This window comes from Trematomus bernacchii, unplaced genomic scaffold, assembly GCF_902827165.1.
Source record: "Trematomus bernacchii unplaced genomic scaffold, fTreBer1.1, whole genome shotgun sequence".
Taxonomy (NCBI): Eukaryota; Metazoa; Chordata; class Actinopteri; order Perciformes; family Nototheniidae; genus Trematomus; species Trematomus bernacchii.
In genome coordinates, this window is record NW_022987662.1 from 1,821,123 (window position 1) to 1,876,502 (window position 55,380).

General features: G+C 39.2%; 1 protein-coding gene across 2 annotated transcripts; it reads right to left on the bottom strand.

Annotated features, from left to right (window-relative positions):
• Nucleotides 1–249: 249 nt before the first annotated feature.
• Nucleotides 250–43,493, bottom strand: esr2a (estrogen receptor 2a). Of its 2 annotated transcripts, XM_034135687.1 has the most exons (10): nt 43,470–43,493; nt 20,870–20,975; nt 11,233–11,969; nt 8,915–9,081; nt 8,486–8,602; nt 6,718–7,026; nt 4,510–4,648; nt 2,236–2,369; nt 1,289–1,472; nt 250–883 (listed from the first exon to the last, which is right to left on the bottom strand). In XM_034135687.1, the coding sequence occupies exons 3-10, from the start codon at nt 11,625–11,627 to the stop codon at nt 649–651; spliced, it is 1,680 nt and encodes a 559-aa protein (XP_033991578.1). In that variant the 5' UTR covers nt 11,628–11,969; nt 20,870–20,975; nt 43,470–43,493; the 3' UTR covers nt 250–648. The 2 variants fall into 2 exon arrangements, with proteins under 2 accessions (XP_033991578.1, XP_033991577.1); XM_034135686.1 differs by lacking the exon at nt 43,470–43,493 and having other exon boundaries at nt 20,870–21,043.
• Nucleotides 43,494–55,380: the final 11,887 nt, after the last annotated feature.

Below are 55,380 nucleotides of genomic sequence, written 5' to 3' on the forward strand. Positions count from 1 at the left end.
TTTAAAAAAAAAAAAATACAAATCTCAGTATTCTGAGGCTCTTTGCCCCATTTCTTTTCCTCGCGGACGGCAAAAAAACTCCGACATTATACAATTTAAAATAAAAGGGTTAGGGTTAGGCTTAGATATTGAGTAAGACATTTTTTTTATGAACCACACAGCTTCTGGTCTTCCAAGACCCGACCGGACAAAAAGACGTGGTGCAGGCATGAAATATACTACCAATAGAAATACATTGCTTTTAAAATCGTTCTGTGTGACACGAAAAAAATGCAAAAATCGTGTTGGTGAACACGAATCAATAGATTAAATTAATTTCGTGACTATAACACGAAATGCCGTGAGACTGGGTTGGAAATAAGCTGCTCAGCCCGAGAGAATCTTGGCATTAACATATTGCATGAATTGCAAATGTAAGCAAGAACTAATGCTGCTGACCGAATAATGTATATAATAGTTATTATTAGTAAGGCAAAGGAAACGGCAAGTTCGGTCTGTCTGCAGAGTAATATCTGAAATCTCCAAAGTTGAGTTCACTACAATAAGTGCAGCGTGTGTCAAAATTTCCCCTGTGAATTCCACAGAATTCAGCAGAATGTTCCAGTAAAAAAATGATCAGTCTTGTGAACTATGTGCAAAGCGGTGAATTCATTGTGGTTCACCTCCACTCCCGGTGCTGCCAGGCGTCCAGGTGTTGGACAGGGAGCTGCCGGAGCTCGGGGGCCGATCAGGAACCTCTGTCAGGTCCCCGGGCTCCTGGGGGGGGCGGGGGGGCAGGCGGGAGCTGTGCATGATGTGGGCGTCCAACATCTCCAGCAGCAGGTCGTACAAAGGCACGATGTTCTTCATCTTCATACAGTGGAGGTGGTCCATGCCTTTGTTACTGCAAGGTGAGAGGGAAGGAAGAGAGAAGTAAAGTGAACATCGTGAGGTTTGATTACAAGATTAGTTCCTACTAATTTTTTATAAAAATTAATAAAAACTAAGAATAGTCATAGTATGCGAAAATATCATGAAAAAAGTAATAGTATAGTCTGTTGAAAAATATCAAGGAGAAAGTAATTGTATACTTCTCTATAAGGTTTTGTATTTGAAATGTTTGGATATTTGAAAAGGTCTGTTTATTTTAATACTGCAATATTTTAAGATGCATATCCCTCAAACAGATTTGGTCAAAAGGACTTTTTTCATTGCATTAGTAGAGGACACCTTATCACAAAATCTGTATTTTAGCTCAAGTACATCATCAATCCTGCATTCAGGACATTCTGACATGGGGTCTTTGTACCTGACATGGCGGACGTGTGACAGCAGCATGAGCAGGTGGGCCAGGCGGGTGTACTGCTGGCGGTATGGGAGGCCTGATTTGGCGATGGCCCACACCAGAGCGTCCGTCACGGCGTCCAGGAGCCGCAGCAGCTTGGAGCGGCTCTGAGGCTCCTCGCTGCCCTCTGACGAGATCAGGCACATGTCTGTTACACAGAGGCGGACATATTTAATTTAATAAACAGGTATGCTTCATTTAATATAACCCTTTAGAGAATTCTGCATGTTTTTCAACTGATCAACAACTTTATGATGATTTGTGGCTTTAATTCACCTTCATTTAGTTATATTTCAAGTCATATTTTGAAAAGAATCCAATGAATGTAAGACATTTCTACAAGTGGCAGAGAGTGAAGCATGTAAGTTTGTACACTGTGCAGCTGGTGAAAGTATTTTGTTTTTATATTCTCTGAAAAGGATTAACAACCGTTAAATTGCTTAAACGCTGGTTCTCAGAGATATTACATTTTTTTCAGCACTGTAAATGTTCAAATGGGCAAAAGCTGCAATGCAAGAGATGGACATAAAACGCTAGTGGAGACAATTACAAGGGAAACAGGAACATGAGTCAGACGTTAATTACTGTGCGTTGATTCTGCTCAGCGGAGAGGACTCTGAACCTGTCGCTCCTCACTCAGCCAGCCTGTTACTCAGACACTCCAATAACACACAGTGTTCCCATTAGGGGCTTCACTGGTGAGTTATTTAGCCCGTCCCCAGGCCAACCATGTGCAGACTCATGCTCGGACCAGATTAAATGCTGATCCACCGATCAAACACTCAGCTGTGAATCCACGTACTAAATCAAACACACATCTCTTTGTCTCACCTACACACATATAATAACAAGGAGAGCACACAGGCTGCTCATAAAGGAGGCCTTATAACTGTCTGTACGCCCACACTTACTGGAGTTGAGGAGGATCATGGCCTTGAGGCAGACGTACTCCTCCCTCTGCAGCTTGAGTTCTCTCACCCTGGATGTGGCAGCTATCAGCATATCGAAGATCTCTGAGAAGCCCTGCACACAGTTCCCCTCTTCTCTGCCGAACAAAAACACAAACACAGCCAGATATTTATCAAACAGACACTTGTTTAGCAAGACTATGAAAAGGCACATTAGACAGATAAACCTGCATGACTCCCAAGTTATCCTGGGATGACTAAGTTTTGTGACACATCTGTGATTGAAGGATTGAATGTAAAGCTGCACAAAGAGCAGAAGACTCCATTTATAGAAAGAAGCTTAGTACATACACGCTATTTGAGTAAAATGTTAAGGTACTTGCACTATTTATTCTATTGTAATACATTTCAAAAGCAAATAGTGTGCATTTTTACTGAATTAGTGACCAGTGACCTTAGAGCAGGGGTGTCAAACTCAAGGCCCGGGGGCCAAATCCGGCCCACGACTTCATTTCATGTGGCCCCACAAGAGCTTGCAAAGAATATAATATGTTTATTATACATGACGCTTTACAGAAGCACATTGCCCATAAACTACATGCCCCACAATGCATCTCAAATTTGACTTTTTTCTCGGAATTTGACCTTTTTTTTTTTTAAATGTTACTTTTTTTTCAAAATGTCAGTTATTTTTTTTTGTTTTTCCAGAATTTGGCTTTTCTTTTTAAATCATTTTGTGACATTATCACTGAAGAGACTTGCAATTATTTGCCCTTGACTTCTGCTTTCAGACGTAGTTAATTATGAAGTTATTACCCTATCCGGTAATAATCCAATGCAGAGGCAATCACATTATTTTATATATATTAAATATTTATCAATGTATTTTTATATAGTCTTAAAGTTACAACCGGCCCTTTGAGTGCAACCATGAGGCTGATGTGGCCCGTGATGAAATTGAGTTTGACACCCCTGCCTTAGAGAATGATATCTTACTTACAACACATGAGTTTATATGTGATGCATTTTAAAAACACAACAATTAAATCTGTATATGATGTTGAATCAATATAAGCTATCTGTTAACAACATACTATAACATTCTGCATTACAGGTACTTTCACTTTCAATATTTTACTGTTTGCTCTACTTTAACATGTTTCTTAATGTTTTAATGCCAGACTTTAGCTTGTACAAGAGTAGTTTACAATGTGGTTTTAAAGCTCTTACTAGTGTTAATTACCTAACTACTGCATCCTACACTGACAGATACTTTTTTCCTTTGAGCTGTGGACTACAGAGCATGCACTACATCATTTCACTGGTTAGCTGTGTTGATGAAGAACCCACAAAGGAAGTGTTGGGGAGGTGCAGTGAGAGAGGTCGGGACACTTTGTAACAGATTCAGAAGCGGCTGAGCACCAACAGAAATCTCCCTTAAACTAAAATGTGAGCACATAAGAAGGCAGAGCTGCTGCTGCAGTTTCTGAATGACACACTGTGGAGGAGTTGTCAGTTTTCTCTCCTAAATGTGGAGGAAATGAAACTACCTCTACATCATTAACAACATGATTCAAATCAGACTGTGGGTGGATGATCTATCATTGCTTTAAAACGGTCCAAAGGTCAGAGCCGAGCACGCGGTGTACCAATACTGATGTTGATCATTGAGATTGGAAAAAAGCAAACAATAAAAGGGGATAATGATGTCGCTGCCAGTATACCTTTTCCCATACAAGGTGTATAAGTCATCCTTTGAAAGTAGAGTGAAATACAAACACACATTTTCCTGTGATTTTTCAGATTCAGATTCTTCTCAAATAAAATTGTGTGGAAGTGACGGATTAATGATGAAAACATCTATATAGAGAATGGATTACAGAAAGGAAATACATTGAATGGCAACGGCTCTCTAGTGGACAAATGATCTAATGGTTTCAGTGGAACACTTGCAAAAGGAGAATGTCATTTTCTATAGCACAAAGCCCCTAAGTGACAGTTTGTGTTTTAACCAAAGCAATAACATTAAATACACTATTTGAACTGTGTCAAGTGTGCGATCATGGTAGCTAGCCTCTCTGTGGTCGGCGGTCAGTGTTACTCAGTGTGATACTTGTTGGATCAAACAAGCTACATCAACAGCTGTTTGTTGTTGTGCCTTTATAAGTGATTGAGAGCCCTAATATTCAAAAATAATAATGACACACTGTCCCTTTAGTGAACAGTAGATATGTGAGGTGTTGGGGCGGGGGGGGGGGGGGGGGGGGGGGGGGGTACCTGCTCAGGCTGAGGTCCGGGGAGAAGATGAGTTTCCCTGGATGGTCCACGGACCTCCACATCAGCCCCATCATCAGAACCTCCAGCCAGCAGCACTCCAGCAGGTGCACCTGCTCCAGGAGGCCGAACTCCACAAACCCTGAGGAAACACATGATCAAATATTAACTGTGTGCCAATAGTGAGGCTATACTGTGGGTGCTGAAGTCATTCATCATGCAAAAAGGCTCAAATACTTGCTAGGAATGAGAGGATTTCTGATGATTTATAGGACTGTTATATTTCTTTGCGGTTTAGATAATTTTATTCGGCTATGGGAAATTGTCATAGCTATTTTTATTAGGGAAACAATTGTTCATTTCGGCACTAATTTAAACACACATTTGTTATGTAATGTATTATGCCCCAAATCAGGTCACAACCACTAATATATTGGCAGTATTTTGGGGGCTGTGTAAATACTGATCATGTGGTTTCTGTGTCATAATATTTGCCCGAAGCAAAGAGGAGGCTGAAATAGCCTGAAGCATGCACTTTGTTCAAAACGTTAATATTGTGCAGACAACAAGTCTGAATCAATTAGCACGGACCCGACTAACATGCTCAATAAAGCGGAGACAATCACAGAGTCCAGACAGAGCCGCTCTGCAGCCATGAGCAGGAGGATGAGATAAACAACATTTTATTTCTTTAAAAATACTTTTTGAGTAATATTAAAGGGAAATCAACTCAATGTGTTTTGCTATTTATCTTGGACTTAATATGCTTAAGCTTATAGAAAACTCGTCAATATATTCATTCTGGACCCAAAAAAGAGGAAAACTAGAGAAGTAAGCAGCTACCATTACCAGGAATTAAGTGAATTGTGAAAGGTCCAAATGTTCTATCCAGACACATTGATGTTTATATAGACATGTCTCTAAAACTGCTGCAGGTTTTTTCTCAACTCTTATGTGACTTGAATATTATCATAAGTGAGGAAGTCTTTATTTTTAAGTTGGGAAATATTCTAATTTGTATTTAAATGAGAAGATTAATACCACACTCAGGGCAGTGCATTACGTGTGCAGCTACATGGAATGGATGAAAAGGTGGTTTAATGGAATGCCATTTAAATGTTTGTTAATATATTTGAGAAGGGACAGTAGATATTTTTTAACAATAGCACTTGAGTCCGTTATGGTAATGTGACATGCTCACTTCCATCTGCAGGAGCTGGTAGTTGGATGGCATTTGTAGAAAAAAAAAAAAAAAAAACACACAGAAAAATAAGCACAGTGATAGAAAACATAAGCACAATTATTTATTCGCTTTTTTTTTTGCCGAGAGTTAAGATAATTAGTATTTTATTATTACTCAGGGCAGTGCATTAAGTGTGCAGCTAAATCCAAAGGACGAAAATAATCAGAATCAGAATCAGAAACACGTACCAGGAATTAAAAAAGGTGGTTTAAAGGGGACCTATCATGCAAAATGCACTTTTGTACGTCTTTTATACATGAATATGTGTCCCCGGTGTTCCAGGGAACTCACCAAGTGTCAGAAAACACAACCCTCTCTATTTTCCTCCATACCCAAATCTCTAAAAAGGGGCTGCAAACGGATCTGATCAAAACTGATCCAGATTTGAAACACTGTTCTGACTTCAGGACAGTGGCGCTACGGCTATTGGGCCAACTCCACCAATCAGGAGGAGACAGCCACGGCCATTGCCGTTCGAAAGCGCTGGAGACGCTGTAGTACATATGCCAGGCCTGTAGGTGGTGCTGTTCTGCCCTTATCTGCCCTTACACAAACACAGAGCTAAAAAATGTCAAATTGAGCAAAATGAGGCATGGCTAAAATGCATGATCTGTTTGGTATTTTGAAAAAAAAAAGTATAAATATGCCTTATATAGGTATGGTCCTACACTATATTATTCAAATATAGCATGATAGGTCCACTTTAATGTAATGCCAATTAAATGTTTGTTTATTTATTTGAGAAGGGACTTGAGTCCTTCATGGATATCTGACAGATCTAGCCATACGTGCTCACTCCCATATGCAGGACCTGGTAGCACATTTTAAAACACATAAGCACAACGAAAGAACATCAACACAGTGATAGAAAACATAAGCACAATTAATAGGACAAGAGTACGGATAACTCCAGTAGACTTTCATATTTCTTGATGCTATTTAAAGTCTCCCTGCACCCCCACACCCACCTGGGATCTTCTTGGCCCAGCTGATCATGTGCACCAGCTCCTTGTCGGCCAAGTTGGTGAGCGACATCATGACGTTGGCTTCAGTCAGCGGCCGGTTCATGTCCTTCATCAGGTAGATCTCCGGCGGCTCCGCCTCCATTATCCTGGAGATCAGGTGCTCCGGGGTCAGAGCCGGAGGGAGGGGTGCGTTTGATAAAACCACCACTGCTCCGTTTAACGCCTTTGGTAGGTTGGTTCTGCTCTCAGAGGACAGGCGGGTCACTCGCCTCGTCTGGGGGTTCCTGCAGTTCGCACGCTCCTTACGCAAACCTGACATAAAGAAGATGTTCACATTACTGCTGGCATATATCCAGAGGAGGGAGTAATACTAGCATCCTTTACTAAAGTAAGTGTAGAAATACTACAGTCTAAGCAAAAGTCCTGAATTCTAAATATTATTTGAGAAGAGAAGTATTATCAGCTAAATGTACATAAAATATCAAAAGTAAAAGTACTTGTTTTGGCTCTTTTCACATTATTATAGACTATTCAATGATTCTGTTATTACTGCACATGTTTAATAATTAAAATATTTAATCAATAAGAAATATAATATTAAAAGATAATACATCATAATTTATTGTTTTTCAAAGTGGTACCAATTGTAGACACTTTTAGAAAAACTGGGTTTATTAGAAGTACAGAACTGTCATATCATTTTTGTAAAAGTAACATAATAAAAAGTAACAACGAGTGTTATATAACTTTAGTGGAGTAAAAGCTGTGATCCCTGCCTCTGAAATGTAGTGGATAAGAAGTATAAAGTAGTATGGAAATACTCAAAACAATTGAGTGATTGAATACAGTGAGTGAGTAAGTGTACTTAATTACATTCCACCACTGCATATCACACTATACACTCTGTATTTGTGAAACATAACTCATACTGTATATTTACATATACTATTTTGTAAATTGTCATGTTTGAAATGCTATTAAAACCTGCTAAAACTGATATATCTGGATTCTTGGAGGCAGAAAAATATCAATCTGTGAACATAATACTGTCATCATCACAATATGGTGAACCGATAAGCAAACAGTTGCTTATTAAATCATCCAGCAGATAATGACTGTTATAACCATTTACTTGGAGTCCTACTTCCGACCCCGATTAATTCACGTCCAATAAATCTTTAGATCTCTTTTTCAGTTTCATGTCGATTCGGTTAGCAGTAGTTTATGGTTTCCACTAAGTCCTGAGGGAGGTGTCTGGTTCTTTAGTTGCTAAACGCTCCAACATGTTCCCCAGATAGTTGCCGACTTTTCTGAGCAGGTAGAGAACAGAAGGTGTTGTTGATAAAAAAAAAACATCTGCCTGCTGCTGATCTGAAAATTACGCAATGAACCAAACACTATCTGATCTATCCATGGCATTTAACTATACTGAAAAATAAATGAATACAGAATGAATTCCTCCACAGCCACAGAGAGCCACTCCTCTTCATACAGCTGTTGAACAAATCAAACTCACATGGAAATAAACAACAACTCTCCCGGCTGCTGCTCAGGGAAAAGGACATTCTTGGACAAACAAAGCCGCGGGGAACTGATGACACAGATGACAACCATTACAGCAGGTTGCTTTAAAAAGAAAATGAAATACATATCCTGACTGGAGACAGTTTCTGGTTCCTTTGAGGAAGAGAAAAGGCAAGAACCTTGATGGGAACAGAAGGAGAAAACAAACACACATTCAAAATGAATACGAGAAAACAAAGACACTTACCGCACTTGGTCATGCCGACTTCACAGCATTTGCGAAGGCGACACGCCTGGCAGCTCTTGCGGCGGTTCTTGTCTATCGTGCATTGATTAGTCGCCGGGCAGATGTAGTCATTGTGTCCTGAAACAAATAGAGAACATGAGGACAAAAACGGACTGAAGACCTATGACCATTGAAGAGGGTTTCATCTATTCCATAAAGCAGATATTGACATATTCTGGATCAAATAGAATTTTTCACTACAGGTGGAGGTGCTGGGAATGTGAGGGAACCACCTGCTGATTAAATAAATATGATTTGAACACCACTTGAAAGTCTCAACAAAACCTGAAAATGGAGATCTTCAGGAAACTGGTGCTCCTGACATAATGCCACCCCTGTTTGTTTGTGTATCACACACACTCAAAGACCCTGTGTGTTTTTGAGTCTCACCTTGGATGCTCCTCTTGAAGAAGGCCTTGCACCCCTCACAGGACCACACACCGTAGTGGTAGCCCGAGGCGTAGTCGTGACACACGGCGCAGAAGTGGAGGTCCGCCTTCCCTCCGGACGACACCACGGCCTCCTCGCTCTCCTGAGAACGCCTCCTCACACTCTTACTAACAGAAAAACGGTCGTCATTTCAAAGAACACAAGGAATACAATCAGTTCTCAGTAGGGTTGCAAAATTCCGGGAATTTTCAAAGATGGAAACTTTCCATGGGAATTAACGGGAATTTATGGGAATAAACTGGGAATTTTCTAAATTGAAGGTTGGCTCTTCGTAGGGAACTTAAATATAGTTGGGGAAAGTATATTTTAGCATAATCTTGACTAAATCAAACAGATGCCATTCAAGTACACTTGAATATCCATGCCATAGCACACTGCTTACTGCATGACTATTGAGACCACACCCCCTACAGGCACTGTGCATTCCTCCATCACATGCACAGATGATTTCAAGAAGATTGGACAACACTTTTGAGCCCAAAGCACAAGACAAATGAAGCCACATCTTTTCATTTAACATTTTGAATGGGACTTTGTGGGGATTTTTGGATTTTGCATTTTTGTTCATTTTTTAATGGGTGGGGTTGGGAGGGATGAGTCATATTTAACTCAACATTCCTGTTTTCGTTCTTTAATGAAACAAATAATTGTTCAATAAAATAATTAAAACTTGTTCTGTTCTAAAAATCTGTTGAAATGTCATGTTTTTTGTTTAATTTTGCATCGAATATTTCCAAAATTCCCCAGCTTAACTTCCCATGGAAACTTTCTGGAAATGTACCGGAAAGCACCTTTGCAAACCTAGTTCTCAGTAAGAAATCTGTTATCAGTATGAAATCAGTTCTCAGAATGAAGTCTGGCCTTAGCATGCAGAGCAGTTTAATGAAGTGTGCTGCATGTTGCATTCTAATGATTCATTATCACCTGGTCTGGAGAGTGATTACTGATTATTTTAGATTATTGCAGCATTTGTTAAGCAGGGAACACTTGAGGTGATGAGAGAAATCTTATTTATCTAGTTCTAATTTACATGCATTTATTTGCACAATGTGTCACTTTTCTCTAGTACTATTTATTTTTGCACTATTTTTACTTGTTCTTATGTCTTGAGTCAATTGTTGTTGCATTGTAAGAGGAGCCTGGCTCTTAAGATTGACATTGCCAAACTCCGCTGTAACTATTGTGCATTTTAGCTTTGAAATCTTTAGAATAGTATCTTTTCACATTGGGAAAGGTTATATTTTGACTGGTAAGGGAAAATGTTGGGTCTAGATAATGCAACTTTGAAGACTTAGTCTCAAACAGTTTGTCTATTTATCAGTAAGTGGATCAACAGATGTTTGTCAATAATTTAGATTTGTTGACTTTGGCTCAAGGAAATTGTGATAGGCACAGTCTCTTCTCTTCTCTCTTAAAGGGGACCTATCATGCAACATGCACTTTGTGATGTCTTTTATACATAAATATGTGTCCCCGGTGCGTCGGGAAACTCACGCAGCGTCAGAAAATAAAACCCTCTCTCTTTTCCTCCGTACCCAAATCTTTTAAAAACGGGTGTACAACGAGCGGATACAGATTCCATCCGAACTGATGTCAAATCGGCGGCGGACCCACAGAAAGTTGCTATCAGAAACAATGCCTGACGTGTTTTGGACGTCTTTGTTTACATTAGCAAGCCTCGCTAACACTCAGAGCTAACCTGTACTGGAGAGCACATGTGTTCAAAAAGCAGGAAATAAAAAAAGAACTCACCTTGTGATAAACCCGCAAGAGACAAAGCATTTGAGCTCCATACTGTTTCAGAAATAATCCTTGACGTGGTTTAGAACAGGATGGCGTTTTATCACAGCAGAATTTAACTTTATCTCCGGTAGAATTCTGATCAGGCATTAGCTCCGCCTCCTCTTATTTATTTTTTTCAAGCTAAGGACCCAAGATCCGCGTTTCTCTAACGGGGCTTCAAAAGAGGGGTTTGAGTAGTATGAGGCATGGCTACAATGGGTGATCTGTTTGGCATTTTGAAAAAAAAACTTCACAGACAGGTTTTGTATAGGTATGGCCCTACAATATATGTTTCAAATATAGCATGATAGGTCCACTTTAAAGTGAGTTATTTGATTTAAACAATAGCTAGAAGTGATGCACCATTTTATGCATGCTTCTTGGTTAATATCAAGCTGTCGTTGGCTCTTTTCTTGCTGTAACAAATGCAAAGTTCCCCTCTGTGGGACGAATAAAGGGATTCTGATGCATCCTACCTGGTTGTCAGGATGCCGTCCCGCAGCTCCACCCAGGGGCTCTGGACCGGCTGAGGGGTCCGAGCCTGGGCCTGGTGCAGGGGGAGGGGCCCCACATGGCCGTGACTGGGCCAGAACAAGGAGGGGCTGAGCGACTGACAGACAGAGGGGCAGTCGGAGATACCCGGCCCGGCGTACGTGAAGATGGTCGGACTGTAGAAAGGGAGGGGGGGGAAGTCGTGGCCGATGTCGGTGTACGGGGAGGGGATGCAGATGGGCTGGTTCGCCATGGATAACCCAGGAGAGGAGGCCCTGAGGGGAGGAAGGGGGGCGCGACATCCAACTCGACTGGAGTCCACCTCCTGCAGCTGGAGGAGGGGATGCTCCTTCTCTTGAAAGAGGGCGGCGGCCATCATGATTACAGACGATCTCGGAATCACAAGATTTTCCACATCATCGATAAAAGATAGGAGTGTAGGATGGAGTTATCCCCCGGTGTCTTATTAACGAGAAATGGCCATAAAAACAAAACCAGCAGATCTACCTACACAGAGCGGGGGTGTTTAATGTCACTCAAGTGATCATATGGTAAACTCCCAGAATGATGGATGGCTTTAATAACACCTGCGGCAGATTCAACCTCACTGACTGTGAAGTGTTGGAGTGAATCACCTTCTGTGAAATCATCCCGATGAAAGTCTGTCCACTTCAGAGAGAGGAAGATGTTCAGGAGTCAGATGTGTGGCAAGCCTTTCCACCTGGGAGAAGAGAAAAACAAAAATACTGTTATGAACTGCGGAGGTGACGCATCATTAAATGTCGCTTAAGGAAGGCTGCATCTAGCAATTCGGTACCACTTTACAATAAGACTACCCTTGTTACGTGCCGTAGTGGGTGCTTGTGTGTGTTTGTGTGTCTCTCTCTCTTTCCCCCTGATTGTCTCCAGGTGCAGCCTCTCCCCCAATCCCCAATCAGGGCCTCCATAAAGGACCTGAGAAAGGCTGCAGTCGCTCTCTCCTTCTCCTCTGGCTGCATGTGTGCAGCATGGTGTCTCTGTGTGAGGCCTAGTTTAACGTGTGTGTTGTTCATTGTTAGGAGATGTGTACCTTTGTACCTTGTTTAATTTAGTCAATCTCTGTTAGAAGAAAGTTGTAGTTTATCTTAGTTTACTTTGCAAGTTGGCTGGTGAGCCCTTTTTCTTTGATCAATTAAAAGACCATCTTGTGGCTTCACAAACCGGTTTCCTCTCCTTTTTTCTCTTGCCCGGTTGTTTTGTATTTTGTCACTTCCCTTTGGTTCCCCTAGTCCAGTAGGGAACGTAACAAATGGGGGCTCGTCCGAGATCTTTGAGACAAGGAGTGAGTATTTGATTGTTTGTTGTGCAGTGTTATTGTCTTTAGTGGTAAGTAGTAGTGGTGTATATAAGTGTAGCATTGGCTGAAGTCTCTTACTGTTGAACAGCTTCCTCAGTTTAGATAGGGGAGTGTCTAGCTGGGCTGAATCAGTCCTTCCTTCAGGCACTCATTTATTATTTTGCCTTTTATTTTCGGGTTAATCCTGGGTGGGGATTTAGTCCCTGTTGGGGGCAGGCGTTTCAGCCGCTGATGTTTGCCTTTAAAGTCGCCTCGAGCCCGGCACGCTCCAGAAGTTTGTGGTAGGCAGGATCTGGGGAAGTTATTGGGAAGACTGGCGTCAGCATTTGTGAAGCTTTAGGGGTAGGTTGTGTCACAAAAAAAATTTTTTTTATATATATAATTTTTTTTTTTTTTTTTTTTTTCTCCCTTCATTCATACCCAATAATGTGTGTGTTTTGGTAACTGTGGCCAAACACTTGTTTGGTTTTATGGAGGGGGGTGTTACGTGCCGTAGTGGGTGCTTGTTTGTGTGTCTCTCTCTCTTTCCCCCTGAGTGTCTCCTCTCCCTCAGGTGCCCAATCAGGGCCTCCATAAAGGACCTGAGAAAGGCTGCAGTCCTTCTCCTCTGGCTGCATGGTGTCTGTGTCTCTGTGTGAGGCCTAGTTTAACGTGTGTTATTCATTGTTAGGAGATGTGTACCTTGTTTAATTTAGTCACTTTCTGTTAGATGAAAGTTGTTCTAGTTTATCTTAGTTACTTTGCAAGTTGGCTGGTGAGCCCTTTTTCTTTGATCAATTAAAAGACCATCTTGTGGCTTCACAAACCGGTTTCCTCTCCTTTTGTCTCTTGCCCGGTTGTTTTGTATTTTGTTACTTCCCTTTGGTTCCCCTAGTCCAGTAGGGAATGTAACAAATCTTATAAAGGGTTTATAATTAGGTTATGAACACTTTATTAATCATTAAGAACCATTTATAAACCAGTTCTAACATAGTTTTCATACATCAACACAGGCTCACTATTTGGCAAGATGACTAAGCCTTATATTGGCTACTTAGCGAGAATCAACTCAGTGAGCAACAGATACCAAGGATGCTGGCTAATGAAGTAAGCTAAGTAGCCAATATAAGGATTAGCAGTACAGATACATTTGGGCTCACTATTTGGCAAGCAACCGGTCACAGTTGCCCCGTTTCTCATGTCTTATAAAAGCTTAATGATTTATAAAGTGTTCACAACCTAATTAATGAATTACAAACTATTCGTAAACCCTTTATAAGGGTAGTCTTATTGTAAAGTGGTACCAGCAATTCTTCAAAGAAAATTCAATATCTCAGGTTGTACCTCGTCTCATCACATCAGCAATATGATGACATGATATAGTTTGTTTTAGTCAAATATATCCGATAATATTTTGGAAAACACTAATGTGAAGTCTTTGAAATTCAAGTGATGATATACTATGGCAACATGTATATTTTGTCTATAAATTAAAAGTCAAAATTGTGACTTCAACCCGGTCATAAACCTGCCAAAGAAATACAGATTTAGTAGGTGAAGACATTTTTTAATTTACAAATGACTTGACAATATTGACCCAGATTTTGTATTCATTCAAAAATATTTTTCCATTATACAATTAAACATTTCCTATTTGTGCATTTTTTTTTAGATCAGTAAAAAGTGTTTTAAATTTATGGAGGTTCATACACTATATTAAACACATTCAAACACCATCAACAAAATATAATTTAATAAAAAGAAAATTATTCTCAATGTTTATTAAATATATAGTGTTCTGGCTTTCTACTGTCAATACCTTAAAGGAAAACATGTCATCAAATGTAATCAAAAATCTAATTTTGATGCAACATTAAGGATATGGATCATGTTTATAAGTAGAGCGGATACATGTAAAAATCCAGGCTTCCAGTTGCATTCAAATGCCACCGCTTCAAGGTGGAGTTTGACTTCTTTTAAAGAAATTCAGAGTCTGAAAAGTGACAAGCGGAAATACAACGGCATAATTTATAATGTTCTTTAGACAGACAGCTGGTAGATCAATAAATACAACACACACACACACAATCACAGAGGCACACACACATGTTGGTTTACTCTTACGACACCAGATAAGTTAATCATTCCTGTTCTGCAGCAGTCTGTCTTCAGTCAGAGTTGGTACACATTGTCTCCCCCTGCCTGGCACTCGGCTCACTTCTTAAAGTCATCATTCACCCAGAAGATCACGGCTCTGGTAATCTTCCCAAACGGCTGAGAGACACTTTAGGTTCGTCTCGCCAACAAACCCAATAATCCGTAAGAGAAGCCGCAGTTCGTGCTGTGTAGAGCGTAAAATGGGCACTTCAGAAATAGCACTACAGCTAAGTCCTTATTTTTTATGATAACACATTAAAATGTTATCGGAGAAACCACTCTTACAGCTGTGGAAACATTTGGGGGAAAAGGAGTTATTTAGGTGTGCTGATCATTACTCTCGTCGTCAGGTTTTTATTTCTCCAGCTACTACTTGAGTTATTGTATGTGAAAGTTATGACAAGCTACTGTATATCAAAGATAAAAACTGGAATCTGTATGGACACATTTTGTTCATACTCTTCCATTATTGTACCTTGATTGATGTTTTGAAAACAAGTGAGAAATAAATGTTATTGCATCCCATGCTTCATTGTGGACACGTAATGTGTCACTACGCACTTACATGGAAGGAGACAACAATCTTATTTCACTTGACAAACCCTATAAGTTAAAGATTTCTAATGCATTTTTCTCCAATAGCAGAGGCACACATGCCTACTGTATCTAAGGAACAAACACACACTTGCTTACCCCATTACAATCTAAAAAAAAGGTCATTTCTGTATGTTGGACTTTAAATGGTTTCGCTTGTTTAAAGTTAATGCACCAGCACTTAAATTGATATTTGAAGCTAATGTGTTTTAGGATTATGGCTCTTGTTCTGAATTTGAATCCTTGCACTTACTGTATTGTAAGTTGCTTTGAATGAAAGTGTCACTTGAATCATATGTAATGTATTGTAATAATGTATTGAACCTGACAAATAAAGTGGTGAATACAAAAGAAGCATTTAGCATCTACAAACAAAAAAAAAACTACATTTTTAAATATTACTACATACTGTATTGCATCTGCTGTAGCAACTTTTTTAAGGTTTTTAATGTTAACGATATACATGTGAGAAACTTCCTCTGGAGGGAACTTTGGGATGCTTAACATGCACCTATATGAAACTACAGAAAAGAGAAAACTCCAAAAAGCATAAGGGCCTCTTTAAGATACTGAATATATATAGTGACTAGACTTGTGTCCGTGGTGCATGATTGTGGATTCAGACACGTAATTATAATTAAAAAAGCATTACTCTAATCTGTAACAGCAGCTCAAAGGCAACTGAATATTAGTTTTTTTAAATGACATTTACAAATGATCTATTTCTGGATGATAACGAGTGTTTCTTGGCAGCGGGGAGATGGCTTTAACCTCGTCTTCTTAGAGTTTATCATGTCTGAGATCTAGACTGATGACTTTCCACAATATCAAAGAGTTGAAGCTATTCTCCGTTTGAGGTTTAATAATCTCGCCTGCCAGCTGATCTGTTTCGGCCTGACTCATGGGGAATGATTGATATTATAAAGTAATGCACCGGCTTATCAACACATGCAGCCCTACGATCAATAATACAACAGAAATAAGATTGTAATCAAACATTATATGACAAGGGTGGATGTAATCTAAAGCAGTGGTTCTCAACTGGTGGGTCGCAACCCAAAAGTGGGTCGCGGACCCGTTTTGAATGGGTCGCAGATTTGTGAGTGAAGAAAAAATAAATTAAATTTTTTTTTTATATATCTTCTTTTTTTTTGTGGAAAAAAAAGGCAAACTTTTATTTTGAAGGCCCGATTTTCTAACGCTGTGCATGCAGTAGGCGTTGGACTGGAAGTACCGGAGACCATAAACGGTTTTGAAAACTTCTGTCACGTAGTGATCATCTTCTCAATAAAACATCTTTGCTGATGTTTTTTCGAGTCTTCTGGCCAATCAGAATCAAGATTGTTGCCGGAAGTCCCCACGGAGAATAACTTTGCGGTAAAATAATAAAAATGAACACATAATGAAATATGACCCCCGGCTTGATGATTGACAGGTCACAGAACAATGGGGTCTATCTACCCTTACCCACAATTTAAAGTAATTCACACAGACTATCTCCTCTTTGCTCTTCTCTCTGTGTGGAGCAGCAAGTTCAGCTGTCAGAACAAAGTGAAAAACAAACAATGGCATAAAATATTATTAATATGTCGGGTAGTAATACATTTATTTATTTTCTTCTCAGAGTGTACCAGAATGCGTAGTTTATGTTAGTATTTCTAAAAATCTCCTGGGGGAGAATCCCCCCAGACCCCCCTGAGCATGTGTGCCTTTTTATGTGATAAAGTTCAGCTGTGATTCCATCATCTCATTAAACCTTTTTTAAAAGCATTCTTTAGTTCTGTGAAGGGATATACATGTATGCACTGTAGGCTATTTCACTTTAATTAATATTGTATGGTGAAAAGCGTATATACTACAGCACAATTTTTTGTGGAATAGATTTGAGTGGTTCAAAATTTCGGGTGGCAATTTATTGACAAAGGAAAAAAGTGGGTCCCGAGGCCTGACCAGTTGAGAACCACTGATCTAAAGGTTATTAAAAAAGTAAAGAGTGCTGATAGTTTCATGGAGTTTACAATGACCTTGTCACTGAAGCCAATGAGCAGACTACTAAAACAAATTAGATAATTTAAGAGATTATAAAACAGATTGTGGAAAGATTTAGTTGCTTCATAACCATTACAGGGTAAAAGCAGATGTGGAAAAGTTGTTGTTTCCTTTGAAGCGCTGACCTTGCCTTGAAACCTCCTTACTGTATCAATCTCCAGCCGCTGGCAGCTCATTTAAAAGGAAAAACTCCCAAATTTCCTCCACAACGCTGCTCATCCTGTCACACAGATGCTGAAGAATAAACATTTTTGCCCCATTAAAGAAACTGGTGGAAAAATATGAAAGAAATGTTTTTTATATGCCGAGTGTCACAGACCTTTCATAAAGCCTAAAACGTTTTTTTATTTTATAATGCACCTCATGCTTTTAGCAATCTACAGTGTGCAGAAAACACACATCAACAAACAGACTAATTTGTTGTTTTATCATATCTCTCTTTTCTATTTGAACTAGCACCCTTGTCTATTAACTCTAAATGTTACTAAATATATTTAAATATGCAATTTAAAAAAGGTATCTTAACCACATTTTTCCACAAAAAGTCAGAAGCGGTAAGCAGCTAGCGCTTCTGATCTAAGCTAGGCTAGTTAGCATTCAGTTTTTTTTCCCCTCCATTATAATTTGATTAAGCTACAGTCTCAGTATGTGGGATAGAAACTCAATTACTAACAACAAGCATCAAAAATACATTTTTGAATTGTAGGAAACAGGAAAAGTTGGAGGATTAACTTTGGCTAACGGAACGTCTACACAGCAGCGTTAAAAAAATCTTGGAGGTGGGCGTATCTGAAGCTTGGGGATTTTTTGCGAACAACCAATCACATGAATCTCTCGCCCCCGACATACGAAGCAAAAAAGCCCGAAGTAAACTGGATATAAACTCCCCAAAACAGGCGAAAACCTACCACTGTCTCTGCCACCTCCCTCCATGCCTGGCTCCTCCGGTTTATATCCCGGTAGGTCTGGTCATAAAGCACCGGGTGATTGATTCGCTACCGCTAATTTCTCCTCCATTTTTTGGAATATGAGGAAATGACCTGCGGTATGTCTCTCCCAGCATACACGCCGTTTGATTGGCTAGAGCTTGAACGGTCAGATTTGCGTACACGGGATTTGATTGGCTGACGCTTCCACCTCAGCCTCAAAAGTTGAACATTGTTCAACTTTGAATCCTCAAAATCCTCAAAATCTCCGCTCGCCTGCCCACAATGCATTTCGGCGAAAAGTGAGGGAAAGTGACGTCACCCCATTCAAAGTGAATGGGCAGAAGCGTTTCAAGATTTGTTAACGCTGCTGTGGAGACGGCCCGTAAGGCTACCTCACCAGCTAGCCGTAGCTAACCTGGGTCCAGTCACTGCAGTTTGCATGCTGTAAATATGAGACAATTTCTATGGAGGTTTTTTATAAAAATATGTAGTTAAAACGTTTTGTTTTTTTAAGGGCATATTCATTTAGCTACAAACGAATGCCTGCACACAAAGAAATCTCACAAACACACATGAACCAAACATGCATCTCCTCCAACATAAGGCCAAAGATCAAAGCCAAATAAAGCGAAATGTGAAGGGACAGAACGGTTCCTGGTCATTAGCCAGAGAGGCATGCCTTCTAACAAAAGCTCAAGGCCATGTCGTTTTCCCATCCAATTCCTCACTGCCTCCCTAAAATCAGGCGGAAACGGATGTTAAACGGCTCTGCAGAAAGAGACGTAGCTTACTTTACACAGGGAGGGAGTACGAGTGGTGGTTAGCGCCAGGGAATGTGAAAAATCTCATTGAATTAGTCGCCCCGCTGCAGAAAAACCTCAAGTTGACAGCAAGAGATTCATGTGTTCATGTCATGCTTAATACACATTTAATGTTGTATAAAAAAGCGGCATGATATTTGATATGATGTTTCCTGAATGTGTGTTTCACCAGAAATAATTGAATCAACTAAGCATTTACTAAATTGCTCTATAATAAAAGATGTTTAATGTTTTTACCACCTCAATGCATCATAATCAAATACATCAGAAACTAAAAAACAGTATCCAAATAACCACAGAGCTGAATCAACAACTATCTGACATCACACTATCAGCAAATGCCTTTTGAATTAAAATATGTCACAACACGAGGTCATGAACTCTTTCTGAAGAAATGTTTGTTCTGAAATATATGTGAAGATCTGGGTAATTAAAAATACTTTATAAACGGTGGAATTTTTGTCGGGTATATTATTGTTGTGTTTAAAAATGAGACAAAGTGACACTGATTGACCTGTAATCTTGAGCAAATGCTGAGTAACACTCACAATAAAGGCAATGACAGTAACCTCTACTTATACGTTTTCTATTCATCTAAAAAATATGACAAACTTGACTGTAATATCTTCTCTCTAAGCTTGTTTAATAAGAAAGAAAACGAATTAAAGTGTTGCTATCACAGGAACATTTTCTTTGTGATTGTACAGACAGGTTAGAATGAATTTGACAATGCTTTTGATTTGACTTTCTTCTGAATGGCAGCGAGAAACAATTTCCTTCTAACAATGTAAAAGCCAGGCATTCAACCCAGTACAACATCTTAAAAGTTTAAAACACCATTATAATTGTTTTCTTTCATTTCCCAACCTTTAGAAGCCCTGCATTTCACCACACTTCAACACGTTGAAATCACACTCGGAGTAAACAAATGGCAAATTGCAAAAACATATCTTTAAATAGAAACAGGTTTGTGCAAACTTTACTTCAGTTTTAGTCTATCCAAAGTAAGTACTGTATAACATATGCAATCTCTTGTTTGACTAGAGCACTTTGGTGGGCTAAATAATTGATTTAACTGGAAAACGTGGTACGGATCCAGCGTCAGATCCAGGGTTCAAACCAGGGGAGTCGACAGCAGCCGCATGTTTACACAAAGATAAGTGCTTTTTGAAGTAGGCTAATATTAACATTAGAATAGTTAAACATGAAAAAGCCTGATTCTCAGACCACATTAAAAGACCCACAAATAGAAACAAATCAGATATGGGATTCACAAGGGTACCCAAAAATGGTTATGTGCATATTTTAAGATTATAGTAGATGTAAAAATGCATGTTTTAGAAGATTATTGTGGTGAAAAAAACGTATATTATAAGCAGCTAACTGCCTGCACAATTTAATTATATTCCACATGATCCCTGGTCTTAAATTTGCAGTCAGGCCTTTTGCTGATATCATTTATATACAAAGTCTTCAAGAAGCTGATTATTTCCAGTTAAGTATTATTATAAGTATACAATTAAATAACATCTCATTGTCTAAGTAGTGATTTCCTGCATTCTGTCACAGGTAACCAGTTTGAGTACTTTTGATATTTCACACAGGCAGTCACAGGCCTCCTACTTGTTGCATGCAGTCTAAATATTATTAACACATCAGAAGGACAGTTGAGACTTCAGCACGATGTCCTGTTTGCAGAGCTGCACGTCGCATGATGTTACTCAATAAGTATTTATAAATATGGAAATATTCTTACCTCTTGTTCCACAAACACCAGTTGCAGAGAAAGTTTGACAATATGAAGTCCAGCTGTGGGACAGAGGCTGATAGAAGTGTGAAGCTGTTTGTGGATCTGTTGTGAGCTGCGGGGACAGAAAACACGCAGTAAGTTCACTGACGGACAGAGAGTGTTCATATAAAGACACTGCTGCCTGCTGCTGCACGAGCCAAACCAGCAGCTGCGTTCAGGGAAATCAAGGGGATGTCAATAAGGACAAAATAACATGCACAAGATCCAGTCAGTGCCTTCAAAATAAAATCCTGACAGACTTTACTGGGTTTTGTTTTATTTGCATACATTTGAACATGATAGAATCCCAAAAATATTAGGAGAGTGAAAAATAAACCGTGTTATATTTTTCTCTTCTTTGTAAATTGGTCGTGCTTTTGAAATAGAGAATAATAACAATCACCAAAGGTCTAAATTCTTAATTGTGTCCCCAAAAATACTAAATTAAATGCCATATTTACTTAGATTTTCCTCTGATTTTATACTTTTTTACAAGTAGGTTTGCACACCTAATGCTGCTTGTTTCTATATTGTCTTCTTCTCAGGCTCTTTGTCCCTGTAACCACTCTTATTTTCTTCTCTTAAGCAACTGTAAATATAACCTCTTTTTTATTAAATATATGTTTAAATAAAGTTTGCTTGATACCTTTAACCCTCCTGTTGTCTTCGGGTCAAATCTGACCGATTTACTACTTTCATCAATCATAACTTTTTTGTTTCACATTCGATTGCATTAAGGCTTTATGATATCCTTCACAGTAGACATTTGAACATATGAAATTGCTGATCACCACTTTCATTGCATTTTGGATGATTTAGTCAACTTTGTAACACCCATGGTGTTCCCGGTCAAAAATGACCGCTATAAAGAAAAGGAATTAGTAACCATCCGGATCAGATATAAAACACACACACATACTCTAAATGTGTTCCCCCCCCTTATGTGCCCAATGACACACACACACACACACACACACACACACACACACACACACACACACACACACACACACACACACACACACACACACACACACACACAACACCACACACACACACACACACACACACACACACACACACACACACACACACACACACACACACACACACACACACACACACACACACACACACACACACACACACACACACACACACACACACACACACACACACACACACACACACACGTGCCCATCCCCCCACATGGATCACACCTGGCACACGCAATACATGTTCAGTGTCTATTCTTTGTATATTTAGTGCAGTTTTTCATGTATACCAGTAGTCTGATACAATATTTACAGTTTGAAAGGGTGTTAAATTAAATTTGGTGTTGATTAATGGTTTTTGTGTTAATGTAATAGCAGTTAAAACAGGACCGTTCAAATTTGACACCAAAGTAAGGGGGGGGGGGGAAACGAAGACAATAGAAGGGTTAAGTAACTGCTCTAGTGTGATAATGAATGAGAGACTGCCTATGCTACCAAACGACTCGAATGCTAAAATATGCTGCATGTAAATGAGTTTTGTAAAGAAATGGCATGAATACAAATATATTTTTGAATAAATGTCAAGATGGCTCCACCAAAAACCTACTAATATGAGATATATTTTTTATTTGAACTATGTGTAACTTTTATTTTGAAGGAATCGTGTTAGTTCCTGTCTTATATTATCATGTAAACTTGACAGCAGCTCAGGGAAAGTGGCCCAAAGACGTCAGAACAAACCACACCTTCCTGGCTGGTGTGTTACCATACCACTGGGTCAATCAAATCTTAATGGTGCCTTTTATTTTAACTACATAGTTCCAACTAAATGTTAATATGTTCTTATTGTATTATTTGACTTGGCTAAATGCTCGAGTGCAGTTTGGAGGCATACAGTAAGCAGTGCAAATAGTGTCCCTGTTACTATCTTAATAAAATGTACTTATAATATGCACTTGAGTATTTAAGGGTTCATGTAAAAGCAACAAAAAGTCAACTTCTAATCCTTCCCTTTTTTCTCTCTTCATTGTAAACCATAAAAAAAAACACCTTTATAAATGCATCCATTATCAGAGGCGTCATTAAAAAACCCATATCAAGTCTTTATTTATATATAAAGCTCAAATGTAGAGTCAACAGTGGGTTATTTACTGTATATTGATTCTGTATATTCTTTCATACCTATTAGTCCCATAGGTATGAATGTGTGGAGTTTTTTGGTTAGGCATTGTAGTATCTCATCCTAATGGATAAGTTTGAATATTGCAATTTTATGATATATAAAAACTTTTTTTTATATAAATACCTTTATGGATTTTCTCAGTTTTTTTTTTTACAAAAGCAAGTGATACAGAGCATGTACATTCGGTTCCAATTCAAGTAACGATATATACACACATGCTGACAAATCAAAATCTCCATTTCAATCCCACCACTCTCCCACACCCATTAACCCATTGAGTTACAATAAATATGAATTATTTAACTGACACTTATTATTGACAACACCCCGTCATTAATTCTGAAAAACACGAGTGAAACACGTGTTTGGTAGCTGCATTGAATCCTGGTCTCCTGATTTTTTTGTTACTACTGTACTTCTGACTGTACAAAAAATCCCTAAAAGTTTAAATCTAATTAAGGCAAAGCTACAAACCAAATCATTAGTGGTAACATCTACGGCCTCTTATATTCCATGTGTTTACAACCTTTGTTTTGGTTTTTTTGTGACAGTAATAACGCATTGGTTATCCAATGTGTTATGTTTGGAGCAGTGCTGTGTTAAATACCGCCGCTCACTGTTCACTAATGTGGAAGTCTGACCTTTGTTTCCCCCTGAGCTCATTAGCTGAGTCCAGAAAGGAAATCGCTTATGATCCTACATGCGTGCGTGCGTGCGTGCGTGCGTGCGTGCGTGCGTGCGTGCGTGTGCGTGCGCGTGCCACAAATCATCAAAATATAATAACATAAAACAAGCTATGGTAATCAGCCAATGCCCAACCTTAAATTACAGCCATTGTTGTTGAATGATTTAAAGTAAATCAATCAATCCTTACAGCACTAAATGGGACAAGAAAGGCAATAAAGAACAATATGTACCCAAAAACCAACCATCACATGCACTTTTGAGTCTTCATAATGTACCTTCGAAGACATTTTGACATGCAAACCTCTCCATCCAAGAGGAGCACTTTGAGACAATCTGTCGCTGTACAAAGTGTACCTTCATCCAGTTCCACATCATCATGCCCATTTGCTTTGTGCTAATTGTAGGGCATCTGATGGTTATGTACCGGCTCTCTGCAGGCTGTACACACACAGAGATGTGGATCAGCAGATTCATCAGGGCTGCACATCTGATGCAACATCCTCAGAGGGAAAAAAAAACTACAAAAAGCACAAATGCACTATTTTGCAATTTCAGAAGTAATATAATACATAATGCACTGTTTATTAGCTCTAGTACCTGGAATACTTTCTCCAGATCCAATCCCCCTCTCCACCTGCTCTCCCAGGAGGACAGAGTGTGTGTGTCTGACCGAGCGTTTTAACCCTAGCAATTTTCTTAAAGTAAAAAAATAAAAAAGTAAAAAGCTTTTACCAGTCACGGACTAATGGCGCACACCTGTCGAGATAATCATTCAGAATTACGACGCGCTCGTTTCTCACCTCTTAAAATCCAATTTCGGTGATTACATCTTGTGGCTGCGCAGCATTTAGAAGTTCATTTGACATTACCAGGTAATGGACTACAGTCTTTACCTTCTGACCAAACCTGCATGAGCACCGCGGGTTGCAGGGTGCAATTGTGCCAGGAGACTTCTACCATCCTTCTGTCATTTACTTTACGGGGACTGAAGGAGCCATTTGCCTCCTAAATTGGGCTTTTAACCCTGTTGTCATGATGGCGTATTACGAATGAACATTACTGAGATTTAACAGAAGTTTCATAATCTCTCCACTTTTTTGTACCTAAGGTGTACTATTTCTTCTCCCTTGATAATCTTTCAACACAAAGATGGAGCCGTGTTGGTTTTCCGATTTTGTTTTTATTCGCTAACGCAGGGGCTAAAGAAATATCCTTCCACTGGTGTGTGCTGGACTTTGTTGTTTTTCCCATTAGTGTAAAATCTAGGGTGAATAGATTCAAAATGCAGTAACCACAACTGAGCTGAAGACTCGTAAACAGAAAAACAGGAAAACTTGTGCTATGTGGTCAAAAAAGCCTTTTGTGAGTGCTTTACTCTCTCTGGGCTTTTTTCCATTGCCATCAGTCCCCATGAGAGGGATTTGGGGAAACTTGTCTGCCTAAATGTCTTCCATTTTTGTAAAGCACTTTGAATTACCTTGTGTTGAAAGGTGCTATATAAATAAACTTGCCTTGCCTTGCCTTGCCTAAAGAAATTACAGTAATTGTTGCTTCTGAAAATGCCGCAAAATGATACCATGTCTATGCTTAATAGACGTCTTTACAATCAGGAGCAAAGAAGGTAAAACAGTTATATAAGAAAGGATATCAAGAGTTGTTGAATGGCTCAACAAAACAGGTCTGATTTTGACGCAAGAGAACACTCTTCATTTCCTGTAACCTACTGTACCGAGATTCAACTTAAAGCTGGGAAATAAAATGACTTGGTCAAAAGGCAAGGTATTCAACCGGCATATTCACCAGAAATGTTTCCATTGCGACTGTTTTGGTATTTATGAGTAGCATAAAACAACGTATAAGCTGAAGAAGACTCCTGCAGCTACTTAAATAAACAATGCTTGCTAGCTTTTCCGATTTTGACCAATAACAAATACAGAAAATAACCCCATCGCAATGTCATTATGGGCAGGAGCGTTGGGATCTATGTCTAGGAACACTCGCCATCTTTTCTCTCAGCTTCAATTATAATGCTGCATTATAGTGGGTCAAGGGAAATTAATAATAGGTTCAGGTTCTCCTTATTTATTTGTACCAATAGATAGATTGGTTTGCAGATAAATGACAAGGGATCCATTGTGCTACATGTTTTAAAACACAGACAACAGGTACATCTTTTTAAAAAGTACTCCGTGTTCAAGCACAATTAAGAAACACTAGTACAAACATGAACAATCCAGCAAGTAAATAAATAGGCATTGCTTTCATAGTATCTGTGTGACGCTGCTACAACTTATTAACCAGATGCTACTGTAGATTTCTAGTGGGTTAAACAACTTGTATTAATGTGTTTGTTACCGTCAGTCGTTTAAAATGTGAGCTGCGTTCTGAATCAGGGACTGTGCCTTTAACTGATAAGAGTAATGATGGGAAATTGCAATTGCATTATAATGTTGATGATCATGGATTTTAGTGCGGAAACAGCTGGCCCAGAGAAAGGAGAAGTCCTCTGTGCCCAGGGAGAGATGGATCCATCAATAGAGGAACACAGAAGGTTATGCCCCTTCCAAATCTACTCGCCCCAATGAGCTGACCTCTATTACACTGCTGGGTCTATTTAAGTATAACAAAGATTTGAAAAAAAAACTGTATTACAGCATTTATAGGAAAGTAAAACTGCCAGAAATCTGAAGACCGACCCACTATTACAAACCCCACATGTGAATAAAGGTGGATTGCCTTTCCACAATCTGCTTTTTTAAATGTATTTATGGCATTCAATAATGTCCTGTGCTGAAAAAAGAAAATGGATATTGAGAAATGTGTCTCGTCAGCAATAAATTGAACGCAATTTGAGTTTTTAGTTGAAATGTATTGTAATATTATTGTACTGATAAACGCTGGTATATTTTATAGATCTGTACTTTTATGTGTCTGTGAAATTCTAAGTGTAAAAGTAATATTTTAAGTGTTTGTTAAGCATCTATATCTGACATAAAGCAGCTCTTTTCTTTTGGATATGTATGTATTTGTATGCATGGTCTTGGTTTAATGAAGACATGATAACTTAAGTTCTAAACTTCCTGCAAAATTCATTTTTGGGGCGGCCTTACAGTATCCCTGCAAAAAAACGAATTGTCTATAAAAACTCTTAAACAAATATGCCAATAACAGTTGTGTGAACGATGGGCATCAAAACAAGGAATCAAAACTACTGACCCCCGGGCCGGATGGTCAAGCGGAGGTCAGAGGTCAGGTTGACCTCTAAAAGGCACGGGACCGGCACGTGTCACATGCTGCCAGCTTTGTAGAAGTGAGAGTGGGAAGTTGTTGCTCTTATTGTGGCAACCTGGCACATGAGGTGACACTGAGGGCACCGCTTTGCATCTTGGGTAGCCGGGTTCACATGCTGACCGTAGGTTCATGCCAATGTCACTCCTAGACTCCTCTCTCCTCTCTCCTTGGTGACTTAAACCGGAAATCGATCGGGACACGCCATGTTGAAGGACGCCCCAATCGCTTAAATGCACACGGAGGAGTCGAGGAGAGAGGAGGGAGGAGGCTTCCAGAGGAGACGAGAGCGAGGATACACGAGTGTAGACTACGCGGAAGTGTTTTCACTCCTCGCGGATCAGAGCTCCGCCCCCAGCTGCACAGCCTCTGCAGCTTTTCTGACCGTTAAAAGGAGGATCAGAGTCATTCAATGTTTAAAGTGCTTCAATAAGAGTAACATATATAATTCTCTTAAACGAATGAGATCATCACATACTCTATTAAGACATCAAAGTGTGTGAAAGATACTAACAAATTCAATAATAATGTTTTGATTATAAAATAATAATGAACAGTTCTTACTTGTGGTTTTTGATGCAGGAGTGGATGAAAACCAACAGAACGTCAAACATTAAGGATATATAAAAATACGGGTAGCATACCTAACTTAATCTTTTAGTGATGTGTGTCTCTCTTCTGTTGGAGAAATTTAATAACAACATCCAATACAAAAGTTCATCTGAAACAAGCTCTAATACCATAATTAAATTAATCCATCAATTATTATGATTGTTTTTATAACTTAAAGGTAGGGTAGGTAAGTTTGAGAAACCGGCTCGAGATACACTTTTTGTTATATTCCATGGAAAGCTCTTAACATCCCGATAGCAATGAATATCTTAAGTGCTTTGACAAAATCCATTAAAAATCCATTAAAAAATGTCATCTGTAGAAGCCGTAGTACTGTAAAAAGCACGATCAATCATTGATTGGATGGCCTACCTGCCTGTCAGCCTTCCATCTGTGCACAAACTTATCTTGTGCCCTCATTGGTCAAGTGCGCGTTCGTGTGTGTTGGAGGAGGGGCTCTGTAAGGAAGTGGCAGATTTTTTCCGGTTGTGTATTTTCTAATTCTAGGGCACTCTAGCTGGTTTCTCCAAAATTACCTACCCCACCTTTAAATTACATTTTATACCTGGAAAAACAAATACAGGACGGAAAATAATACATTGAAAACTATAATAAAAGAGATGAATGGAAGAAATGGACGAAATCATTTCAATGAGAAACTAAATAGCAGGTTTGAAGGGGTTTATGTGGTCCAGTGACAGGTGATAAACCTGCGCGCACGCCAGAAGTAAAGGGCGTTGTTTATGGTGACGCTGGAGTGAACGAGGACATCCCAACTCATACCTGAGGACTCCTCTGTCCTCGCGTCTCTTCCTCGTGTCTCTCGCTCGTCTTACGGAGGCGGAGCTAAAACGCAAGGAAGGGACGCGAGTGAGGGAAAGGAGGAGGCGAGATAATCTATTGGGATGAACCTCCAGTGTGGGTACTGTTTTCTTCTTGTAATTTAATTGGGGCAGGGATGAATCAGGGCCTAAACGGATTCAGCTGGGTTTGGTGGACTGGTGCTTTTAGATGCAGGGACGTGGGCGGAGGATAATAAATGCTTTTAGCTCGTCCAACCTTTACCTTTGCAAAAGATGGTTTACCTACTTTAACCAGAAACTACTGGCATATTTCCACTGTGATCGTTTTTATCGTTCTACTTTTTTTATTAGGATTATTACAGAAAACAAGGGGGGGAATCTTTGGTGCATAATGGTGGGCAGTTAAGAGGTATTGATGATTACAGGAAGATGTGCACAGAGCATATGAAGAGAATATGATTCATACTGTGGAAGGATACAGGCACTGTCTGCAGATGAACCAGTGCAGAGGGAAACTTAAAGGTCCCCTATTATACTGTTTTTCATTAATATATTATAGGTCTCAGATATACACAGAACATGTCTCTGAAGTGTTTGGCTCCAAACACCAAACAGATCATTGCAGCATTACCCATAATCCCCTCTGTTTCAGCCCTGTTTCAAAAGTGCTGATTCTCTGTCTGTTACTTTAGATGAAAATAAGGAGCCCCTCCCCACGCCCCTCTGAGAGAGATTTGGTTAAAAAGAATACGGTGCTCTAGGAGGAGATTCAGGTGATAAGGTGGGGGGGGGGGGGGGGGGGGAGAATCTTTTTTCCTGAAACATTCAGAATCTCTTTCCACAGAGGGGACACATGTTGATGTAGAAAAGACATGAACAAGTGGATTTTGCATAACAGGTGACCTTTAAAGAGGACACATCATGCTCATTTTCAGGTTCATATTTGTATTTTGTGTCTCTACTGTGACATTTTTCCGTGCCATAATATTCAAAAAGCTCTTTATTTTTCTCATACTGCCTGTGCTGCAGCACCTCTTTTCACCCTCTGTCTGAAACCAGAGCCCAGTCTGCTCTGATTGGTTAGCTGGCCAGCTCTGACACGACAGGAAAGGGACAAACAGGGGGCCCAAATAAGAGCTGTAAGCTGATGGTACACTCTCTATAAACTAAAAGAAGAATAAAGTATAAAGGGATTAGTGGGGAAAGAAAAGGAGAATAAACAGAGAGTTAAGGAGGACGAATTACTTTGATCAGAGGAGTCAAGGTCAGACACTGCTTTATGTATTTTGATTTACAGCTATAGTTCTGGGCTTCGTCTATGAATCTTTTGTATCTTCATCAAACACATTCTAGAAAAAGCGATTTTTCAGGCGAGATGAGAGAACATGTATAACGCGGGGGTCAAAAGGTAATGCTTAGAGCCTTAATCATGGTTCATTTGGCCTTGGTGGAAGTATGTGCTCTCCAAGTGTTCTAGTGAAAAGTAAAGCAATGGACCAACTAGATTGCTTTGAACACACTTCAACAACTTGCATGTGTGCAGTGGTATAAGCTAAAACCTTAGATATAAATCACTGTGATGGAAAGCAAAGATCCCAGCCACTGCATTACTGTACGTTGTTTTTTCCCCAGACAACATATATTTTGGGAAATCTGACCTTGTTATGAAAAGGCTTCTCCGTTCATATTAAAATAAGAAATGGTTGACAACAAGTGAAGTAGATATGGCAGGCGGACGTTTATGTATTGATACAATTATCAGCTCATTAAAATCTAACACTAGCAGCGACTGTAGTTTCTAATTTATGTCACGTGGCATCTGACCAGCCATGACGATTCAGGATTTACTTCTAATTCACGTAGGACATTTGGATTAAGCTTCCACCTATGCTGCATCCATAAAAAACACATCCCACACACGTACTGTAAAAGACAAGACAGCTACAGGAAACACGAAACACATCAAAGGACATAATAATAAAACATACGCTGATGCTAAATTAGATTAGAACTATAAAACCTGTTGCCATTGGAAAGTAGTCCATACTTAATAAATAAGTCAAACGTACTGCTATAGCTGCTAAGTTCAGCGTTGGCGGCGGTGAAAAAAATACTTTAAGAGAAACAGTTTCTGTACGGTTCGACTTATTCTACAAACTGGAAAGACTCAATTATTCCCCCAAAACCTTTCTTGCCACAGCGGTGTCGAGCAGACTGTGTGACTGGACTGAAGTGTGCTTCTGAAAGTGAAATAACAGAATATGTGACAAAGAAAATAATGATAGAGGAAGAAGGAGAGATACTGTCTGAAAAATAAAAGGTTGAAGAGGCTGTGGTTTGTGTGTGTGTGCGTGTGCGCGTGTGTGTGTGTGCGTGTGTCTTGGATTCTCGACTGCTGGCTTCCTGTTAGAGGCTAAAGAAGTTATTTATTGCTGGAGAGCGCCGTGCCTGGCATTCTCTCCCGGTACACGTTGTGATGTGGGAGTAATGCTGCTCTGCTGAAAAGTAATTAAAACCATCCCGGATGAAAATACTCCAGAGCCTCCAGAGTTATTTTTCTAATCCGTTGATTGTGTTTAGGCTTGGGTTATTTCTTAAATATGCCCTATTGTTCTTTTTTGGGCTTTTCCCTTTCCTGTAGCGTGTTACATCCGTGATCCATTGGACTCCTTTGTTCACTTCCGTAATACAATGACCTGACTTTGTAACAGTCACGCTTCTATTGGCTAGCGCTCCAATACATTGTACGTGATGTTGTTGACCAATCACAACAGAGCCGGCCAACCATCCAATCAGAGCAGACTGGGCTCTGGTTTCAGACAGAGGGTGAAAAGAGGTGCTGCAGCACAGGCAGTATGATGTGCTGTTTACACAGGAACGAAACGGGTTGTATCTGCTACTTTTCTCTTTCGTATAGCCCGTTCGTTCACACGCGGCCTTAACGGAAAGGCGGAAACGGACCCCGCAAACGATAACGGGTCCCAAGGTGGATAGATCTGCGGACGGAACGCTCTGGGGGGCCAAACGGCTCCGTGTGTACGTCCTATACGATCATTTTCCTGATAACGATGAAGCCATAGCCCCGCCTCTCCCCACCTCTGCTGCTCACTGCTGTAGCATGGTCAGTAGCTACTGTCAGTATAGCTAGTGCTACTGCTACTGACTATGCTACAGATGTTAGTGCAACATCTACAGCTCCTCTACCACAACCATCAGCAACAAGTGGACATGGAGAACTACATGAACTACATGCAGGCAACCATGGCAACCATGCTCGGGGGTCTTCTTCACTGCTTTTGGTGTATTTTGTGGCGGAAGTACAGCGCCACTTACAGGCCCGGCATATGTACTACAGCGTCTCCAGCGGGTCGAGCGGTCTCGTGTGGACGGAAGACTTTTTTGATATCTTATTCGGTTCGTTTGCGTTTCGTTTGCGTTTGCGTTCCCGTGTAAATGGGGTCTGAGAAAAAGAAAGGGCTTTTTGAACATTAAAGCATGGAGACATGTCACGGTAGAGGAACACAATACAAATATGAACTCAAAAAGTTAGTATAATAGGGTGATCATTTTTACTGGTTTTGCAATTTCATCACTTTATCATTGACAACTATATTCAAATTATCATTGGGTGATTTGTACGAAACAATCTTTATTATTCTTAACATGGACTTTTTTAATACGTTTTTAGAATGCATTTTTGTTAGCTGGGAATAACTATTACAGTATAAATATTCAGGCTTAACCCTAACCATTCAAAAAATGCACTTAATTTGGATATTGCACTAGTCCATATTGCGATATAAAAAACAATTTTGTTTGCTTTTTACCCTTTGGTTTGTTTTCTGTATGCCCATGTAAACTATAGCAATACCAAATAAAACTCTATTCATGTTTTCTCCAGCAGAGCCACATCTGTGCATCATAATTATTCCTCTTTCAATGAAAGACTTCAACATTCAATCTCAAATTTCACAAAAATTCATTTCAATGTCAGCTTGGTTCAAATCAGATTCAGCTGAATCTATAACAACAGACGTTTCTGGGAATCCATAAAATCAGAGTTATTGTGTTTCCTTTGAGAAAAAGTTAAAAAGCCATTTAATGGTTTTATGCAGTTTCACATTGCAGATGAATCACTAAATGTTAACACTGAGTAGGAGAGCGAGACTATTCTGTTTCATGAGTTGTTGCTCCTCGACAGATTAAAAGCCTGTTGGCCACAGTTCAGTCTGAAAGAGAAGAGTCAGCAGGAACAGACATTATGTTATTGACTTGTTTTATTAAGTGTAGGCGATGGAGAATCTCTAATAAAGAACGTAAGGCAGACTCAGACTCGAGACTGACCTTGAATACCTTATTACCAGAACAACAAGAATGTCAGGAAATACCAACTATCAAATATTCATCCAAAAATGAATGAAAAATATTTAAGTTATAGGCGCATTCACACCGCAGTACTTTCCCCACAAAGGTTCATCAGAACTCTTTAGTTCATCAGAACTCTTTAGTTCTGATTAACTAAGTACAGATCGCGTTCACACCAGAATAAATCCCTGGGGGAGGATTACGCAAATGAAGCCGCTGACGTCACTTCTTCTTCTGCTTTGGGTTTACTGGCAGGCCGCAAACAACTTCACGGCGTATACTGCCGCCCGAAGTCCCCGGCCGGAAGTCCCCGGAGTTGGGGACTGGCTTCAGTAGAAGCTGCTGGGACTCCCAGCAGCTTCTACTGAAGCCTTCCGAGTAAATCGCCAGAACGCCGACACCTCCTCATCTCCACCGCTCCCATGTTTTATTTTGTGTTGCCATAAGTTAGTCTCTCTGCGTTTCTGCGGTGGGCGAATGCTAATGCTAATAATGCTAATGCCAGGATAATAAAATGGCGGCTTCACAAAACCTTTTGGGAGTTTTACGGGGCGTGGTTTGCATTCCGCCTAGCCAATCAGACATAGGAACCTTTTTCTCCCACGAAAGTCCCTGCTCTCTAGCAGGGACGGAAAAGGGGGTAAAAAGGTTCTCATGAACTAATTTTAGTTCCGGCTCATTTTGGTGTGAACGCGACATTTCGGAACTATATCGGAACTAAAGTGGGAAAAGTACTGCGGTGTGAACGCGCCTATAGTTAAAATGGTTTTAGTGATTTCTTGAATGCAGCCGTTCTAAGTTCTTAAGTAGCTGCTCATCATTTTTAGCCATGAATGTGTACTTACCTACTTATTGTCTTTATTTGAATTGTAGTAAAACTAATGTGTGCTTTTCTCCTTTATTATTGCATGCCTTTTTATACCTCTTATGCCACTTTTTGCTGTAACACTGTACATTTCCCCGCTGTGGGGAGTCTGATATTCCCTTAAGGTTAGCTGAGCACATATATTGCTAAATAAAAAAGGACTGCTAGTTGGATTAGGAATATAGAGTAGAAGAAAAGGGAAGCTGCATATTAGAGAGTGATGGAAAAGGTTAGTTTCACTATTACACTTTATTACACCCTCCTGACATTAACCTTCAATTACAGAGTATTCCACCACTAGAGGGCAGCAGAAACAAGCTACACTGTCATGAAGCAACAATCATTTGGAGTCGTATACTCTGGGAATATGACAAATGGAAATCCAATATTAAGTCTATTTTTGCTCTGATTCTGAAAAACAGTATGCGTGATGTTCAGTAAACGACCAGTCAAAATCGAAGGATCCAATGTGTTTTTAAACGGAGCAGAATTAGAACTAGTCCCCCACTTCAAGTATCTTGGAGTCATACTGGACTCGAACTTGACTTTTAAGAAACATATTAAGAAAGTATCAAATACTATTAAATTCAACTTGCAACATTTTAAACAAATCAGACCTTTCTTAACTGTCAATGCTGCAAAGTCATACCTCCACTGTATGATTCTATCCCACATTTAATACTGTTTTACAAACTGGTCGTTTGCTTGTGCCACAAACCTTAAACCAATAGAACAGCTGTACAAGAGAGCTATCAAGGTGTTTGACAGAAAGCCATATTCATACCTCCACTGTACCATCCTTGAAAAACACAATTTCTTGAGTTTTGACAATTTTAAGTCTTTTAAAAGTATGTGTTTTATTTATAAATGTTTACATGGACTGCCCCCCCCCCCCTCCTTAGGGGAATTCATCCACAAAAAACACACTGGACGCTGCACTAGGTCAGAAACCAGAGGACACTGTGAGGTCCACCGTAGACGGAGCACTTTTGGACAAAATGTCCTCTCCGTTAAAAGCAGCTCATTGTGGAATAGCCTCCCAACTGAGATACGGGATTGTCCCACTCTCAATAGTTTTAAAGGTCAACTCAGGGAATGGTTAAGAGACAAACAGACGTGCAATCACCGCTAAATGCACTTTAACACAGGGGTATCTCCTCTTGCACTTTATGTATCTCTTGTATCTTCTCTTTCACTTAATATGTCGTAGCTGCTACATTGTATTACCATGTCATAAATACTTGTGTATGCTGCTCTTGCTCTTTTGCACTTTTTGCATATCATGTATTTTGTTTTTGCTATGTTTGTAAAATGTAATTTTCTTAAATGTTTAATGTGAGGGACTGCGGATGGAAACTAGCTCAAAGCTAAATCTGGCACTGTTACGCTTGACACATTTTAATGTTTTAAGTGTTCATTACTGTGCATTGTCCCTGCCAAATAAACGATTAAATGACTAAAATGATTTGGTTTCCTGCTACTTCTGTGGAGAGTTTGTGGCTCGTTAGTCGTTAAATCAGGGGTGTCCAAACTACGGCCCGGGGGCCAAATGCAGCCTGCGGACCTTTTTTTAATCGGCCCTCAGCAAATTCAAAAAGTATAATGGAAAACTATATTACAAAGTAGTATTCATGTGTTAAGACATCTTTTCAAACAAATTCAGTCAATTCAAGTTGGAAACATTTTCTAACATATCTTACTTAGTTGATAAGAAAAAAGCCCAATAACTTATTTACATAACAAGCTTGAAATACACCCTTCCTATTTCTCCTTAATCACTCTGAGGCTTCTGGTTTAAGGGATGAGCTGCCAACACTCACAAGAATCATTGACCTACATTTGATTGATTTTGCTAACTTATAACTGAACTTATGAGGCAGTATACCTCTAGTGAGTGGCCCAGCCCTTCGTATATTTTTCTGTATGTGCCCCTCGGTGAAAAAGGTGTGGACACCCCTGCGCTAAATGCTTTATACGCTATGCTGCTGTTGGTGCTGAGCAGTTACAGTACATTATAAAGCGTTATCACTAAAAACAACTGCTTGAGAGAGTGAACGTTTTAGGACGGACCGCTGCAAGCAGTTTTCTCTTGGTGCCTTTTTTCAAGGTCGGTTTCTGACATAAGTTTTTAGTGCATTTTATTGTCAATTAATATTGTTTCTAAAATAACAGAACAGAAATTCCCATAGTCTGAGATCATTTCTTTACATTTCTTGTTTAGACATTAGTGTTGATCCTCAAAGTTTAAGTGTGAAAGCGTCTTATTTGTAGTCAAATGTACTTAACCCTCCTATTGTCTTCGTGTTCCCCCCCTTACTTTGGTGTTCGCGGTCAAATTTGACCGGTCCTGTTTTAACTGCTATTACATTAACAGAAAAAACATTAATCACCAAATTTAATTTAACACCCTTTCAAACTGTACATATTGTATCAGACTACTGGTATACATGAAAAACTGCAGTGAATATACAAAGAACAGACACTGAACATGTATATTGCGTGTGCCAGGTGTGATCCATGTGGGGGGAGGGGCACATAAGAGCGGGAAATGTGTCAAATTGTTCTGTGTGTGTGTGTGTGTGTGTGAAATTGTATTTACAGTACATGTGCTTTTGGTAGCTACACATGCTTCTACTGACCCCTACTGTAATAACACGTGTGTGTGTGTGTGTGTGTGTGTGTGTCAGGGGCGCCGTAAGGGAGTGAAAAGTTAGGACGATTCTAAGGGCCTGTGACTGACAGGGGCCCAAACAATTTTAGAACATTAAAAAAAAAAAGTTTAAGTAACCAATGTGATTATCTTTTCATGGGGCCCAAAATCCCTGGCGGCGCCCCTGGTGTGTGTGTGTGTGTGTGTGTGTGTGTGTGTGTGTGTGTGTGTGTGTGTGTGTGTGTGTGTGTGTGTGTGTGTGTGTGTGTGTGTGTGTGTGTGTGTGTGTGTGTGTGTGTGTGTGTGTGTTTTATCTGATCCGGACGGTTACTAATTCCTTTTCTTTATGGCGGTCATTTTTGACCGGGAACACCATGGGTGTTACAAAGTTGACTAAATCATCCAAAATGCAATGAAAGTGGTGATCAGCCATTGTACATGTTCAAATGTCTACTGTGAAGGATATCATAAAGCCTTAATGCAATCGAATGTAAAACAAAAAAGTTATGATTGATGAAAGTAGTGAATCGGTCAGATTTTACCCGAAGACAACAGGAGGGAAGAACTCCCTCCCAGATCAGCACCTTCCACCGAGGTCTTCAAAACCGGCCTGAAGACCCTCTTCTTTCGGCAGGCCTTCCAATAAACTTTGAGCATGGTACACCTGGAGTACTGCCATTTTTATCGCTATCTCCGACTTTTCTTTTCTTTATTTATTTTATTTTTTTAATCTCTCACATTTTATCAGTGTCCTTTGTTGTGAAGCGCTTCGAGATTTGTCTTGGCAGATGAGAAGCGCTATATAAATTACATTAATTATTATTATTATATATTTTCAGGGACATGTTAACACTTAAAAATATGATACTGGATCCTTTAAATATCACATACAACTCTGATAATTGTGGTATGGAAATCACCTCCTCCTTGACTTGTTTAACTGATTTTAGACATTATATAATAATTAAATATCCACTTAGTTGTGGCTATTTTTTGTTAGAATAACAATACAAAACAAATAGGCTAAAATCATCATCAAGTAAGAGGCTTTAAAAGTTAAAGAACATTTAATTAAAATGATGTATCATGGACTTCGCACTCATAGATGTTTTGAACATGCATTTGTTTCACTTACTTTACATTTGGGGTTTACTGTTCCAGTTCGATGAAAAGTATTCGGTGTACTTTTTGGATATTTAACCTTAAGCCTAAATGTTTACATGTAGAGTGACAGTGCACCCTAGTGGTCAGTTTTCTCACTTACAACATTTTGAGACTTCTACAATGATGAGTTCATGTCTTCAAGTATTTTGCAGAGTTTGCTCATTTTACAGCAACTATCATGAACATCCTCCGTTATAATACAGCCATTTGCATGAGTTGATTGCTCTTGTTGTGTCAGTTATAGTAGGACTGGATCAGTATTTTCTTAAAGGGGACCTATCATGCAAAATGCACTTTTGTACGTCTTTTATACATGAATATGTGTCCCCGGTGTTCCAGGGAACTCACCAAGTGTCAGAAAACACAACCCTCTCTATTGTCTCTCAAATCTCTAAAAAAGGGGCTGCAACGGATCTGATAAAAACTGATCCAGATTTGAACACTGTCCTGACGTCAGGACAGTGGCGCTACGGCTATTGGGCCAACTCCACCAATCAGGAGGAGACAGCCACGGCCATTGCCGTTCGAAAGCGCTGGAGACGCTGTAGTACATATGCCAGGCCAGTAGATGGTGCTGTACTCACAGAATCAGCCCTTACAAAAACAGGGGTAAAAAAGTGCAAATTGAGCGAAATGAGGCATGGCTAAAATGCATGATCTGTTTGGTATTTTGAAAAAAAAAAGTATAAATATGCCTTATATAGGTATGGTCCTACACTATATTATTATAATATAGCATGATACTGTAGGTCCACTTTAAAGTGTTGTAAAGTCCACAATTGTGAAAAGATTTGACGTGGCTCTACAAACATTAAAGGGCCCATGTCATGCTTTTCCGGTTATTACCCATCCCCTTGTGTGTTATGTAGCTTTTTCTGCATGTAAACGGTCTGCAGAGTCACAAACCCTCAAAGTAGCAGGAGCTCCAACAAGCCGTTTAGGACAGAGAGTGAATATACATACTATACAGAGATGCTGTATGAGAAACCAATGTGAGTTTGGAAAATTGCACAATATAAATGTATTCTAGTAGACCTCAACAATGGAATTATGATCAGTAGAAATGGCCATGACATGGGACCTTTAACATGCCATAAACTTGGTGAAAGAGCTTTTTTTGCAGCATTTTTCACTAACTGTTGATGTTAACAACTCTTTAAGTGAGGGAGACTTTCTGGAGTTTTTGAGGGAACATTACTTTTCTTTTATCAACCTTTTAAATTCAAAATGTAATCTGAACATTTTATAATACATTGTAACATAACTGAATTTCAAGCTTTGATGCAGAGGCTCTAAAGCTTAACGAGGCACTATTTTTGAAACTCCTACACTTCATTTATTTTAATTCACCACTAAAACATGCTCTGGAAAATGAGCTCTTTAGTCACCTTGTTAATGTGTAATAGGACGAAGCCTTTTAGAAGTTCTTTCACTTGTTAATTCTCTAAGTGGTTGATTATCTCTATGGATATTAAATAACTACTTGCCATTTCAACATGATGAGTATAGTTGAGTATGAACCACAGAATAACTGCCTCCAGTTCTTATCTAGCAATCTGAATAAAATGAAGTGGCTCTTCAGCGGAAATAACCGTTAATCAGACGTACGAGTGGTTCTGAACTCAACTGGATTACATTTTATGCAAATATTACCTAAATATACAATAATACTTGGTCTTTATTACACAATTTACTTCTAAAGTACTCAAATCTGTAATTATAGAAGCTTCTTGAACAAAATCCCTAATTCTTTCTGCAAAACAAAAAAGCTATATCTCGTTACTGAGTGTCTACAAATTGCCGGCACCATTAACATATATTAATGTATTTTTCCTGCGTGGCCACATGGTGAACAGACATCTATTGTCTAACAAGGCGCACACACACACTAGATGTGAAGGGAGGAGTTCAGTGAACTGTAAAAACACTAATGGGATCCCTGACAATATAATTAACTAATGAGGCTGATGGGAAAGACAGCGCTCTGTCACCAGACACCCACACTGCTCTCCCCCACACTGCTCTCCCCCACACTGCTCTCCCCCACATCACCCTCCTCCCCCCCTCTGGATGCTCCTCACATCTGCTGCTGCTCCCAACAATCCCCTCAAAGAGATTCATCACTTTATCACTTATTCTTATAAAGGTTTTGTTTCTAAATGCAATCAGAACATTTAATCGATCACTCTCATTTTGATTTTATGGACCAACATCTATTTTTTGGTGGTCAGTTCATTTTGGTTCTTGGTTCCTGACAGTTTCATGAATACTGGTCAGTTTGCAACCTTTTACATGATATATGTGTATAGGTTTCCTTACAGATTGTTGAAAACTGCAATGTGTTATTATAATAATCATGATGCATGTGGCTATATTCTATTGCAGGTGCATACTGTAATTTATTAGCACATTTACACTGCACTTTTTTCTTGTTTTCAGGGTTTTTGTTGGTCGTTTGAATGCTGTACGTTTGTCTTAAGGCTGCAACTAACGATTATTTTAATTATAGATTCATCTTCAATACTTTTTCAATTAATCATCTTGTCTCATAACATATTGAAAAACACCTATTCATATTCTCATAAATCATTTTATAAATGTCTTGTTCTGTCTGACTGTCAGTCCTCAACAGAAATAGAAAAATAGTTTACAATTACTTACATTTAATAATATTGAACAGCTTAAAACAGAAGAAACTTGACATATTTGCTTGAAAAATGATTTTAAAAAGGCATCAAATATCCCAAAAGTTTGAAATAATTTGTCTCTCAATTCACTAATACATGTTTAGTTTCTTCTCTACAATTATTTAATAGTTTTGGCTCTGGGTTTTGATGAGAACCAACACATCAAATGGACCCCTGATGATAGAAATGTGAGATGTTTGCCGTGCATTTCTCCCACAGCGCTCTTTGAACCCATTGAAATATATCCTTTAGATTTCTCTCCTGATTACACTTTCAGCACTTCACCAGCTGCACATTAAAACCTCCTGCTCCGATCAGTTAATTCTCTGCTCTCCCCACCTGCTCGTTCGATCACAGCCTGAACTCAGCGGGACGACACGTTTGGCACAAAGCTCGGCCTGCATGTGCCCGAGTGCACTTTACACCCTCTGAGGCTTAAGCTGCAGGTGCACCAGTTAAGTGAAACCTAATCAAATGTTTCTACAGCTCAGTAAACACGATTAAGATTAAAATAACACGGAGGGGTTTACAAGTCTTGTTTGGTTTTGTTAATTATATGTTAAAACGCTCAAAGTCTTTACAATATATATTCAACCCACTTCTTTTAACCTTTGTGTACTCCACTTTTGTCCTGGTTTGATTTTTTACGAAGCATATATATATCATCACCAAATCTGGGTTACAACTTTAAGCCAACTTTATTACAACTCATTACTCATCAAATATGATCTATAGACCTCATTTACAGATAATAAACCTCATTTTTGAATAAGCCTAACACAAAATTATTATATTAATGACTATGGTTAAGATTGTTGAATATATCTTGATTGGTTATCACAGGTATTTGTAAAGGGTAAACTCAGGATTCAGTTTGGAAACCATTTAAACTGGGTGCACGTGATGCTAAATATTTAAATAAAACCACATCATTTATTAAAAGTAAATCAAATATTCTTGCGAACAACATATGGAACCATCCATGTTCATTTTGTTCTTAAGAGTAGTTAGATTAAATCAACCCTTTTTCTAAAATATAAAAGGTATTTTTTAGGCTTTTTCAATGTATGTAAATTCTATAATGTTTTTCTTTACCATTATGTCTTATTACTTTTAAAGTGTTTTGCAAAGCAGTTTGAATTCCCTATGTTAAAATGTGCTATGTAAATAAACATTCCTTGCCTTATAAATGGCTTTTTTTTTAAAAGAGACACCGTTACATCCATCTGAAGAGACGACGTGAGAATGTTCAAGTTGTTTGCTGATTGGCTAACGTTCCTGCTGGTTAAAAGTTAACCTCTGTTCACGCTCGATTTCATGGTTAGGTGAACAATACGTGAAAGCAGTACACTAAGGAGGTCAGAGACGTGGCCGTGTCCGCTGCAGGAACATCACTGTTACTTTGTGCTGAAGTGTCGCTGAGTGACTGCAGCCACTGATTTATTGCTGAGTCACAAAAAGGCCTCCTTTGTGAGGCGGTATAAAAGCCAGGAATGTTGGACGCTCCATTAATTAGGCGGTGTGTTGTGCTTCTGCATGGGCACACTGGTAATGATTAAGCAACTCTGTATACACACATTTACCTACATATACACAGCGTGAAAGCACCCCAATGCAAGTTACACCCCTGTGTTAAAATTCCTGATTTAGTACACATTATCAGCAAAAGGTGTTTAAAGTATCAAAAGTATTCATTATGCAGTAGGATGGCCCGGGTCAGAGTTATATTTTCCCCTTAAGATATTGCTGGAGTATAGTTTTTTTCTACTGGTCCGTAAGCCTGTAAACAGCATTTAAGTTAACTTAAAAAAAAAAGTGTCATATTTTATTAACTATATATAACCGATAATCTTCCAAAATGTACTTGTGCTGTCAAATATATGTTATACATAACACAATATTTATTTCTTAAATAGAGTGAAGGAGAAGCTTGAGTAAATATTCTTAGTTAAATTCCACACTCCATAAGGGCATGTACATAGTAGCATTCATAAAAAGCAAACAACTAAATACTGTAGTAAAGAGATAGAAAGAAGTTAAACTAAATTTCCTTAATTTCTGTTTCTTTTCTACCCCTGAATCCTAAAGAGCAGAGTCTGTAGAACCAAACAAAGTGCAGCTCTGGCTGATACCACAATACAAAGAGATGTGTAGAGACAGTTGTACGGACCATGTTATTACAGTAGGGGTCAGTAGAAGCATGTGTAGCTACCAAAAGCACATGTACTGTAAATACAATTTCACACACACACACACACACACACACACACACACACACACACACACACACACACACACACACACACACACACACACACACACACACACACACACACACACACACACACACACACACACACACACACACACACACACACACACACACACACACACACACACACACACACACACACACACACACACACACACACACACACACACACACACACACACACACACACACACACACACACACACACACACACACACACACACACACACACACACACACACACACACACACACACACACACTTTGGGATTTTAGCTTTTGCAGACCGTTTACATGCACCAAAACCTAAATAAATAACTTTCCAAAAGCATAACAGGGCCTCTTTAATATGATCGAGTCTTTGTTTGACCGTTTGTGTGATTGGTTTTCTGTTGATGGATGGGTACTATAAAAGGCTAACATGCCTCGAGATATGTTAAAGATGACTTGTACTCTCCTTTAGTTAGTATGGTCATTTTCTTTTTATGCCAGTAACTAATCCATTGTGTTTGAGCAATCTTGCTTGACAATGTAATAGCCAAATGCATTATTTTTCAAGAAAATACAACAAAGCATATACTGTAGATTACGGTGAGTCTCTATAAAAGAAAACGTTCATTTCACGACTGCATCCCAAATCAGAGATATAATCATATTTTAGAATGTTATCCCAGGCCACTGTTTAAAAATAAACCAGCTCCCCATGAGAGAGAAACCTTCCTTCTTGCCTCCTCTTCCTCTCTGTGTGTGTGTGTGTGTGTGTGTGTGTGTGTGTGTGTGTGTGTGTGTGTGTGTGTGTGTGTGTGTGTGTGTGTGTGTGTGTGTGTGTGTGTGTGTGTGTGTGTGTGTGTGTGTGTGTGTGTGTGTGTGTGTGTGTGTGTGTGTGTGTGTGTGTGTGTGTGTGTGTGTGTGTGTGTGTGTGTGTGTGTGTGTGTGTGTGTGTGTGTGTGTGTGTGTGTGTGTGTGTGTGTGTGTGTGTGTGTGTGTGTGTGCTTACCTCCCTCATTGGCTGTAAACTTCCTGACCCTCTTTGCTGCAGCAGTCGTGCTCATCCCTGCATTGACTCCTTCTGTGGAGAAAATCAATAAGCAAGGGTCAAAACAGCCACTGAAGGAAGGAGTATTGGTAACACTATAAAACCCTTCAGCACAGGATTTACTGAGGAAGGACCATGGTCTCTAAGCAAAGAATCAGGCTAGCTATTGGATTTAAAAAATGTCTATTTAATCTTATATTAAACGATCATATGAACACTAAAAATGAGGCTGCAGAACAGTGTGTTTAGTGAATTTGAACACACATACTCATAGATGCTTGACACACATAGGGAAGCTCTGATAGGTCTAATGTGAAGACATCAGCCTTTCCCCTCTCCACACATGCCTCTCACCTCTCAGCACTCTCAGCCCTCATCACGATGAGCTGCCAGAGTATCTTTGGCAGCGTGCCGGCTGGTGTCCATGCCGCGCTGAGCTGCTTATCAGGTGTCAGAGGTGGGTTCGGTGTCGCTGAAGCACAGTCCACTTCCCTTCACGCCCTGCTTTCTGAGCTTTATTACGTGCACAAAATAACAAGATGAGTGCATGGCTCTTTCACTCTTTAGTTCAGAGTGAGTGCAAATTATAGCATTTCAATTCATTATGCTTAATCATCCAAGTTGTACTTATTAGTTTAATGCATTTAAAAATGTATTGGATCTAATTGTATCAGCCGATAGAATCCTGACTTTTCCTTTTATGCTGTTGTATATAAACAAAAATACTTTTTCTCGCAAAAAGGGGTGTTGGGATATTGCAGATTTGGCGATAACGTGATATTTTAGAAAAAGTCATAATTGATTACATTTTTTAAAATTTTCTTCAGATACTATAATAATATCATTATCAGAAATGATTTAGTATATAATAATCAAGTAGTGAAAATCAAAAAAGTACAGCAAAGGTGAGCAGAAAATGGCCTTAAATTGACTGGATGACCAAATGTTGTCAATCATTATGTTTTGGACTAAGGTTGGGGGGGATTCAACGCCAATGGGTTATATTTGACCCCCAATAAGGATATTGGACTAATTTATGTTTTAGATGATCAAACACATTAGAATGTCAAAATGTGAAGTCAATGCATCCGGTCGCACAACACAGCTGCTGTCATTGATTCATCCTCTGTAAAAATGGTGATTTGACAGAAGGTCATAAAGACTAAGGAGCAACCGTCTGACAGGAGAAACATAAAACATCTCCATTACGCATGCAAAATACATTAAAGGTCCCATGTCATGCTTTTCCGGTTATTACCCGTCCCCTTGTGTGCTATGAAGCTTTTTCTGCATGTAAACGGTCTGTAGAGTCACAAACCCTCAAAGTACACCCTGTAGCGAGTAAAACTCTAACACAGAAAAGACCTGTCTATGCTGCCCCAGAACGCCTCGTTGGAGATTTCTCTTTTTCCATTGTTTGCTTCCTGGGTTCTGTGACGTGTGAACACCCAAATCAACAACAAATGACCGGATTGGCCCAAATGGACCAATCCGCGGAGCACCTCACACACACCAGGATCCCTTGGCTAACTAACAGGGAGTCCCCATTGACTTGCATAGAGCTCCCTGAATGCTGGTAATAGACGTGTTGGGATGGCGGAGAAATGCTCTCCGCAGACCCATTCTCACAGCGTTATAAACCTTTTTCTTACTCAATATCAAGCCACACTTATTGTTTTTACTTCGGCTGTGAGTGTTTGTGTGTGCTCAGGATGAGTTTCGCTTGTTCTCGCTGTATCGCCGACCCGGAAACCTGTCCGCTCCTCGCAGCAGCTCGCAGCAGCGGCGAGCAGCAACGAGCCTCACAACGTCCCGACCAATCAGAGCACACTGGGGGGGCAGGAGATCCAACAAGCCGTTTAGGACAGAGAGTGAATACACATACAGAGATGCTGTATGAGAAACCAATGTAATTTTGGAAAATTGCACAATTTAAATCTATTCTAGTAGACCTCAATAATGGAAATATGATCAGTAGAAATGGCCATGACATGGGACCTTTAAGAAACACAGTATAGTCGGTTGGCATCATCCAAGTTTAGTGAAATAGCAATCACTTAATCAATGAACTAAAATAAGTAATTGCTTATGAAGCCAATGCTAGTGTACCTTAGCTGAAATAGTCCTATCCTGATCTGTCTGCAGACTCAAAGTTTGGAAAGTCCCAAAGCCAAGCGTGGGAATCCTGCACATGAAAGCTTGTGTCTCAACACCGGGATAAGTGAATGAACAGTTCAGATGCAACGTTGTCTCCTTAGCATTACCGGCAATTAGCTGCTGATAAGTGGGCATGAAAGGCAGCAGACAGCGTGAATGTCACAGAGCTGGGATGCAACATAGTCGTCTCGATAGAATCAGGATCAAGAGCAAAGTTGTCGCACGCTAACAAAAGCAAATCCAGGAAGCAGTCGATTATTAGGTTATTGAAGGGTTATGTGATTTAGGCAGTGAGTCTATTAAAGGGTGTAATGAAAAAAGTATATTATCCCACTAAAATGTTCCAGGAAATTAAACAGCTTCCCAAGACAAGTCCTTACTGATTGAGCAACTGTCCTCCTTAGTCTTATTCTTCAGACACATAGAACGTTTTGCGGTCATAGTTCAATTGGTCTGGGCTCATCTGCACCCTTTAAGTTTATTTATTTATTTGTATTATATATACACTATTTTGTATGTTCTTTCCCACTATGACTATGTATGTCATTAAGTATAGTATTCCTGTCATGCTATGTTTAATCTTTATTATTTCTTGTTGGCTGTTATGTGTGTCTTCTATGTTGAAAAGGGGAAGCATGTTTTCCACCCCAAAGAAGTATGTACTATTGCTTACACTTGTATGCTTCTTCTCAATACAAATATTTGAAACGAAAAAAACATTTATTGAAAATGCTGAAAATGACCATCATCAGACAAGGGCAGTCATGTGACCCCAAAATTGATCAACAGCCAAATACAAATACATCATTAAGACAAAATTAAGAATGAATTCAGCCTGAGAAGAATCCGTATTACACTCCGTGAGTCTCAGGCTTGTCGTCCTTTAATGACCATGACATGTCGTCTCCTCACGGTCAGTCATTGATCTTACCGTTTAATTTTATAGGGTTAGAAGAAGCCTAATTATGTTAACGTGAGTCTTTGTTGTCTGGAGCAGCCACACTGATTGATTTATTCAGTAATTTCCTGTGAAGTGTAATGCTTAAAAACACATTAGTGATTCCTTAGAACTACGGAAAACGTTAACGTCTACAAAGAGTGCTGCGGTGTGAGTCAACTAGTTTTTATGAATGGGCTGTCCGTTAAAAGTCTATCCGTCACAAAAGCTTTGATCCACGACATTAAATACATCAGTAAATAACTCCAATTTAAAAGTTGATTGCTGACTAAATGGGTAAAATGAGACTAAAGAGGATGAATCCGAACACTTCCTTTAGCTTAGTGGTGGAGACGATGGAGTCATGTGAAGTGGTGTAGTTTGTTTAGCCTCACATGAAATGTTAACTTTTTGCGATTGCATTTATGCTTCAAAAATCATAAAATTGCTGTTGATTTTGAAGATTATTAGCTGAACAAAACGTGCAAGTATCACATTATTGTAAGTATCATTGTTTGCCGAAGTATATTTTCTGCAATAATCCAAAATCCAATGAAAATACTTATTGTCCAGGGAACCAGTTTAATGCTAACTATCAGGCATACATCACATTGTTCATATTGATTGCCATAGGAACTGGAGAATAACAAGAAAAGTCCCTGTTATTTGGTTGATGCATGTCATACACATTAACTAGGACAGATCCAGAAGTTGTCACAAATGTCAATCAGTTGGGATATTTAAACATCTTTAAATGTAATACTTGTGACTGAAATGAAAGGAAAGTGGTTTTAAACTGTACAGGAACATTCCTGTTGAGGGCAACAGAGCCCATGTACTCAAGTATAACCCAGATCTTAATTAGGAACACATAAGGGGTCAAATTAAAGGTTAGGAATTTAATGTAGCGTATACAAATAAAGCCCTCCAAATTGTCGCCTGCTTAATAAACAACGGGACCAACATTTGGTCAATGCCATTATATCATATTGACATTGCTGAACATCAGCGGGTTGGAAAGTCAACTTTGAGTGCAAGTTTTCTTTGAAAATGCACCTCGGTCTAAACCTTAAACCCCAGTAAACACACACACTTCACTCAGGCTGGGAATATCGTGATCATCCGGTGGAATTTTCTCCCTTTGATGTTTCTCCAAGGGTGACTATTTATACAGTCACCACTTGTTGTCTGGAAAGTGCGAGCCTCTACTGCTCCGTCGATCCCCACTGTACACAAGCACATAAACACGGCCCGGACTCACAAACGCTGCCCTCCTTATCGACAGGAACCCAAAGTTCCTCCAGTGGAAATGTCTTTGTTCCCCCCGGGCTGCCACACAATGAGCGCGACTCTCTGGAGTCGGCTGAAGGCACTGCAAGCAAAGGCCTTCGCTCATTCCACACATAGCTCAGCGAAGGCGCTGACCTTGGTGAGAAGCTATTACAATTGTTCTGGCACTGAACACTCATGTATGTACAGTCACCTTGGCACACTCTTACATGCAGCAAAACATGATTCTGTAATAGCTTCTGGCTTAAAAAACAAAGGGCGGTGTGTAGAAAGACACAAATTACTGCACTGGAAACTAGAGGAAAATGTTCTATTCATGCGTCTATCCAACAATCATTCTGTATCCTTCTGTCCACCATATCGTATCACACCCATCTATCGACCCTTAATCTACAGTACCATATCATATTGTATCTACTGTATAGGGCTGCAACTAGCGGACATTTGTATAGTTGATTAATCTGCAAAGCCTGTTGTATCAACCAACAGTCTCACTCCCAAATACATTCAATTTAATAACATACAGTTTATGCCAAATAAAAGCATTTTTCCTTTGGAATGATTGTTTAATTTCTTGAAGGGAATCTGTACCAAACAGGGATTTTTTGATTTGGTCAGTAGAATAATGTGTTCTCTGCAGCAATACTTCTTTCAGAAATGTCCACATATTTTTCCTTTACCAAAATATGGCACCTACAGCGCTTTAGACATTGAACTAGTCCATATTGAGATTGCAATAAAACTTGCATTCTAATTCTATGTACACACGATCTAATATTACAACTGTTCTTTCTTTCTGCAACCTCAGTTTCTTCTGCAGTATGACTAAACATTTGTTCTGACATGTATAACCCTCTGCTAGGTAAAAGGTGGTTTCTCTGCACGACAGATTCCTCGACTCAGGCTGTGGATGATGTATAACCTCCTACACAGAGGGTGTTTCTCAATCGCGAGTAAAGCTGCTTCCGAGCCACTATTTCAAGCATACTACGTCATCGAGTGCCGCCGAAGTACTGTTCCAATCTCCAGTATACTTGGAAATCTACCGAGCCCGGCGTACTCCGTTTGGAGAAATATCGAGTGTGCACATGAGTAGACTTCGCGGCCTTAAAATCCCCACAATGCTTTGCGCACGGACCAATTTCCCCAAATCTGTGGCGGAAGATGTAAGGCGGGGCCTCTCATATGACGCACACCTGCACACTTGCTAGCCTGTTCCACTCTTTGTTTTCCGAATGGCAGGAAGTATTCTTGACTCGCTTCTGAAGCAAGATGCTCGGCAGACATGTGCTACCAAGCAAGCGTACTCGCGATTGAGAAACACCCCGTGTATCCTACATACAGTATCCTACACAGAGTATCCTACACAGAGTATCCTACATACAGTATCCTACACACAGTATCCTACACACAGTATCCTACATACAGTATCCTACACACAGTATCCTACACAGAGTATCCTACATACAGTATCCTACACAGAGTATCCTACATACAGTATCCTACATACAGTATCCTACACAGAGTATCCTACATACAGTATCCTACACAGAGTATCCTACATACAGTATCCTACATACAGTATCCTACACACAGTATCCTACATACATGATCCTACAGTATCCTACACACAGTATCCTACATACAGTATCCTACATACATTATTCTACACACAGTATCCTACATACAGTATCCTACATACATTATCCTACACACAGTATCCTACATACAGTATCCTACATACATTATCCTACACACAGTATCCTACATACAGTATCCTACATACAGTATCCTACATACAGTATCCTACACACAGTATCCTACATACAGTATCCTACATACATTATCCTACATACAGTATCCTACACACAGTATCACACCTACACATAGTTTTCCCTCTAATGACTTGCCTCACGGCAGCAGTCAGTCTGGAGCTCGGCAGAGGAGGAAATCCTGTTACAGCAGGCTTTTCATGACGCCTTTAACTGCATTACACTCCTCTCTCAAGTCTAGATCCAATTTCCCTATCAAAAGAGGTAGCACACACAGCCACGCTGTAACAAGGCCTTTAATGTCCTAAAAACACAGTACGTTTTTCTTCTGAGTATCTCCAGTGGCTGGGCTCTCTGGGTAGATGGGAACAGGAACTCAGTGAGACAGACTGGGGAGGGAGGGGGACTAGTGGGTGAGGGGATAAGTCGCCTGAGTGGTGGACGTTTGTGTGTGGTGTCCCCCCTATAATCGAAAAATGCGGAAATACCCTGTTGAGTTTAGACATACGTCAGTCCTTACCTGTTCAATAAGCTTGTTTAGGACTAGGACCAGGTTTATAGGTTATAATAGGGATGTGAATTAGAAATCAATTAGATTAAGAATAAGGGCATGTAATAAAAGTAAAAGTAGAAAAAAAAGTTACTTGCTTTTATCATAAATTGCTCATGGCTTGGGCGTGTGTTTTTTTTTCCGTAGCTGACAATTCACGCTAAAATGAGAAGTTGATAATTAGATAAAAGTGTTTTTACTTTCGGACTGACATGATTTTGAATATATCAAACGTTTTTGATGAGATGTAGTTCACTACTATACTATTAGTTGGGTAATAAAACATTTTTACAATGAAGCTGCACTAAACTGGGCAGCCTCAGCAGATTAACCCAGTTTTTTTTTTAAATATATTTTGACAAAAGGCCATTTCTTTTACCAGATCTATTGTTTTTTGATGTGCCATAACAATGAGCGATCTGTATTTTGGATAATCGTTAAGATTTTGGGCATATCACACCATTTTGGTTTGCTGTAATAGCATTTTGAGCTGTTTCAAGTTAACTTGTTTTAATATTACTAGAGTATATGTATGTAAAAGATCCCTAAAGAAACAGTGTCTGCCCAGCTTTATGTCCATTATTGACAAAAATGTGATTTATTATTGGGCAAACGGATATTTAGCTGGGTTTTTACTCCACCAATTTCAGGTTAAGCTCACTATATGAACTATAGAAATCAGCTTGAATGATCTTTAAGGGAAGGTGGGTCCACAGCAGGTCACATGTCCCCTCCCCCCTCTTGTCTATAGCAGCAGAGAAACCGTCTGTCAGAGAGGCTGCTGCAGCATCGGCCACATGTTCGTCTGCAGGATAAAAGGTCTTCCTTATTAAGTCAGCTGTCTCATCGGGCACTTTGCCAAGCGACACATCCCTCCACTTGCTATTCCCAGCTGTGCCCTTATCGCCCCAATGCCCACACTGAGACCTAGCTTGACCTCACACAACCTCCATTTAGGGATTTTCTCCCCAATCCTGATTAACACAAATACTCAAAATCTAGACTAATACATTGTGGGTACGTAGAGGCAAGTAAACATGAAATAGTTGCAACTACATGTAACTTGAACCCATTTCATAGAGTTTCAACAGATGGATTATAGGTCTTAAACAATGCAATCACTTATCTCTAAGTGGGATTCCCTGTGCAACTTTCAATTATCCTTTCATTTTGGCTTTGTAATTGAATTGATTGAGCACAGATGGAGTTGACCCTTGATCAGATATCTAAGGTCGCCTCTGTCAAGTGTCAAGTTGAGAGAATTGATTTCAGTATTGGTTTCTGATGAATTGATTTTTTTTTTTCTTGTGGAGAGTGTCACTTTCGCCCCTTTCCATCAACACAGAGAGAAGGGACATTTAACAATCACAGAAGGTGACTTTTCAGTTCAGAAGAGTTTCCGAAATGGTCTTCTTTGATTGATTAAAATGATTAAATATTAAGGGTGTCAATTCAATTCTTACTGTGTGTTGAAGTGTATTTCCCTAACAGTGACTAATACATATTATTCAAGCCTTATTCATCATAAAAATGAGTCTGCTATAAGCTGATAGGATTCATTTATAAACAGTCCATTGTTTCAGGTTTGCCAATATGATGAATAAAGAGACTTGATGATTATGCAGCCCATGATTGGTCTATAAGATTTTTTTAAAACTGTGAAAAGTGCCTGTGATAATATATTAAAGTCCAAGGTGACATCCGGACAAAAACAACCAGATTCAGAGACAGCTTCATCCCGCAGGCAATAAGACTGTTAACTGCTGAAACAATTCATAACATTCATCTGCTACTTAGTAATTATTTATCTATTATCTAATATATCATTCCAATAACTTGTATATAGACTCGTACTGCACTATTCCACTTTTTTTTCTCACTTTTTTTAAAAACTATTTTTCTTTTTTGTATTACTTTTAATATAATATACTTTAATATTGTTTTAATATTGTCTTCTTATCTGTATTATTGTGTTGCATTGTTGGAGAAGCCTGTGACCTAAGATTTTCAACGACATAATTACTCTGTAGCTATGTTAGTTTGACAATAAAGAACCTTGAACCTTGTCATATTATATCCTGTTTAGTCTAACCAAAAATACAAAACCCAAAGCTATTCATCTATTTGAAATTCACCCAGCAAAATGAATCATCATGGAAATAATCGTTAGTTGAAACCCTGCTTTCAGGCCGACCATGCCTGTGCTTGTTGGCAGAACATTTTAAAAAGTCGTACGTTGTTAGGTAAAGGGAATGCAGGAAGTTTCAACCAATAAAATATCGTTTTGTAAGGCTTCAAGCCCATACATGCTGCATTCAATCAAATACAATTAAAAAACTCAATGACTGCAGTAAACTATTTAAGTATGAAGAAAGGGTACAAAACATGTCCCTTTATTTGTGGAATAAAAGCTCAGTTAAAGTTTGAGATGTGGTTCAGAGAGTATTTAACTCGCTCAATCACTTTCTCTCCAGCGTTATTGTTCAAACACATTGGTTCACCTATTGAAATGGCTCAAGGCAACATATTTCCGTGACATGCCCAGGCTAACCAAAGAATGTGTGAAATTACATTCATTATTTCCTTACTCAATGTGGATCAAATGAGTCAATGCTGAGTCACACAGGAGTGGTGCCAACATTGAAATATTAGCTAAAAGGTTTAAATGTACAGTAGACTGTTTTAAAACATTTGTGAACAACATTTACATTTACTCACACTACATTTCTGCACTCAGACTAACTTACTCTCTTGTTCATAAGCAGAGGCATTTTATAAAGTTTTGATTGGTTTGTAGATAAACATGTACATACAAAGATTTTCCTGAGCAACAAATGGACTTTCCCTACATTTTAGTTTGAAAAGCTGAGGTTCAAAACTAATTTCTGAACATTGAAACACCAATTGAGAACCCACATTCACCACAAGTCCATTTAGTAGCAGTTGTGGAGCTTTTTAATCACATTACCTACAGTAGTCTTAAAGGGGCAGATAAAACATAGCTTATAAGCCAAAAATGATGATACGTCCTAAATGTGATCAGAAATAACTGCAAAAAATTGAACATATACCGTTTTATGACAAATTGAATCTGCTGATGATCATGCCATATGAAAGATCCAGAACAGATATATGATGGTCAACTTGGGCTTAGAGGAAGTGTGATGCATTCGTTGTACCATTTGTTCCATTTTAATCCAATAATTAAGACATTTAATTGGCATATTAGTTCAATAATGAAAACAATCAAAATGGCATTCCTCCTCAGCAATAGTGGACATGTTGGTAGGCACATTAAATCCCTGTTACCCCCGTAAAATCAAATCACAACCTGCCATGCTCTCAGTTCTACTGAATCACCATCCACATGCGTGTCAAATGCAAAACAAGATATTACAAGTTCCCAACACCCCAAAACTATTAACAGTGAATTTCAGTGTTGCAACACTGCGGTTTATTCCATGGAAATGAAATAGAATTTTGTAAAATCTTACCCAACATACAGGTATCTTTCTGAGTGGGAGGTGAGGGTATGAAGATTGAAAGAGATACCAAATCATCCATTAAGTAAAAGTGTTTATGTCCATGCCAAGGACATGAGTTGATAATGGTTGGTTATATGATCAACTCAGTTGTACGTTGACACAAGACCTCCACAGGTGAGATGTAATCAATCAGCAAAATATGAAGTTGGCATACAAATGTGATTTAGACATGAATTATTACGTGAATAGCCTGTGTGCAAGACAAGATGATGTCCTTCAAGTCACATATGAAGGCCAGTGAAAATGTGTGGTTAAAGGTACACTGCAGAAGAGCTATTCAATATTTTTGATGGAGGTATAATATTAAAACATAAAGTATTAGATACCTGGTTTACAGTGTGCCAATAGGGACCATTCCCCAAAACAAAATCAACAACTAGAGGAAAATAAAGTACTTCACCAAGTATTGCATTTAATTACAATTTACTGTACCCTTTAGTTTACACCCTTATATTTATCTTCAGCTAAGTAGCTGTAGATTAAAGGTGGGGTAGGTAAGTTTGAGAAACCGGCTCGAGATACATTTTTTGTTATATTCCATGGTATGCTCTTAACATCCCGATAGCAATGAATATCTTAAGTGCTTTGACAAAAAATCCATTAAAAAAATTCATCTGTGGAAGTAATACTGTAAAAAGCACGACCAATCATTTTAGCCGGCCCGGCTAAAGTAACTGGATGGCCTACCTGCCTGTCAGCCTTCCATCTGTGCACAAACTTATCTCGTGCCCTCATTGGTCATGTGCCCGTTCGTGTGTGTTGGAGGAGGGGCTCTGTAAGGAAGTGGCAGATTTTTTCCGGCTGTGTATTTTCAAATTCTAGCGCACTCGAGCTGGTTTCTCCAAAATGACCTACCCCACCTTTAAGTCATGCTGATATGTGGCTGAAAGGTGGTGATGAAGGAGATAAGTGTGTGGTGTCACATTTTAAGTGGAGCCATCATGAGTATGGCATAGCTCATGTATGTTTGCTTTAGCTTGTTAAGAGCTTAGGTATTCAAAATCGTTTAAACATATCCTGCATTATTTTCAAATTCTAGCGATCTCGAGCCGGTTTCTCCAAAATTACCTACCCCACCTTTAAAAGGATTCATTTAAAATAGGTATGTTAAAGAGTAAGCCACTCAGCACTAGGCCTATACAAAGAAACAATAAGCAGCACCTTTACCAGCTGCAATTGCACATTAATGGATCCATTGCTATTATTAGCACGCATAAGAAGTACTTTGACTTTAGGTACTTAAGGGTACAGTGTGGTGACAATTATAACAAATTATGTGAATGCAATACTTCTGTTGAAACAGTATTTTTATAGTGTGAAATTGCCTCACAGCAAATGCTACACTTGTTCTTCTCAATCTGCAACACTCCGCATGAAAGCATCATAAACACACACTGCCAAACCAAAGCCTAAAGCAAGATCACATCAGCAACTTCAAGATAATATTTCACAAGCAATATAGACCTAATAATGTCCACAAGCAACGAAGTACTGCCAGGAGACACAAGCAGGACAAACAGATAACAACTTAACACTGAGCAGTGTTGGCTTGCATAAGATATTACCAAGCCCATATACAAGATTCAGCAAAGCCAAAACATTGACTTACATGTTAGCACAA

What these genes read in the sequence shown, in the direction of transcription:
- esr2a (XM_034135687.1), bottom strand. Translation starts at nt 11,627, where the DNA reads ATGATGGCCGCCGCCCTCTTTCAAGAGAAGGAGCATCCCCTCCTCCAG. An exon ending in CTTCAAGAGGAGCATCCAAG is followed by an intron (nt 8,603 to 8,914) that starts GTGAGACTCAAA and finishes TATTTGTTTCAG; the next exon opens with GACACAATGACTACATCTGC. An exon ending in TCACACGTCCGCCATGTCAG is followed by an intron (nt 884 to 1,288) that starts GTACAAAGACCC and finishes CTCACCTTGCAG; the next exon opens with TAACAAAGGCATGGACCACC.